General features: G+C 42.6%; 1 protein-coding gene across 1 annotated transcript; it reads right to left on the reverse strand.

Moving 5' to 3' along the window:
• Positions 1-30557: 30557 nt before the first annotated feature.
• SLC38A4 (solute carrier family 38 member 4) lies at positions 30558-46991 on the reverse strand (the record flags this gene model as incomplete). The annotated part of the gene is made up of 15 exons (XM_082014024.1): positions 46857-46991; positions 45893-45983; positions 44520-44635; positions 41356-41429; positions 41142-41234; positions 39543-39624; positions 39368-39450; positions 39213-39271; positions 38542-38820; positions 38344-38423; positions 37134-37234; positions 36027-36151; positions 33161-33305; positions 32087-32184; positions 30558-30659 (listed from the first exon to the last, which is right to left on the reverse strand). The coding sequence occupies exons 1-15, from the start codon at positions 46973-46975 to the stop codon at positions 30558-30560; spliced, it is 1647 nt and encodes a 548-aa protein (XP_081870150.1). The 5' UTR covers positions 46976-46991.
• Between the last annotated feature and the right edge of the window lie 25098 nt (positions 46992-72089).

Raw genomic sequence — 72089 nt, forward strand, 5'->3', positions numbered from 1 at the left:
GAGCTGACTCAGCAAAGGTGTCAAATACTCTGACAGACTCTCCCACTGAGCAACTGAAGGCAGAGGAACAGAGTGTCTCCCCATCCTGAAACTGCATGTAACCAGCACCATGGAATGTGTTCCTGCCTTCCCCAAATCCATCATGGTGCTTCTGGAAGTGCTTTGGGCTTGTGAACATGTGGAAGGGGAGAGCTTCCTTTAGAGAAGAATGTCTGCCAGCTCCCCAGTGCTTTGCATATTCAAAATCACAACCACTCTGTTGCATGTGGCAACAAGAAGAGGTGCAATGCTGGCGTTTAGCCCATGGAAGACTTCTATGTGCCTTTTAAAAAGGAGCACGTGTTTGCCAAAACTGTGGCATTTGTGCGTCATTTTTCTCAGAAGGGCAGACTGCCTTCCTTAAGCTGTCTTCCTTCAATTACCCATTTGGCTCGAGCAAGGGGTATCAGGGTTTCTGTTGTGGTGGTTTGAAATGGGGAGAATAAATGAAGCATGTTCTTTGTTGTTAATCAAGTCAGGGATGAGACATCTGAGAGCTTTGGGTGGATGCTGAGCCCTTTCCAGGGCTGGAGAAAGAAAACTGAAAGGGTGTAAGCTAGCTGGCATGGGAATTGAAAAAAGGAGGAGTGCCTTTAACATGGTGAGAACCAAAGGTCATCTTTGGATGGTCTCCCAGAGAGTTAACTTGTGACAAACATATCCTGTGACATTTGTAGGCACTGCAGAAGTTTTTAAAACACCATCCTCTTGGTTTTAAACTGAACAGCCTCTCCAAAGATTTCAGTTGTTCTCATGGGATTAGGCACCACAGGTGAAGGGTCTGCTGATGAGACATGAGCTAGAGGGTGTTATATTTTGTATATAATGAAGTAGGATGTCTCTTCTCTGACTCCTGTCTTGAATGTTATCAGATTTCCCCATATACTGTTGACAGTGACTTGCAAAGCCCTTGGAAAACATACTGCCACTCTTAGGTTCCTGGTCCTAACAGGTGCGCTTATGGTTGCTGAATTCCTCATCAGGAGCCACTGAAATGATACCAAGCTCCAAGGACTGCTTGTAAAGGCTCTGCAAGAACCCGTTTACCAGCTGCTCAGAGGCAGGGAGTTAATGCTTAAAGTTGAAGGCATTGCTAAAAACATTGCTTGTTTTTAACCGAATGCATTTTTACGCCTGTCATTCTTTAGATTTTTTGCTTTGATGGCTACCATGTGACCAACAGGTTTGTCCCTCCTGCCCATCTTCCTGAACATGTGTCTGTGTGGGGAGCTGGCTGTTTGCAGATGGCCTCTTCCAAATACAGATGTACTTCTCATTAAATTAATGTTCATGATGTCCATCATGTCTCCTGCAGTCCTTCCTTCTGGATGGCTATGCAGGCAAGTTGTGAACTGTGAGATAGCAACCTCCCTCAAAGAGCAGCAGCAAAGTGCTGCAGAGGTGGGACGCAGAAGGCAGTCATGTCTTGCGGCTGAGCTGCTGAGCTGCTGAGCCCTCAAAGATGATGTTTCACTAAGTCATCCTTCAGACAGCAGAGACCCTGTGAAGCAGTTGAGATACTCCAGGTCCATCTCCTTCCATCCTCAGTGGGAGCTTTATCAGCAAGTAAAATTTTGTCATATTTGCCATTACCTTTTTTGACATTAAGTAGGAGTTTTTATTTCTTTTTTCTTTTTATTTTCTTCTACTCTTTCTCGTGAAAACCCACAGTAATTCTCTCCCCATCATCTTTTAAGTTGCATGCAAGCCTCTGTGTCCTGATAATGGTTATATCCAGAAGGTTTATACTGTTTTAATAAATGGTTTAAAAGCCTGCTTAAAATTCTTTCCTCTGTTTAATCTGTAATTTTTCAAAATAGTTTAAAAGGCCTTAGGGATTTTACTGCCCATCTTGTCTTTTTAGGCTTAAGGCCCAGGCACTTTTTGATAGACTGCCTGTCTCACTGCAGACGTACTTTGAACCACAGTTTTATTTGGAGAGGTGCTGCATATCTTCACCCTGGAGTCTCCCAACATGCATCTGCAGCTGACCCCTCCCACTGCATCTCATAAAACTTAGCTGGTTTAGGGAAAATATAAACAGTCTACAGTTAGAAAGCCATGTTTTTACCTGCCTCTGAACTATGATTTCTGGGTGCTGCAGAGGGTTTAAACACTTTCAAGCCCAAAACCTCATTGGGACTGCAATAAATCTTGAAGAGATCCTTCAGTGTAGACATGTCTGGTAGCTGCACTGACACCTGCTAATGTCAGGATGGAGGACTTGCTCACATCACAAACATTGCATCAAGATAAAGCATATTTTTATTAAGCACTTGGTGAAAGATAACATTTCACAGCAGTCTGAGAACAGGAGACACCTGTGCTATTAGAAAGTTAAAGGTAGAGTCACTGAAAACTGTACTTATTTAACATGCCTTCTTAAACAGCCATGCCACAGACAGGGACAAAAATAGCTGCTAAATGAGAAAATGTATGTATGGATTTGAAACACCTCCAATCAAGATTCACAATCAATGTGAAGAGATTTAAAAAAAAAAAAAAGTGAGGCTGGTGAGCCACAGTGTTGTTTGGATGTGGCCAGGATCATTTTCCAGCCATCTGTGTCTGCTTCTGGATGCTGTTTTTCTGCAGAGCCCTTTGGTTCAAACCAGATGCTGAGCGGCCCCGGCATGGGCTGCCAGCTCGTCTTCTGTGATCATTTGTCGTTAGCTCGTTAGGTAATGAGCCACTGCCCTCTCCTTCCCCGGCTCAGATCCCTGCTGCTGCTGCTCTCCTGCAGCCGGACCCAGCTCCCTTTGGTCCAGGGTGTCCCTGGACAGCTGCCGTTGGTCCCACAGCTCCGTGCTGCAGGGTGGGCTGGTGTCCTGCTGCACACCTTCTGCAGCAGATCGGCACCAGGAGGCCCTGCTCTCTGCAGACACCCTTGAACTTACTCCCAAAAGGAAAAGGCTTGTGGCGGAGACTTCAAAGGCAGGATTTTGGATGTACGTGGCCTGTACCGTATCACCAGAGCACATTGGTCAGCTAAACAACCTGCTCAGATGTTTACAGATGTCAGACCAGGCATACTTTGCTATTCCATAGTAAGCTGGGCTCCAGTCTTGTACTCTCGAAGCTACACTGAGCTCAACTGCAAACTTGTACGCAACTGTGGACCCCCCTAATAGATACTGTTAGGACTGAGCCTGTCTCCAGGTGAGTGAGGCTACCTTGGGCATCAGAAGGGCTGTAGCCTTGGAATTACTGATCCCTGTTAGAAAAAAAATGCAAAATTATTTAAGAAAGGAGAAGGAAAGCATGGCTGGTGGCTGAATTCATGGTGCAGCCAATAGTACAATGGCACAACCATAGATAGCTTTTATTTCTACATGCAAGTTCCCCTTGGAATACAAAACCACAAAAGGATGTTTATTTTGTGTATTTAAATCTTTTGGCATGTTTGAGAAGGCATTAAACACCTAAAGCTCAGCTCTTCCAGGTTGTTCTCTGGTTCTTTGCTTTTGGAACTGTGACAAGCAACACCAGCTGGAGCCTGTTATGCTCCAGCCCACTGGTGTTTCCAAATGGTGCAACCCAGTTAGAAAGGTAGCCCACTGCAAGGAGTTTGGAACTAAACGGTTGGATTACTTATTTGTAACCAGAGACGCTGTTTAAGTCTATTCTCCACAATGTACTTCCACAAAAAGTAATTAAAAAAAACAAAATTTGAGACTTTTAAACTAACTTTAACATATACCCAAATACTATGTCTGATGTTCCTGTTTGAAAGCTTGACTATAAATCAGCTGGGACAGGGATTTTCACAGCTCTTTTCATTAACATGAATTCTGGGACAAGCAGTGAACGAATAATCCTCATAATTTCAAGATGGTGTTTTTGATTACAAAAGCTCATCCCATAACTGTATACTTCTGAATATCTCTTAAAATCTGCTGCTCGTTGCTTCTGAATATGCATGTAACTGAGACTAATTGTGCGGCAGTGTTGTAAAACTGTTCAATTTGGGAGTCTTTGAAGTCTTGTACATCTCTATCTTCTGCAACAAAAATGAAATCAGAATATAAAATTAAGATTTTTCCATCAAAATAGCCTATTCCAGCTAGCATACTTTTAAAAAAAGAGTTGGAATATGTTAGCGAATGCTAGTGCTATTTGAAACTGCCTGTATTTGCTTTTCTATTATGTGCTTGCAATAATTGAAATTAGGTAGAGGGTGAATACCAGCAGGTGTCCTAATTTCAATTCATTTTTTAAAAATAAGCCAGAAATGAATATTAAAAAATGTGTGTGCATGTGCTTCTAGGCAGATACTTGATATATTCGATACAACTGTTACCTTTTAGAAGTTGTGAAACTTATTTTTGGCTGTCAATTATCCGTATTTCAGGTACGTGAATAACAGCAGGAAATTAAGAAATGAAAGTGTTTTGATAGAGCAAAATGTCCTTTATATGTTAATGTGAATTCCAGAAGGTTTGTGCAGTTTGAGTGTAATGCTTACTGGGCAACTGCAGTTACTGAAACGGGCTGCAATAACAAGAGCTTGATAGTTAGCTTTGGTACAGGGAGACTTGCAGGAGCCAGGAACTTCCTGAGAGCACAAGTCAAAGGGGCAACTTTTTGCATTTTTCTCCTAAATATAGCTCTTTTGGGCAATCCCAGAAGTTAAACAAGCATTAGATGTTGTCATTACAGTCGCTGGAGTGACACTCGAGGTATGCGAGAGGCTCCACCTTGAGCTCCCCTGGACGTCAGGGCCAGAGAGCAGAGGTGAGGGGTGGGTGAGGCGGGGGGTGCACCCACATAGGATAGAGTAATGCAGAGTTTGGATAACCTAGCAGGAGTCTGTCTTGATACAGTCCTGAGGGATGGGGCTGGAGAGGTGAAAGAAAGTATGAGTTATGTCAATATGGGATTTATCTAGACTCCTTCCAGGCTCTTGATTTTGGCTGTGCGTGACTGGGATGTGCAGCCCCTCCTGTCTCATGCTGTGATTTAGAGCTATATTCTTGCCTCTTGGTGGCTGTGAGGATTTTGACATGGACAAGTTTTCCAGAAACTTATTTCTTAAAGTTTCCCTCTTTGTCTGTGTTTGAAAAAATAAATCACTGTTGCTTGTCTTAAAATCCATTTGGATATTAAAACAGGCTGGATTTTTTTTTTTTCTTGGTCTCATCAAATAGTTTGTGTTCTGCAAATGCAATTTCAGCTTAGCAGTGGGTGCCTATGGATTGGGGACAAGCCTGGCAGCAGTATGGATGAACAGAACAGGGAAGAACTCAGAATTGTCTGAATGGTTTGGTTTGATGTTTCAGAAATAAACCAAATCTGCTATGTAGAAAGATTCGAAAAAGAAGGCAAGGACTTAGGGGATAACTGGTGGAGTCAACCTTTTTTCTTCCTTCTCCCATCAAACATCCTATAGTCTCCTGGGTGGGATGCTTCCTGAGATGGTGGTTTGCAACCCTCCTCTGAATTGGACATGTTTCCCCTCTGTGAGCTTGTCCTACCTGCTGTGAAATAGGGAATTTGGAGGAAGGTCTCCTTCAGCTTCTGCAGTGACAGTGTGTTGTCTAGTGGCATAGAAAATACAGTAATTGAATAAAGGTTAATGTTTGTCAGCAATTAAAAAAAATTAAATTAATTTCTTCTTTCATTCTCCTCTTCTCAAGTGTACCTCGACTCCCGCCCATCATGAGAGAGGCTGTGGGTAACTGCTGGGAAGAACAGTCTTGTTCTCATACTCCTACTACCCTTCCCTACTGCAGGTTTTAGTAGCTGGAGATGTTTACCAGTAGCAGTATTTGGTGCAAAGACTGCTGTACCGTGCTTAATGGTGAAGAACCAGAGTCGGCTCTGTCCTAATGTACTTGTTCAAAGAAGGAAAACGCACAGAAGTGTCATAAAGGACCTTCTATTTCCAAAATCAGCTTGGAGGCACTCCGTGCCCACCACGGTGCTATGAATACTCCCACAAACTCTGCATGGGCTTCAAAATGCTGGGGCATGAAAGGTGCCAAGGGGACAACCCTCCGTCCCATCGGTAGCACTGCCAGCATAGCTGCACTCCGTGGTGCGGTGGCTGTCCCCTCCTACACGCATACGTGCTTGTCCCTCTCCGCTGGCACAGGGCCCGTGTCATGCTTTTGATGGAGAACCTTTTTATTCACCTCTCCCAGAGGGGTTGGTGGTGCCTTGGTGTCATTCACAGTGTGATTTAATTTTGGTGATGGGTCTTGGCAGGCTCCTCCTCAGGTGCCTTGCCAAGGCTTTGCTTGGAGCTCTCTTCAGGCCACCCTTGAGGGCACCCATCCCTTGCAGACCAGAGCTAGGCTGTGTCTGCATTGGCAAGGGAGGACTATTTAAGAAAGGTGCAGCAGGGTGCCAACTTCATGAAGAGGATCTTGGAAAGTCACAGATCCCCCTTGCAAGGGGATCTGTGAGAAGCGCAGTGGGGGAAAGCAGGGATGTCTCCTGCGGGAGGGTCACGGCTTGTTGTGATAGCTACTAACTCACCTGCCTGACTTACCGTCACTTGGCACTAGCCAACTACATTAGCTATCCTGAGAGAGGCCAAGTAACAAGGGAGCCTGGTCCATTTTGCTCTCCTCAAGTAGCCTTCTGCCCGTTTTGCCTATACCAGGAACCAGCCCTGCTTCTGATACACTGTAGTGCTGGGGCTGGCATTTGGTGCAGCCCCTTCCAGCGAGCCACCCCCAAGAAGTTTCCTGGATCCAGGTCACAGAATCACAGAATCACAGAATCACTAGGTTGGAAAGGACCTTTAAGATCATCAAGTCCAACCATTAATCCAGCGCCACCATGTCCCCTAAACCATGTCCTGAAGCGCCACATCCACACGTTTTTTGAACACTTCCAGAGATGGCGACTCCACCACCTCCCTGGGCAGCCAGTTCCAATGCCTGACCACCCTCTCAGTGAAGAAATTTTTCCTAATATCCAATCTAAACCTCCCCTGGCGCAACTTGAGGCCATTTCCTCTTGTCCTATCACTAGTTACTTGGGAAAAGAGACCAACACCCACCTCACCACAACCTCCTTTCAGGTAGTTGTAGAGAGCGATAAGGTCTCCTCTCAGCCTCCTCTTCTCCAGACTAAACAACCCCAGTTCCCTCAGCCGCTCCTCATAAGACTTGTGCTCCAGCCCCCTCACCAGCTTCGTTGCCCTTCTCTGGACACACTCCAGCACCTCAACATCCTTCTTGTAGTGAGGGGCCCAAAACTGAACACAGTATTCAAGGTGCGGCCTCACCAGTGCCAAGTACAGGGGCACGATCACTTCCCTACTCCTGCTGGCCACACTATTTCTGATACAGGCCAGGATGCTGTTGGCCTTCTTGGCCACCTGGGCACACTGCCGGCTCATGTTCAGCCAGCTGTCAACCAGCACCCCCAGGTCCCTTTCCGCCGGGCTGCTCTCCAGCCACTCCTCCCCAAGCCTGTAGCGTTGCATGGGGTTGTCGTGGCCAAAGTGCAGGACCCGGCACTTGGCCTTATTAAACCTCATACAGTTGGCCTCTGCCCATCGATCCAGCCTGTCCAGATCCCTCTGCAGAGCCCTCCTACCCTCCAGCAGATCAACACTCCCACCCAACTTGGTGTCATCTGCAAACTTACTGAGGGAGCACTCAATTCCCTCATCCAGATCATCAAGTCCTCACTCACGAAGGGTGATATCCATCACAGTCCAACAGTGTGGCAAGGTAGCTAGTCCCTCCTTTGGAGCATGTGTGGACAGTTATGAATTGCTGCTTACCATTAAAGAGCTTCTTCATAATGAAGAATGACTTATGTGTCCAAAGTACTTGTTTTTTTGAGACACTGATTTAAGACAGCAGAAACATATTTACACACTGCCATGCTGTACTTGGCACTCCCCTCATGCCCATGAGTAGATGAGACTTTGTACAAGTCGATGAGACTTTGTTCTCTTGGAGACAAAGTCACAACTTGCCTAGGGCAGACTTCATGCCTCTGTCAGCCTCATGAGCCTAAAAGAGCTTTTGCAGTCCTTTCTCCCCTGCTCCTTCTGCAGGCTTGATCTTTACCCTTTGATCTCCGGATCTACAGCCTTAGAAAAACAACAGTTTCATTGGGGTTGGGGCAGAGCCTTCACATCTTCCAGGCTGTAAATCTAACTATTGTGTTTGAGCATTGCTTGTGATGCTTCTTATCAAGATCATTGTTCCACCCTTTCCTGTTTGGTTTCTTTCACAATTCCTTTTGAATGGGCTCCCTAGTAAAGAGCCCATCATAAACAAACAGATTGAGCTTTGCACAATGCAAAATAACATCGATTTCCCAGTTTTCCTCCCCCGTGGCATAAAAAGTGGACCCCAAATATAAAATGAAAGAATCCCAAAACATCTAAGAAAGTCATAGCCTCGAGTGGCAAACCACCGCTGGTGCAGCTGAGACCCCCCCATCCAGGTTCCAGCTTTCCCAGGGTTTTTGTAAGTGGGAGAAGGCAGTGCTGTGGGCCAGCAGAGTCCCCCCCAGCAGCACCCCCGGTCCAGCAAGGTCTCATGTTGATTCAGTGTCCTCTAGTGGCAAACCCTTGGCACAGGCACGATAGCAGTGGGAAATGGGGACCCCTTTCTGCCTGGCTTCAGGAGAATCAGCAGAATGTGGCCTTGGAGTAGATATCATGGGGGAAGGAGGGCTATTGCACATGTCATCCAAGCCATGGGTATAATGTGTAACACCTATATGTGTTAGCCAAGTGACAGTGTCGCTGCCATCTGCTTTGGCCTTTGGTGTTAGACAAGCCAAAGAGGCTTCTGGGGAGTGCTGTTATTGCAGTACTTCAAGATATTCCCACAGCTGAGCAAACTGTCCAAAATTTTTCAGGGATGCTCACTGTGAGTGACTGAGATACTTTCTCAAGAGTAAAATTTACAGCTTCGCTTGGGTGGAAGATAAAGAAGCCAAGCTGCAGTAGTGAGACAGAGCCCTCTCCATCCCTGCAGCTGGCCGGCAGCCAGGTGCATTGCGCAGCAGCAGCAGTGCTCAGGAGGGCTAACGGGCCGGCCCGAAAATCCCTCCCCCACAAGCACTGGGAATAGCGCACTCATTCTTGATGTTTTCAGCATATTGGCACAAATTCTTCTCGTCACGTTTGGTAGCCTTTGATTACTTGAAGTACCATAACCAAACTGCGTCTAGAATGCTTTCATTGATCTCCTTTTCTAAGTTCTGTTGCAATTTCTTGCTCCTTTCCCCCTGCCTTCTGTTCCCATCCTCCCAAATTCTTCCAAACTCTGCTGTTGGATGCTGTTTCTTGACCTATGATTTAGTGATTTCAAATCCCTTCAGACTCTGGGTATGTTTTCTGTCTGGAGATGAACTCTGGCAAAGCTCATTTCTAGCGGTGACATGAAGGCATGACTTGTTATTTTGGCATGCGGCACAAAGTCGATAGAGAAATCAGAAGATCAAATGGATCTCTGCATTAGGCTAGCTTCCTGGAAAAGATGATGCACTTTTAGTTGTTATCAACACAAGCTCCCAATTAAAAATATGTCATAACACTACCATTGAGGAATAATGATTCAGCTTCTCAGAGATAATGGAGTGTTTATCCAGACCAGAAACACATTATTTTAGTGACTGCGAAACTCCCCAGAATATCTTTCTGTGTTACAAAAACACATATCAAACCTTTGGCTGTAATCATTCTCCCACAAATGTGAAGTCAAGCACTATCTACTGTTTTCCTTAAACAGATGTAGAAAAGCTTTTTTTTTTTTCCCCCTACTACTTTTGCTGTCCCTGAAGGGGGCAAGGAAAACTCTTCAAAATGTCTGAGGCTTTTCAGATGACACTGGTTGTCTGACTTTGTTCACTGTATTTGGAGAAATTGAGATTGCAAATTTACTTTATTTCTACTTCTGTTTGCACAATGTTTTGCATCAGACAAGCTGGTTTTGAACATCTCCAACAGATTTTTCTCTTTAACAATCCACACTGTTTGGATAAAATGCAGAGCTGGTTCTTGGAGGTCGTACAGGAACCCAGACCTTCCCCCTGCCTTGCTAAGTGCTGAGAAGCTACAAAGTTCACCGAGGACATCCTCCCTCTCTGGTCTCGGTGAAGTTTCCTTGCAAAATGGAACCACTTCAGAAAACAGGATTAAGGTCTTCAAAGTTAAAGGCTGCTCTTGGGATCCAGGTAGAAGGGAAGCAGCAGCTGTTGTCTTCTGGGAGAAACCCAGACCTGGCTCTACACCCAGGTGAGGCAGGCACCGGCTGAGGACAGCAGACCCCTAAGATGGTAAAACACTTCTGGTCTTAACAACTGCTTGGACCAAGCCACAGCCCTGGAACGACAGGTTTGCTGCTTTCTGTCTCTTAGGGATGCGTTGGGGTAGATGCTGAGCTCGTGTCTGGCCATTGCCAGAGGCAGCAGTCACCCCATCACCGCCCTGTCACAGTGGGCTGTAGAAATGGACAGCCTGACTCTTCTGCCCCACGCCATCCCTTTGTCTTCCTCCCACAGTAGGCACCGCCACTTCTCAACCCCTCAAACACAGCGTGGCAAAACCCAACTTTGCTCTTGTGGCTAAGCGCCTGCAGCTGGTTTAGACAGTGTCCACCGTGTTACTCATGCTCCAGGAATGGGTGGAAAAGGCAGGGCTCACATTGGGGGATGGCAGTGCGGCTGGTTTAGGGCTCAACTGGAGGTTATGTCTGATTGGAAGTATTTTGCCTCACATGCTCCTAGTTCCTGCTGGACATGGAAGCCCAGGGGAGATGGGAGCAGCTGCCTCTGTGCTAACTGAGCTGGGCTGCTTCTTCATGTCTGCAGAAATAATGTTCCTTGTAGCTCTTGTTAATCTTTCCTTTTTCCCACCATGTTCCTTAAAGCTATCTATAACACCCTGCCCTTTGCCCTAACTGCTGACTGGGCAAGAGGCAAGACATTTTGTGTCTGTCTAGAGATATGGCCAAATGGCCAAACAGGCCAGGGTAAGAAGGCCCAATTGCACCCTTTCCCCTGGCGAAGGCCCTGATTTGAATCTCATCTCTCTCTACATGCTGATTTTCATGCAACTCTTAGAAACATTAATTTCCTGAAGGCTGTGACGTTCTGTCAGATTGCACCAAAACGGGCCAAAAATCAGTCTAGAAAACAGCAGGAGAAGCTGACAGAAAGAAAGAGAAAGAGAAATTGCATAATCTTCATTTCCATAGGAACCCAAGCTAACCTGAAGATCTTTAACCTATCAGTCCACTCTGAGCAGTGAGAATAGATAAAGGACAATATGATTTGTGGAACTGTAGGCTGTGACTTCCAGTATGTCCTTATGCCCTCTTGCTTCTCCACCATCGGATGCTTGTTACCACCCCATGCAACCCTTGCCCCTGTGCAAGCAAAGCTGTCCCCGTAGTCTCGCAGGGGACCAGCCTGCAGAGCAGCCGTTCTCTGGCCAACTCTCACTCCCACTCGGTTCGTGTATGGCAGCATAGGTGGAAACTCAACAGAGATGTGAAGAAATGTGGTATGTGACTGAAGTGTCTGCATGCTACTTTTATGTGCCCAAATCCTTTTGTTGTTGGACTGGAGCACCTTGAAATGAGACGAAAGCTGCTGAGGTTTCCAGTGGATCTTATGTGAGAAATTAATAGAATCATAGAATGATTTGGGTTGCGAGGGACCTTAAAGATCATCTAGTTCCAAGCCACCTGACATGGGGAGGGGCATCTTCCACTGGATCAGGTTGCTCAAAGCTCCATCCAGCCTGGCGTTGAACACTTTCCAGGGAGGGGTTATCCACAACATCTCTGGGCAACATATTCCAGGGTCTCACCATACTCACAGTAAAGAATTTCTTCTTAATATCTAATATAAATCTACCCTCTTTCAATTCAAAACCATTACCCATCATCCTGGGGGTATGTAGTCAGTTCTCACTGAGTTGAAGCACCCTCCCATGAAGAGTACTGATGGACCATGGTTTTCATTTGATGTGATCTTTTGCTTCAGACTATCTAAAAAGTTTATGTGTTTGTGTTCTAGATAGTTATGTAAGACAACCTAAATAATCCTTTCTTGTTTTATCTTTCCAACCACCTCTTTTTTCTGTACTGTAGAGGACATGAACAACAATTTGTCCCCCAAGAAGAAATGGAAAGTTTCTACACCATTCTACTAGTGTGGTGTCGCCTTTCTTCCTAGAGAGACAAGGTAGTGTAGTGATAGTGCATACACCTTCCTCTGAATAGGGGTTTTGCCAAAAGTCCTCACAATTACCTATTCAGTAAATAAGTGAATAAAGGTCAGGCCTGATTGTGTAACTGGTTAGAAAACAGGAGGAGCTGACTTGAAAACACTTGAACCTGTCTTGACTGATGTTTTAAAAAATAATGTCATCTTCTTAAGCTGGTGGAAGAGGGAGTGAAGAAGATCAGACATAAATCTTGCAGATAACAGTTTCTCTAGGTTAATAAAAATACTGTGTGGGACCAAACACAATGATACAATAACATATTAAATACTGCATATACATGTGGGAAGAGTAATTTGAGTTGGAAATGATTTATATCCACTCAGGAAATCAGATGTCATTGTGGATAGCTCAGTGAAAACATCTGCTACAGAGGATCAAAGGCAAATGCTATTTTGGGTTGGAGTAGAGTGCTATTGAAAGTAATATGATAACATAATGTTTCAATCAATAGTGTTTGGTAGGTTGCGTTCAGTTTCAAACATAGAGGTACAGCCAAAGAATTACGGTGGAAAGGACTAGATTTTCAGAGGTGGTAGTGTTGAAGAGAGAGGTGGACACTGGGGCCATGAGGTGGCCGAGCTCTCCTCCTGATACTGCTGTTGGATTGTGGGACACTTAAGTCAAGGCACCTTTTACTTATCTGCCATAAGGCAGGCATTGGAATTGCTTGCTTATTGCAGCGGTAGATACTCCAGCACTAGAAATCTTTACCTCAGGGCTTGATTTTTTTTGCCCTCAAGAATTGAGGGAGTCTTCTGGTCTGTGCTCTCATGAGGTGAGGGTAGATAGCAGTCCCTAGCCTTAAAATATATCAGTCAGGATGGAATAAGAGGGGAAAGAAAATTTAAGGAGAAAATGAGTGACAGTTTACAGATGACAAAAATTCTAGAAACATATTTGAAGTACAGGGAGAAACATGCAGATTAATTTCTTAATGGAGAAGACTAGTGAACTGTAACAGGCCCAACAGAATACCTGTGTTGCTAGTTCATCCACACTTATGTGACTGGATTATGCAGGTTTAAAATCCTCAAATCTAAAATCTTTTGATCATGTCTGAAAACTTTTCCTTGCACTAGGATGAGATACTTTCTGTGTGCCAAAACAACACCTGAATTTTTTCCTTTGACCGGTATGTAAAGGACAAGAAGAAGCTGGAATGTTCATTATGTTGTTTCTTTTCCAGACTTCTGGTTCTGACATAATTTTACCCATGAGGGGTTCACAGCCTGGTTTGGAACAGCAAATATTTTTGTAAATTAGTTGTCTTAATGGAGGCTGATGAACTTTATTATGAGGTAGTGGAGAAGCACAAGGCCTAAGCAATCTAAGAGGGATGGGAATTACTGTGGAGAGAAGAATTCCAAATTAAATCAAGTGGGGAAATGTCATTGTTAAACTTTATCTATCTGACTGATTTCATGACAAGTAAAAAACTCTGTATCCGGTGAGGCAAAATCAGATGCAGAATTACCAATAAGGTACAAGTGTTTATGCAGCAGCAAAGCAAAGCAAAACAAAAGGGGCCTGGGAGTTATAACAGAGCACAAACCAAATAGCAGTCAGCCGTATGCAGAGACAGAGTAGGAAGCACGGGCAGGCATTGCCCTTCCTCTCCGTGTGCCGTAAACTAACTTGAGCATTGAGATAGACTGCTTACCTATTCTCCCATTCTGTGGACTTGCTGTATAAAGCTCATTCTGCTATTTTAAAGACTGCACATGTTGTTCTGGAGCATATGAGCAAGATCTGGAATAGAAAATGCAGACAAATTAGATGGAGACCAGAGCTAGGCAAAAGAGAAACTCCTGAAGTTTTAGAAAAAAACCCTGTGAAAATATGTGCTGAGGAGAATATGTGAATCTTTGGGTTGAATGTTCTATTTAACACAGCTGAGAGAGAAAAAAAGTAGCATGGAGAGTGGCCCTATTAATGAGCTATGCTGAATATTTAGCTTGCGAATATGTTGTTGCATTGCTCAGAATTTCTTGTTACAAAACCTGCTTCATGTTTGATGTCATGTGGCTGCCTAGGGCATGTGTTTCAGAAGGACATACCACCTTGAAACAAAATCTTGGAAGGAGGACGACTCTGCTGCTGTTGATGACATGACTCCTGTGTTTTCTCCCAGGGAACTGCTCTGGGGTTCTGGGTTTCAGACTTGGGATGGGGATGGTCAGGGCAGGTCCTATGGCCCCTGGCAGCATGTGGCATTTAGTGCCCATGACAAGGAAATAAAAAAGTGGACTTCATAGTGTTGTGCCATATTGCTGCAGCAGGAAATGGACACTCTTTGGCAAGGGGCTCCTCCTGAGGCGGTGTCATTAGAGACTTGGCAAACAGAGGCCATGGCTAACCCATGGGATATTATCTTCAAAGGCTCTTCTTAGGCTCCTTTGTGCAGTGAATTCTAATAATTCACAAGGACATGTAAAATCTGAAGGGGTTGTCTTGGCAATTACATGTTGTTTGAAGACTGTTTAGCAATAGCCTGCTCTGGAGTGGCCAACCTTTCATGGCCTGGGAGCCAGGAAACAGAAAAAATGGGTGGCACTAAAGGGCAACGGGTCTTAAAGCACTCAATTTATGATTTCACGGATGTTATGAGTATACCACATGCTATTCGCTTGATCTTTGCTTTCTTCAACTCTTTTTTAAACATACTTATTGTTTGTATATATCCGCAAAATCCTGTTCTTACAGCAAACCCATCAGCTGTAGTTATCCAGAGGCAGAACTACAAAATTGAGCCATCTGGGATTAGTGTCTCCGTGACTGCTTTGTGCTACCCTGCAGCACCCCTAAGGCTGAAGCTCGGCACCCCTGACACATACTGCTGACTAACCCCCAGGGGAAGTCCTGGGACCCTACATCTTTGCTTTCAAGTACGCAAGCAGGAAAAGGCTTATTTTAGCAGTTCTCGGCTGCTGTAAGATGTGGCTTCCACTGCTCTCCACCCTGAAAGAATAATCCTCAGCTGCCCAGGCAAGGACAAATGCAGCGGGGAGCAGTGCCCGCTCAGGTGGCTTTCTGCGAGGCTGACCGCTGCCGAGGTGCAGCAAAACCGCAGGGTGCAGCGGAGGCGACGGGAGTCCTGGAGCAGCAGCAGAACGCTTTCCCTCAGGACTCTGCCAGGTATCTGCAGTCAGAGGGACCAGGCGGCCAAGCAAAGTCAGCTCTAGGACTTTATTGCCTCAGATTGTGCGACTGTGCAATTGTGCCTCAGATTTTGTGGGGTAAACCATGGACAAACTAGGCAGGCTAGTCATAGGTGGTACCATGGAGGGAATGCACAACTTTTTTCCAGTCACACTGGGATGTGTCAGTCTAAGCATCTGAGGAACATGATTCAACAAATTCAATATGGGGGCAACAGTCACCAAATTAAAAAAATGCCCCGTGTGTTACAGTGGATGAATTTACAACTTTATTACCCACAGAGAGCAAAGCCAGTGTGAGACCAATGCCACAGATCAGGCTTTTTAACTGCAGTTGCTGTTGCACTTAGGAATATCTCATAAAGCTGGTTGAAATTTCCCCCCATTCTGCAAATGCCCATTTATACATGGGGAATGATGGACCCCTGTATTCAGCAGCGAGGCATACAGCTCTGAAGAATCAGATGTGAAAGTCTGCAGAGACTGAGGCTTTCACTTATTTTTCTCAAATTCAGTCCCAATTTCAGGACAAAAGCTGTTGGGCTGGCAGCGACCGTGCTACCTGTAGGGACAGCACTCACCTGGGAACCTCTTCTTCTCTACACCAGTTTCCTGGCTTAAAGGACCAGCAGGTCACCTCTCAGCTGGGCAGAGTATCACCGATCTAGGGCTTTGGGCTACGGGCTGACTTTAAGCCCCGAGGTGCAGATAAAGTAATTTATTTGCTCCTAGTGGAGCCCAATCTAGCTGGAGCCTTTTAGCACAGCAGAAGTACGGACGTTAATAATAAATCAGTGAATGGCTGAGACATTTGCCCTAAAAGGAAATCTCTCCAGCTGTATTCTTTCCAGCTATGTTGTTTCTGGGAGGTTGGTGTGCTGTTTTCCTACAAAAAAGGCCCTTTTTTTTCTGCTCGACGCAAGATGCCAAGTCTTGAGGTCTCACTGCTCTGAATAATTAAGAACACAGAGTCCTTTCCTACAGTGTGACTTAGGCCTTGTGATCTGTTATGGTCTTCTTATTTCTGATTCTGACTTTAAATGACCAGATTTTGAATTCTATATGAGGCTGAATAAATAGTTACTCATACATGCAACCTGATTTCGTTGAATGGAGCTAGCTGAGCATGACTGCTTAGCTGCTGGTGTAAAGAGCTCATGACCTGCCTGAAGTGACGGTACGGTCATTTTTAGCAACAGTACATTTTCCTTCCTTTTCAGACTTGGGGCGAGTATGTTCCTGGACGCAGGAAAGAAACACAGTATCCACGGTTCCTTGTGAAACAGAGGAACTGACTAACCGAACAAAAAGGGAGAAAGAGTCCTCAGCTGAGCATGTCAAACCCATGAATCAAGTTGTGTTATTACCTATTGTTTTTTTTATAGCCAGCTTGCTAACCTGGTGATTCAAGTGGATCTTAGGATGCAGGGGAGGGCGGTCTGGCCGCTTTTAGCCCCCGAGGGATGCCACGGCACTATTTCCAAAGCAGCAGGTGTTAATTCCAGAGCCCTGGCAAAATGTGAGCCCTGAATTAGAGCCGCCGTCCTTGAGCAGCTACTACGGAATCGGTAAAAGCTTTCCTTCAGTACGAGCTGGATGCATACCAGAAACGGTCTCAGGATCGGACCCTGGAGGTCTTACCTATAATCCTTTTTGTGTTCAGTTGAAAAATGTGTTTTGTGCCTGTTTTCCTGCCTGTAGTTTTGCTGTTGTGTAGTTCTGTGTTTCGGCCCAGAAATGGTAACATTTACTGGTGGCTGAAATACCTCATCCGTTACCTCATCGGTTAAAGAGGTGTTAGATCATGATACTTCATCAGTTAAAGAGCAATTCAGGACACGTTGGATTTCATATGAAGATATATTTGTAGATAATAAGCCTGTTGATCAGACTTACTTTTGTAGGCCTGATTTGATTATAGAAGATATAAATGATCAGAAGGTATGGAAGGTAATGTAATTATTGCGCAGAACCCTCTGAAAGACAGGGAAACAACCTGACAGAGACAAAACTGGGAACAGAGGTCTCTGGGAATTACTTGGTATAAATTTCCCCTATTATCAAATTTCCCTTTGGCCTCCACAGCAAGTAGAAATCTCTCTATCTATAGAAAACTTATGGACAGCTGCCAGTAGATGATGCCTGGAAATCAGGAATGGGACAGCTGGTGCTTGACCTTGCTTTACATGATCCTGATTTATAAAAAAGCTGGAAATCTCAGGGCTCCCATGGCTCCGATGGGAATGACCCTTTCCAGTTCTGTGGAACAGCCTTCTCAACAAGATCTATAAGCCACAAGTGAAATTTTCCATGTCCCCTGGAGCCTTCTCCTGGCTAGCCATTGATTCACACCCCCAATGGGAGTTTCAAAGATGTTCATTGGTGGTGGTTGATTTTCTTTTCCAAAACCCTTGTTAGAGCCCTGGAATAAGCCATGTGATTGCAGCTTGAGAAAATCTAACTAATAACCATGCAACAGATTCAGAAAATTACGCTCACAGAGAGACTTAAAAAATCTCAGCATATAGCCTGAGTGGCATGAGGGTTTTCAGAGGTGCATTGATAATTAAAATAATAAACATGGCACAGTGACTAAAACTTGGAGGAAAAAGAGTGAGTTATATAGGAGCTCCCTGATGCTTTTAAGCCAGAGCTAAGAACCAAACAAAAAAATTCTATCTCCCCTATGTCTTCTTTGTCCCCTGCTGCTGTGGTCTGCCTTCTCAACCTACCAAAAGTAGTTCAGAAAAACTTAACTCTTCACATTAATTTCCAGAATTCCTGGGTCTTCCAGTAGAGGGAAGTATTGTTTCATTTCCTTTGGCTTTGAAATGTTTTGCCAGGGAAATAAGGCAAAAGTAGAAAGAGGTGAGCAATATTGTACAAACAAAGAGATGGAAACGGTCACTTAGACCTTAGTCCTGCAGGTACATGTACGCCACACATTCTTGCAGGAGCAGACACTCAAAATAAGTGAATGCATAAAAGCTTCAGGATCAGGCCCTACATCATTTAATATGCATGTGAAAGACAAAGAAACTGTACCAAACAAAAGTCCTGCAGTGGAAGCTAAAAGTGCAAATTAAAGTTTTGTTTGTGCTATGAAAAGTGCTATCCTGGATGACAGCCTGTAGCCTGAGCTTTTGCTTGTTTCCTTACGGCTGTTTTATCCTATCAGCTTCCTATTATCCAAGGGACAGCGGGGCTGGCAGACCTGAGTAATACAGGTGCTGTGGCTTCCCGAGGTGGCTCCACATAAAGCCAGCTTGAATTTCTGCACCGCGCTGCCAGGCGCACTCATTCAGGGAGGGCTTCCCAGCTCATGTCTGCTGTCGTGTGGGTGCTCAAGGCAGCTCAGGTGGGATCAGAGGCATCGGTCCTGAGCTCCCGGAGCAGGGACGGGAGGGAGCTGGGTGCAGAGGTATGGAGCTAGTTCAGGTTTACCAGCTCCTGTCCTCTGGGGCTGTGGACATGCTGCTTCCAGCTGGCCCAGTGGGAGCAGAGCCGTGCCTGATGCAAATGAGCCTGATTTGGATAACTTGGCCATACTAAAAATATTAGGGACAGAGTATAGACTCGGACAGTGGCCCTTAATTGTTCACACACTCCTTGGCATGACTTTCGCCTGTGCCAGTTAACCCAAGATCTTGCAGACCAAGGTGGACAGGGACAATTTGGAGAGTGTGGGCTGGAGGCAGCATGGACACAGCCATCTTCCTTGGGGGTGGAAGCAAGTTTGTCCATGTGGACGTGAGCTATATGGTACAGCTCAGACGCATTTTCTGTGCTGGTGTAGCCATAGCCACGCTGCCCTGAGTAGAGCCAGCTTTGGTATTTCTGCCCTGGGAGGTATTATCTGCAGAGGAGAGAACCTGCTGGCTGGTGACGGAGGGCAGATGGAACGGGTGGTGCTGCTGAGGGTAAGCCTGGTCACAGAGCCTCTCTGCTCCACAGCATGACTGCACCTTACGTGGCTTCACCTTTTCAGGTGCCGGTGTCAGCGTGAGCCCCAGCAGCACGGGCTGCAGCACTGGCCTGCACCCTGGGTAAGCATTCAGGGGGTGAACTGCTCAAGAATCCCTTCTGCTGCTGCCCCATCTGCATGGCTATTAGTATCCTCTCCAAACTTACCCTGGGATGCAACTCATGGAAGGTCTCAGCAGTGCCTGAGTGAAGATTCTCTCCTGTGGGACAAATGATATGATCTTGCTCTGGTTTTGAATGATTTCTCCCAGTATGGTTACTGTGATGAGCTTTGCCTCAGTTCCTTAGCAACTCAGTGCCGTTTGCAATGCTTTTTCTTCCAGCCTATTCAGTGCTGCCATTTTGCCAGTGCAGGCAAAGACAGGATTTTAGTGTACTTGACTGTGAGTTCCTCATGCTCTGTTATCTTTCTTGCTACTCATGGCAGCAGTAATTAAAACTATAATGACAGAAATTTTGACCTTATGGATCATCATATGGTTCTTTTCCATCTATAAATCCCACTTAAATTTTTTTCTTTTTTTTTTTTTTCTTGAAAACAGTCAGACAGAAGTTGTCTTCTCCCTATAGACTCAAGACAGACGCACCTGCTCCCTCCCAGTTCAATGGTGTGTTAGCCTAAGTGCTGGCCTGGTGTTTCCTCATTTATAATTGGGGAAACTTCTTTTTTTTCATTCTAGCAGCTATTGTGGGAAATTTGTCATTTTAAAGTCAACTTTGTTTCTGCCACCCCACCTCTGCTGACTGCCTGATGCCTCAGGAATTATGTGAAATTATCCTGGATGCAGCTGCTCATAGCGTCTTCCTCAAAACGAGTCAAAGGGTTGGACAGGCAGTACCCACCGCTCTCTGCAAGGTGGCATAGAGCAGCAGTGACTGTGTATGATCTGTCATCCTACCAGGCTCTTATTCAACCAGTTTGAAGGTGACACTTTAAGGGACAGGAGTGGGTACGGCAGAAATTCCTCTTCAGCTTGTTTGTGGCAGTTGTTAGGATTAGTATGTCATGCTCTGCAGGAACTCAGGAACTTGTTACACTCTTTACACAGGCATGAGCAATCAGGAAACAGCAATGTGGAGATAATTCCAAAATGCTCATTTCTCTTGTGCTTTACCGGGTGCAGTCCTGTTTGACATTGCCAGAAATGTCAAAGAGAAGTTTTCTTTTCTCCTACAGAGAATCAAATGCAAGCAGAAGCAGGTTTGTTGGTTACAATAGGCAGATTAGCTCAGAGAATGGGTATCAGTCGATTTGTTTTAGCATCGACTTTACTCATAACCTGAAAGGTAAAGAGTATCAGGCAGCTGCCTTCAGTGACCCTGCATGCGATGATGGACAGGCATGCCTTCACTGGAGAAAGGGCTTCAGCATTTGAAATACCACTTGTCCTCTGCGATGCTACTGCCCTTTGCTGGAAATGCAGTCCCCACAGCAGAGCCACTGGAAGGGACATGTGAGCATTTGTCCGTAATGTCCGAGCACAACCAGCCTGCTGGCTTCAGGCCGCTCCAGCGAGCTCTGGAAGGGATGTCTGGGCGCTGCTGGGTGCAGTGCCGGGGTGGGTGATCCCGATGGCCTGCAAGCAGCCCGTGCCTGCTGTGGCGAGGTTCACTTCTCTCCCCTCTTGTGGAAAGATTTAGTGTCTGACCATTAGCAGTTTATATTTTTTTTTGCTAATGCTGAAAACTCTTGTCAAAGCTATGTGGCTGGATTCTTTCTCCAGGCAGAAGTGCCAGCGGGATTGTCCACAGGCACCAGACAGAGCAAATGTCTGGCTGTTTCTGATTCCTTCAGCTGAAGGCTGTTGCCGGGACTAACAGTTCACATGGAGGCACGCCAGTGAGCAGTGCCAATTAAGAAAGGGCATTTAACACAAAAAAAGATCTAATCAGTGCCTAATAAACAAAGGCACCTTGCCTTGTGTCAACAATACACCGTGCACATGGCTGCAGCTTCCTCCAACCCTGTGACCTCTATGTTATGTGGCTTTGTCCAACAATGTTTAAAATAGCCACCCACATAGGCTGGTTGTCTTAAAAATGACATTGTTCGAGGCTGAGGCTCATCAGTGCAAAGAGAGACACTGAAAAAGAAAATGCAAAAAACAATTCCTTATATTGCATAAATCTTAGGACAGGATTCATGAGCTTTCTGCTGTCAGGCTGCACCCATGCCTTCCTTCTGCCTGTCCTTTGATAAGGACATAACTATGGACAGATAGGACAGAGTGTGCCAAACACACTTTCTGAAGATGGGACAAAATTTCTACTACTACTACTACTACTTCTTCTTCTTTACATTTTTCTTTTCTGATTGGGTTTTTACCTCACTGAGGTTAAAATCTATTTGAACTTTGGATGTAACTGAGCAGAATGCTTTCAAAGGACACATCAATATTATCAGTAGGTCAGTGGACACTGGATCCAAATATATCATCTGGCATTCAATTCAATTTTCTGTGTGCAGGATAAATGTAAATATAAGGTGATTTTAACTCAGAAGTTAGAAATATTGCACATTTTGTTCAGTATGTCAGGTGCTTGACACATCATATTTTGTGTCCCTGAGTTCAATGAATATCAGAGAAAAAAGCCCAGAGGATTATGCTGTAACTGATATTTTATACAGGGGTGACAGATGTGATGGAATAAAGCACATGCTTAGAGTTAACCTGTATTAGTGCTCCCGTGATTTACTTCCATTAGAAGATAATATATGGGGATCCTTAAAACAGAAGAAGGGAGATTATTTCAGGAACATATTTCGTGTGTTCCTTCTTGTGATTTGGTTGCACTTGTCTTTGAGTGCATATGAAATTTTCTACTTGGTTTTACTGGAGTAACTTCATGCCAGCCATTACTAGCTATATGGTATATCAAGTCTGCATACCTTAGCAGAGGTAATCTAAGTCTTCAGGGCAAGCGGTTAACTCCATATTTACTGATTCCTGTACATTGTCATAGGAAGACTTGGATTTTTATGAAAACGCTTGTTATTTAGTTAGTTCTGGATGGTTTTAGTCAGATGCTGGATTTCTCCCAAACTATTTCCCGTCACTTGTTTCAGCCCCAAGTGACCAGTAATTCACGCAATATATGGTGTGTTGGCCGTCTCCATCTCATGGGATTGAGCCTGCTCTCTCACTGGCAAGCTGCAACTTTTCATGAAGTCTCAAACGAGTCCCTCGGGGCTTGGACCTTTGTGCAAACATATATTAGTGCGAGTGTTGCTATAGCGACGTGTGTTTCTGTATTATCCATCACAGATTGCATGACTCCCCAAAGCGGTGGTGATCATTCTGGTGAATTCATTTGCAGATCGGCGCTCTCCAGGCCACATCCTTGCATGAGAATTGTCATGAGCGAGTGTTTGGGAATGAGGAGAGCTGAGAGCCCATGGGTGATATTGAAGCAGACGTTGGAAAAAAGCTAGTATTTTCCTATTTCCCCACCTTACGCACTCCAGCTGAAAGAGAGAGGTTTTTACATCTCCCCTCCAAAGCGAGGGTCAGATGGTGGAACCTGTCATTCTGGTGAACGTTCGTCCCTTGTCTTCTGTTCACCATCTTCAACATGGCTATATGCCAACGTGAATGTACTGATAAATTTAGCAGAGCAAATAAAAAAGTTGTTTGTCATTGTTCCTTAAGGGGACAGATACAACTAGTGGGTTTTTTTTAATCCCTAGTGATTTTTACAATAGATGCTAAAGTACAATGTTTAGATAGCTGTAGTAACCAGCATAGAACTCCGATGTGGACACTAGCAAATATCAAAGGATGAAAACAGACATAATATAAGAATCAAAGAAGATGATGGAGTAGTTTCCAGCACTCAGATGAAGTCCCAGCACATGGAAACTGGGAGCACAAAAACCACAGTTCTTCCTCACATGCGGTGAATGCTGTGTTAGAGATGCTAAGAGTGCCTGTCTCTCCTGTCCTCCCCAGTCATTCAGTAATGATCTTTAGAAACTCTGAGGTTCTCTCTGTTTCACTGTCCTTTGCTGTTTTTCTCCCCAAGAAATTTTGCAGGAAAGTTTTTAGCTTTTGAGAGGGGAATCTTTCCAGTTGGATCTCCCAGAGAGAGAAAGCTGTTTCTGGCAGCTGCCACTGAGCCTGGAGTGTGTGGCACAGCCTTCTGTGACAGGCAGGGTGGGCTTGGACATGCTGGGTGATCTGGTACTGGTTTCAAATGCTTGCTTGTATGACTCGTTTCTTGTGTCCAACAGCACAAAAAAGTTAACCTGTCTCACTTGTTGCTGATTAAAGAAGAGAAGATGCTGTGTCTGGCTCCATGGTGCCAGAGGCAATGCTCAGCACACCCTGCAGGCCCTCTTCTCCTGGGACTCACATTTTATTGCTACAACCCATACACCACTTCATTCATATTATTCATTGATTGAGGGGCATAAGATTAATAAAAAAACTTGAAGTGAAACTGAAAAAAATCTCCTTTGGAATGGAGAAAGTTTGACTGTAAGAGAGTTTTCTTATTCTAGTAGTAGAACAGTAGTAGTCTACTAGTCCACCTGGTATTTACAATGAAAACCAATCAAAATATTTCATCAGGCTGTACTAAGTATTGTAAAAAACTTTTTCCCATGAGCATCCATCTGTGAGGCCTTTTTCTGATTTGGCGTTGAATCTGGAAGATGCTGGGTAAAGACTTCAGCACTTTGTTGACTCCAGTGTTTTAGGAGAACTTCCCCTGTGCTGAATAAGTAATCCGCCCTTCATGGTGGTTGTCGTGCTTCAAAGTGGCTGGAGCACAGACTGAGCCAATATTAACGGCATGCTCCCGGCTTCTGAAGTTAGGGATGCCACCACCCTTTGCTGCTGGTGGCACAGTGTCTGTGGCAGGGAAATGGTTTTGGTCCCATCCAGAGGATGGAGGTGATACCCTCTTTATTTACAGAAATATTGAACTTGTCCTTTTCTTTCTTTTGTACCTGGAGCCAGATAAAATATTCCCATTTAACCAAAATGTCTGTTCATGGCTCGGGCAGTGTGTATGAGCATATATAAGAAAATGAGTTATCCCTGACTAAGTTGCCTGACTCACTCCACCATGAATGCTGTTAGACTGAATGCAATTGATGTATTTATTTCACATAGTACTGTGCGATCTTGGGCATTGGAGACAATTTCAGGGAAACTTGCTTTCTGAGTAATCTTGTCTTTGATTTCCCAATAGCTTCTAGGAACATACTTGCTTTAACTGCCTGTTGTTGCTTTAACTGCACGTTGTGCGGATGTTTGCGCAGCTCGCTGTGGGTGAGGTTAGTAGAAGTATTCAGTGTCTCAGAGACTCCTAATGAGCAATATAAGGAACTACATTCCCTGCAACAGCTAGGGTTTGACATAAAATTTCCCAGAGAAAATAATAGGGAATATAATTTTCTATTGAGCCTGTATCTGCCCAGTTACTCACAGGTGTAAAAGCACAGGTAACTCAAGTATTTGTTTTCTCTTAGGCTGGATTGAAAAGAGGTCTGAATTGTATTTTGCAGAAGGTTTAGAAAATGAACTGTAGAGTGCAAAGGCGTTGTTAAGAGAACAGGGGTGGATTAAATCTTCCTGTTGGAAGATTTATGTCAGTTTATTGCAGGTTCCAGATATATGTAACTTACATCACTCCGTAGCTGAAGGAGGGAACCAGGTGGCTCCTAAGCCCTGCAGTGAGGTTTTGAGGATATGAGTAGGGCACCTATTTCTGCCCACTAGTGATACATTAGGCTGAAGTGCCTCTGAATGGTGAGGAGGTGTTGCTGCAAGCCAAAGGGAGAACGTCAAGTGACCCGTAGGAAACAGTAAATAAAGTGGGGTGTGTAAAAAGGTGTCTGCCTCAGCAGCTGCTTCTTCCTGGGGAAATTCCAAAATATTTTGTGCTAAGCCCTCCAAGTTTGCTCAGGATGGACCAAGTTAAAGGTGGGGATTCAAAGGAGAAGTGCCAATCTTAGTGTAAGTTCTTGTATTAACTCATGCATATGAAGCTGTTTCTTGGGTTAGGTTGACTGTGGTCATCTAGAAACTGGGTCAACTGCTTGAGCTGCTTCTGTAAGAGCTAAACCCAGCCATCTCGGAAAGAAAGGGTGGGATGAGTCTGGTGCTCTGTGGTGGAAGAAGCCAAAGTTTCACCTTGGTCGGAGAGGGAAAAGGAGCCTGATGCAGATGGCATGCAGCCATTGCTTCCTGCCATCAGCAAGCTTCCCCCCGAGAGGAGGCACGGACCTTCCTTTTGGGAATAAACAGCTAGGTAATAATTTGTGTGTAGACAATGTGTTACTGAGAACAGGGTAACTTTTGCAAGCTTTAAGATATACGTGCCAGGAGAGGCACATGCTGCATATAGAGATGAATGAATGCTGTGAACACTTTCCATTTGAGCATGTGGAACTTGAAAGTGTCCCGGTGAGCTGTGGCCGAGCGAGCATCCTTTTTATATTTAGTTTTGCTTCGCCTGGGAGATAAACACCTTCTGTTTTATTGTTAGTAACAGAACAAGGTCTCCATCTCATTTTACGTAGCATAATTAGGGCAGTGTATTGATTTCCAAAGCTATTTATCATTGTACAATGCATTGAGTTTAGAACTTGGCTCACCAGGTGGGACTTAGGCTCCTTTCAGTGTTATGCTCCTCTGATGAAGGTGGCAGCTCTACAGCCCTGTGAATGCCACCAGGCTGTCCCAGTTGCAGGGGAGCTTTGGGGGCCCCCTGCACCTCAGCATCTAGAAGGTACTGGGGTGTCAGTGGTATCTCCTGTGCAGCTGGAAACAGCAGCTCTTTGCAGACATTAGTGGTTGTGAGACCAGTTAGCACAGCAATTTATTTTTTTTTCCCGTGAAGTTTACTAATGTCTGAAATGAGCAGCTGGAGCCAATGTTGCCTGCAAACATGATCCTAAGACTGTTATCTAACCCAGGTGTGGAATAGGAGGTTACCTGAGAACCCTTCCAACTTCATATCTTTCATACTCTTGTGAAAACCATCTTTATCATCCAGGTTCAGCACAAGCTTTTAAGAGTTTGCAGTTAGTGATGATTTAGTTAACTAAAAACATTCTCCAGGTGTTGTTTTTTTTCAAGATGCTACTGGACAGCACAATATACCATGGAAATATTGACAGGATTGTCACTGCAGCGCTGAGGCCAAGCTCCACGTGGGGAAACCCTGTGGCCCTGAGCTCACCCTGGACCCCCAAGCCAAAGCACCTGGGCTGCCTGGGCTGGGTGTCTGTGGGCTGGCCCTATAGTGGGTCCCCAGCCCGGGGGGACTCGGCTGCCAGGGGAGGTGGAGGACAGGAGCTGTAACCCCTGGGAGCCCCCAGCACCTTGCCAGGCAGGTTAATGGAAAACCAGGCAGGTTTCCTCCTGGGTCTGCCTGAGCTCTACCAGAATTTTGTTGCAGCAGCAGCACATTTTCAGTAAAACCTCCGCTGAAATTTAAAGTCAAATGAATGGAAATTTTCCACCCATACCACCAACTAGACCTCTTAGTGAGTAATTGCTGACTAGCTCTAATTGCTATTATGTCAGCCATTGAGAACTATCCAAGCATGCCAGGGTTTACTGAAAATTAACACCAGAGCCAACTGCTTTGTGGCTTATCTAGGCCTGCTGCCCTTCTTTCAGACAGATGTTGTTTAACATCATCTTTGATTATTTATGGACTAGAGAGGACTTTGCCCTCTAATGAGTGTCCCTTGTTCTGCCTCTTTCCAAATCCACAGCTGAAATATTTATTAATTACTTCTGTTTTCTCTATATCACTTCTGGCATTCTTGTCGTGTCCATTTAATGACACACCTCTATGACCGCTAAAATTTTTAATACATTTTCATTGCTTTCTTTTTTTGTCCTTGAAGACATGCTTTTTCCTTTTCCTTAACTCTCCTCATTCACGTGCCACAATTTTAATTATTTAATTAAAACAACCTCCTGCCACGAGAAGTTTACAGCTCAAGAACCGTCAAGACAGAGCAAAGGAGATGGCGCAGGGAATTAAGGACATCTAACCACAAGGGAAGGAGAAAATCGGGGAGGGTGTTCATGTCGCAGGTGTTGAGCAAGCGTCTGGGCCTGCAGCGCTGCCTCAGTAGTGGCAGGTTGCACACGCTGGCTGCCCGGGTCTGCGAGCGTGGTTCTCACATGAGCTCATCGGTGCTGGAGCCGCGCGTAGACCGGTGTATTTTGGGCTACGATTAGGCACGAGACAAATATGTAACAGCAGGAAAACCTACAGCTGCAATGATAGGAAGTATTTATACAGAGCGGTACCATCTGGTGCGCGCTCCTAATAGTGACTATACTTAGCTGCTCTACTGTGTGTCCCGGCTAATCCCACGCTCCAAAGAACGAGGCATTCAGTATCTCGCGGATAACCCCACTTTTAACGCCAGCCGTTCTCTACCCAGTGATGTCTACGCGGCTCCATGGATAGATACGAAACAGGGTATGCAAAAGGGTTATTATGTGAAGGGGCTGCCATCTTGTTCATCTGCAGATACACGAATATACAAATTTCTCTCTTAAAAGGGAAGGTAGTTTTCGTGACGCTCATGTTAAGGCTACCAGTTTGACTCTGCTTTATTTTCAGAAAAACTCCTTCTCCTGCTAGCCTAAAACAGAAGAAAAAAGATCTACGGTCTTTGAAAAATCCATTTATTATACATCCATGGGTGGTTTTGTAACAAAAATCCTCACAAGGCCTATCGTCAACGTCACCAAATGAGCAAGAAACTCCAACATCCACCACTCCCAGCAGTGCTAATAAGTCAGGGCGCAATACTACCCTCACTCCCGGTGTGCGCAGCAGCTGCGTGTCACGGTGACCAACACCTTTTACCTTGAAAAACTGACATTGTACGGACTCTCTACCTCTATTTTGGACATCGACAGTTTTGTGCCGTGAAAAGGCAGTGAGTTATGCCATTGTTCCATAGTTTTTCTGTTACTTTTCTTGAGGTCATCTATACTTCAGGTGGGCTACGTGAATTCCTAAGTCTCTGCATGCAGCTGCAGCCACTTTATGTGCTTTTGCTCTGAAGCAAAGATGCAGTTACGGTTCAGTTCTTCCATACGTGTAACTCTCAGTAATGGTAACAGGAAGAGAGGTGTGTGGGTGTGTTACTAGTAACTCTAGTCCATGTTAAAGGTCTCTTCGGTAATAATGCAGCTTTATTTGTATTAGTTTGCTTAAAATTGAGCAAAAGATTTTTGACACCTTTTTCTTCAAAAAATGCAAGGCCAGACAGCGTTTGCGAGGAAGCGTGCCCCAGTATATTAAGGATACAGTACTCAAGTGAGCATAAAGTACTGCTCAGAAAAATAGCAGTTGGCATGCAATATACATTTGATAAGCTTTTCTGTTTATACACACATACATTTATACACACACACATTTATACAAACACACATTTATACAAACACATTTTTACACATGCACACACAGAATTTCATGCGAAGGTGAGGAGTGAGCAGAGACAACTTTTGTGTGCTTTATGGCTTTCTGAGTTCACATGTACTCAACAGATTTCTAAATCAGAAAATGAAAACTGCAATTATAGGAGTCTGGATTTGTGTGAGCGTGTTAAAACCAACAGTCGCACCTTCCCACTCATCCCCTCTGCTATGGAGTTAACGGGACCTCTCTGACTATTTTTCCCTGGTGTGTACAGAGAACATATGTAGTGGGTACTCCACAGCACAGCCAAAATCACAATTTGGAAGGTACTAATTAAGCATCCATATAACACAGAACATAACGTTTTTTCTTCTGTCTTGCACAGTTGCATAGCATGATACACTTGAGGTTGTCAGTAATGTCTTTTCCTTTGCATACCTTGATTATGTATGTTGTTGAATGCTAGCGTATGCATAGAGCAGCTAAGGTACAGCCACCGAGCAAGTTACCCAAATTTAGGGTGTACAGTGGTAATACAGAACTTAGAGGCACATATTAAAAATTCTTAAGAGGAAAATATCTTGCAATTTATTGTAACTTAAGTAGTAAACATCTGAATGTGTTTTTACACAGGTAACAGGCTTGCTACAGGTATATTTCAAACACTGGTGAATAAAAATGAACCTTTTACAAACCCACCAATCCAATATGTTTTCTTCAAAACAATATTAAGTGTGTGGCTATGAAAAAAGAGTGACACATAAAAAAAATTTCAAAAATCATTTAACACAGGGTAACATTTTTATAACCAGAGGAAAACAAAAAATTATTTACATAAATACATATATTTTTATATATAGCAAATTACAGTTTCCTGCACTGAACATTTATCAAATACACAAGTACTGAACAATACTGGATCGGGTGCTTTGCCACACCTTGTGGTCTCCTTAAATTCCCATGAGAATGGAAGACAAGTTTCTATGGAGGATACAACTTGTTCCGTGATGCAAGCTCACACAAGAATTAAAAAAGTAAAGAAAACAAAAAAAACCCACAGCAGAAATTCCTGACGTTTCCAGCACGGGCATCTTTAACAACAAAACGCTAATGCTCAACTGTTCTTCAAGCACATGCCCCAGCACAGAGTCTGTGCCAGAGAGCTTTATTCTGTACAACAGCCATCACCTGCCAAGGGTGACGAATTTGGGCAAGAAATCCGATGCTCAGCTTTGTCTGCTGGCTTGTCAAAGCCATCATCTTTCCAATAGACAGGTTGGTAGGGAGCAGTCACCTTTCAGATCCCCTACAGAAACCGCACCCTTTCTCTTGGAGCTGGGCAGCTACTCCCATGAACTTCAGCTAGAAAACAAGACACTAGCTGGTTTTCTGGCCATTACCTTTCCAGGGCTCTAGGAACTGTGATTATTAGCATGATGGGAGAGGTTGAAAAGGGTGACACCAAGCTATTCTTAAGGACTATGTACACAGTTATTTTGGTTTTGAAAATAGATAGCATCCACACCACACATTTCGTTTCACCTGGCCAGAAATGCTAAGCTCGGGTTCCTAATGCATAAATAACAATCCTTAGTGAAAAGGATAACGTAGACTCCATTGGGTTCTAGTGACCTTACCAGAAACTGTCTTCAAAATACTGCAGTTACTAGCTAGGAATAACAGTCCTGTTTAGGCGTCCTTCAGAGCACACAATAGAAATATTTATGGTATAAAAAGCACTTGGTTGTCTCCACAGGTTAGTGATGTCTGGAACTTGGGGGATTGTTAATCCAGTCCATTACAATAAGAGTCATACTCACAATCATGAAGATTATGCCAAGAATGAGAAAAATTAGAGCCTGCAATTGGAAAATGATATTTTATTAGTAAAGCAAGTGACTGAGCAGACTGTAGTTCGCAGACTGTAGTTCACCGACTGTCCCACTGAACAGCATTTATGTAACACCCAGGGCCTGAGTTTGGGTCATTCTCTTTGTCTAAAGCCCAAGTAATGTCATACAGGGCTACGTGAATCAAAGTTAGTCCTGTGTGAATTTCAGTCCAAGAAAGCCAGGATTTACAAGACCAGATCTGACACCCCCCTCCGCTTTGTTACTATGAACAATAATACAAAATATAACAGAAGAACAGTTTTTTTCTTTAAAAACTGACCAATGTTCAATGAATGATCATTGTCTCTGGTATAAAGAACAGCTTCAGAGTTAATCCTTTTCATCATTATTAGACGAACAGGTAAGACCATCTGTCTTCTCTGAAGGCATTTCTGTACATATTCGAGTGATTCAGATGTTTATAGTCACCCTTTGCTTTAGGGAGGCTTTAGTTTACCATAATCTGTCCACACTTAACAATATTCTGACTCGCAACACAAAGATGAATATTGTAAGTGATCTCAGTGGAGGGTGTGAAATTCTAGATGTGCCTAACACACGGCAACATGAAGAATGAACAAAGAGACATGAACAAATATTCACAGCTCCAAAAGTCATCGTCAGAAATCATTTTATAATAAAAAACCTTTTCTTTTATACTTGCAGTATGTACTGGTTGAACTTCCATGTTTTTTGTGAACATGTATATAGGTGTATATATGTACATCTGTTTACATTAGGTGCCTGTGTATCTATTTCATCAATAACTTTTCTGATTAAATTTTCAAAGTACATATCCTTGGTGATATTGTTAAATGTGCAGATAGCTATTGATGTTCAGGATGAAAGGTACTGCTGCAGCAGTCCAGCACGACATATAAACACATGCTGTGTATAAATGATAGACCTTCATATATGTTTCCTGTAGCTGTATAGATGTATCTCAGTGGGGAACTGACTATTGATTAATTATCTCTGCAGTACAACTTCCTTCTTAACCTTGAACTCAAATCTTCCTGCTAATCCACAGCTGGCCTTCTAGCGTGAACCAACAGCTCCTTATACGTTGTCTTGGTGTTATTAATGCAAGAGCAGTTGTTAACTAGAGCTTAGATCGGATTAAATACATGTCCTTTTCTAGTGATTTAAGACACACTTCAACCTAGACACTTACTGTTGTGTGTCAGTATCAGTAGGGTGCTAAAGGCTTTGGCGTGTGAAGCCTGCCTCTCCTCGCTAAGGTGAATCACGCTGCCCAGCCTGTATTTTGGGTGAGACACTGCCATTTGTGATCACCTGCCAGGTGCTGCAAGTCAAAGGTCCGAGTATTTGTGACCAGTGGAAAGCCCACACCCTCCCATCCTTCCTTTGGCAATTGCTGCCTGCTCCCTTACCCCGATCTTCTGGGGAGACCTCAGGGGCTCCTTCTCAACAAGCCGCAGATAGAAGGCAGCAGGGAGGATGAAAATCAGCATTGTAGCAGAAGAGGCACCTGGAAGAGAAAGCAGAGCTGAGTACCGTGCCATCTGACACATAAGCAGTGTGGTGGACCTGTGAAAGAGAGTGTGTGGGCAGGCAGCTCTCTTCCAAGGCCAGCTGCACATGGGGCTCTCTCTGTAGACAGCATTCATGTAGAGCCGTAGATGTCCAAACATTTATTTGAGTGCTCAGGGCCCACAGAGGCACTCGTTGCCGAGGGGGTTTGTTCAAACCGGTGTGGCTGGCTGTGATACGGACGTCTGCATGTGGGCTGGTGAAGCGAGGACAAACAGGCGCTCCCAGGGCGTCACGACCCTGGAAAGCGTGTGTCGAAAAGAGGGTGGATGACCTGTGCCTACTCCTCTCCTCGCAGCAGAGCCCGGCGCGGTGGCCCAGGTGTGAAAGGCAGGGAGTACCCAACCAGCTGACTACATGCAGAGTACAATATGAAAAAGACGGAAACCTTGTGGAGGTGTCTTTCTCAAGGGCATCTGCATCCCTGAGTCCTCAAGCAGCTCAGAGCATGGAGGCTCATCGTAGACCTCTTTGGTCAGAGGCCAAAACTGACCAAAAGAAAGAGGTAGGGAGAGAACTGTGAATGTCAAAAGAAATGTGTCATTTTTCTCCATTTTCTAACATCACAGTCTGGTAGTCAATGCATTTTGTCCGGGCTGCAGGTGCTTGAAAACCAAAGGTGATTTCCATCTCCTCCCCATTCACTAAATGCCCTTTTTGTCAAAATGGAATTCCTTACCAGTTTTTATACTGTGATTATTGGATCCTTTGTGCCTCATGCAAGGTAGCAATGAAGTTGGGAAGCATTTGTCTTTGTCTGTCAGCTATTTGGGAATTTTTACTTCCCTTTTAGCTTTAATCCATGTTTATATTACTCTACTGTAAGACCCAAACTGAGACGCATTCAGTCCATGAATGTAAATACATTGTGGAAAGGATTAACATAGTAAACAAAAAGTATTTATGAAACCTACCAATAAATCCGAAGATGTCTTTAATAGTCGGGACAAAAATTACAAGCAGATTATTAAAAGCAAGAATTACTGCTGCAATCAGGAAATGTCTTATCCAGCTGAACGGCCTTTTGGGAAACAGCAAGGCACTGATAGATGAACGGATCTGTAAGATGGAAAGCAGCAGGGAAAGTAAAGCAGCAATTAATTTATCTTTGCTTTTCAATTTTTTAATGATTTGCTTTTCAGTTTTTTAATGATTCACTTTTCACTTTTTTAAATGATCTGTGCTAGTTACTTTTGCTGTGAGAAATTCTGAGTGAAGAAATGTGTTTTCAGTCTTTGATTCCCTTAATGTAATCTCACTTTGATGTAGGTTTTTTGAGAACTGGGTTCCCAGTTTAATGCAGAAACTCAAATATTTGCAGTGTAGAAGAAAGTCAAGTAAATAGGGTGTAAAATCAGGGATGTGAAATCTGTTCAACTGAAAGATGCTAATATCAGCAAAACCCCCTCCGAAGAAACCCCCACTACGAATAGTAATCAGCAGGCAAAAAACACACGGGTGAAATATGAGTTGCTGTATTCCTGAACCTGAGCCCTCTGAAAATCCCATGGGAGTTCTGTCATTTACTTTTGTGAGAGAAGGAGCAAGCTGTTGTTTTACTTTCATTAAATATATACATATACATCTATAGATCTCTCAAAATAAAAGCACATTTTTCAATGACACTTGGAAATTATAATCCTAAAAGCTGTTGCAGAGGATCCTCTTTGCTCCACTGACTCTTTCACACAATGCAGAGAGAGTTTTTTTGCTTTTTCATCAGCAAAGATGATAAGTAGGGAAAAGGTCAAGAGCAACTCCCTTTGGTGGCTGGAGATACTGTTACTCTGAAGTACCGTGATTAACTTAAAAGATTTGAAATGTAGAAGTTGAACAAAAATGTTTTTATACTGAAAAAAGCTCAAAACCCACTTCTATTTGGTTGTTTTAAAATAACAGACAGCTGTTTCTGGATGAGTTCGTCATTTCAATAAATGTATGGGGTTCGTCAGACTTGGAGCCTTTAATTTGAAAATACAGCATGAATTTTTCATTTTACATTTTTCAGGTTGATGTGAGCCAGTATTAGGAAGAGGGAGGCAAATTGCAAAAATTTTGTCCAGCCCCTGAGTTGGTGTAAAACAGCTTTATTCCACCAAAGAACTGTTGCCTGCATTCCTGTTCACTTATTGTCAACATCTTGTGCATTATTCCTGCTGTGACATAGTCCTTAAAATGAAGCTATCAAACTGAAGTTTTAGGGTGACCAATGGTACATAGATCTATATTTTTTTTTTTTTATTTTTGGCAATGCTATTATTTCATTTTTCAAAAAAAAAAGAATAAACTGACTAATTTAATAAAATACAAATATGGTAGTTAATAAAAAAAGAGGTTGATACAACTATACTGTATTTGGAGTAATTAGATCTGCTGAGCTGGCTGTCCTCATAGGCTGTATAAAATTGTTTGATATGCTGGCTTACAAGCAAATGCTATTTTTTTGGGAGTTCTTTTAATAGAGCAATTAGTGTTGTGGTATGTAACTGCTAAACCTTTGCACACTATTAAGATATAAAAATGATTATACAGAAAGATAAAAATACAAAATGCTACATCTGACAGATAGAGGCTTTTGCAATGCCCTTAGCTTGTTCTCCCGTGAAGAGTGATCGGTTAGTTAAGACTAATTTAGGCCATTTTGTCACTGGTTTAAACACGACATTTAAGGCAGAGCACTGGAACGCTCTAAGCTGGAAGCTGGATGGACTCATCACTCTGGGTGCTTTGTTCCAGAACTTTTTTTTTTTTTTTTTTTTGCATACAACCTTGAATGGTGATCAGTGCTCTTAGGTATTTGTCAGCAAGCCTGGAAACAGCACCTACACAGAGCTGGTGTTTGCATCCAGGACAATGGAGCAATAGGACCCCAGGGTTACTGCTCTCATCAGATGGGAACACTACCGTGTGACGTGGAGGGCTGGGAGCCCTCCGGCAGCATGATGCTGGGCTTGTACATGCCATACAAATGGCACACCAACCTCCCAAAACGTAATGACCAGGGCCAACTATTTTCTCCCCTGCTGTGTAGCCGCTCACGGAAGGCATGAGGACAGTCCTGTACATTCAGGAGCCTGGAGGTCTGCTCTTCAGGTGGGGATTCATCCCTGAGGAGGGTCAGTCCCTCTGCACAGAGGTTTGTAGCTGTGTCTTTCTGTCTCTGCTATAGTGGATATTGCGTTTTTCCTCGTGAACAGCACCTAGAAGCTCCAAACTTTGCTCGGACATCTGACTATGTGGCTGAGTCTTGGCTGCCTCTGTTTTCTGGCACTTAAGCTTCCTCCCCTGTCCATAGACTCAAGCATGTAAGAAAGATGTGCACAGGGACTCTGCCCCTCTACCTTGGCAGCCAGGTCTGGCAGTCCTGCACAGCACGTGTCCTGAGCTGCACGTGCCCGTCTGGAGTTCGGATGCTATAGCAGGTGCCTATGTCTGTATTAGGAAATCTCGTAAGTGGTTTCAGTATATCCCCAATTCTTCAGTACTTACACTGCTGCTCTGGTAAATATAGTACAGAGCGAGCCAGAGGGAGACAGGGCAGTTGTTCCTGATTTATTTCTGATTTATTTATAAAGACTGATTTATTTCAGTCTTTCAAAGTTTGCAACCCTAACTACCTAAGTTTCTTGCTCTGGTCAAACTCCATATGGGAAAACAGACCCTCCCAGGTAAAAACTCAGGCTTACTTTTCTTCAATGATAAATTCTGTCTGTGCTGAGTACATACAGTCAGTGTATATGGGCTAGCCCCGATTTCAGCTTCAGCAGCTGCATTACTTACGGGGAAAAGGACAAGGGGCACAGTCAGGGTTACAGCCATCAGCACTGCCAGGCGAACTGACAGCAAGAGGGTGTCGAAGGTGTACACTTTGGTGTACGTATGAAGGAGCTCATCTTCAACTTCTCCTATGAAAAGAAAACAGAAAGGAGTTAAATCACTTAAGCAATATCTGCACATGCAAAAGGATCTTTATGCTGCAGCAGATAAGATTAGCCATGGCCCAGCTGCTGTCATCAGATCCATGTTATGGGCTAGGCATGAAAGAGGAATTTTCCCAGCACAACCGATACAAGTCCATCATTCAGAGACAATGAGGGTGATACAGCTCTGAGGTGATGCTTTATACTCCAGTATCTCAAATGACTTTCTTAAAGTCATTAAGTGGATGTGGAATATGAGGTAAAAGTAATTTCTCTGATATGAAATAGGAAACAATTCACTGACGTGGGCAGAGCTCCCTTCGACCCCCACCCAGGTGTCCCAGCTCTCATACAGAGCCCTCTTGCCCCAGCGATAGAGAGCAGATTGTGCTGCGTCATTCACTTCTCTGCTGTAACGGAGGAACTAACGAGGTAAAAAGAGGTGGCGTTTGCATAAAACTGTGTGCTAATACAGGGGCTACTCTGTTTACCTACCGGTTAGTCTAGCTCATCCATATTTTTTTACACTAGAATGATTTGCACCTGTTTTCCAGCATAGGTGAAGCTGAATTAGCGGCGTCAGAGCCAGGGTGGGTAGCACTTAATAGTGTCATGTAAAACTGTTGAGCACTAGAGTATTTTTAGTACGGTCACTCTTGGCCTTTGCCAAGAGCCAAGTTTACAGCAGCTTGTTGTCTGAGTTCACAAAACCAAGAGATATACAACTGGTCCCCCTTGTAGGTGCCTCTGAGTCTCTCTATGGGTGAGGAGCTTGTGGCTTGACAGCTGGATAAGTCCCAGCACTTATTCAGGAGGTTACACACTGTGTATTATGTTTGAATAACTCTCATACGTGGATTCAGGCACACAGAAAATATATGAACACTTGAGCCTCAGTGTGGTAGAACCATCTCACCTGCTTTAAAATGAACGGGAAAATTCTGCAGAGAACAAGGCTTTGACCTACCGTAGAAGGTAAGGTATCCAAAGAGGGCAGCCAGAAGATACATGGTAAGCATGCCGGTGATGGAGATATTTGAGACATTCTGCATCCGCTTTCGGGAGCGACTGAAGTAGGAGAGAAAGAGAGTAACAGTGCTATTCTTTGTAGAAGTAGTACTCTGAAGAGTCATAGCTCTGCTGGCATCCCCTTGCTGGCTAGTGAGCTCATAGCCACTATATTGGTTATACAGAGCTCTTTACTTGAAGCTTTGCAGTTCTGTGCAGAACAGCACAGACTTATAAAAGTGTATTGAAACTCCATTTCTATTGCTTAGTGACAACATATAAATGTGCCATGTTATTTTGTATATCATTATTTATATACTATCAATCTTAAATGATGTATTTTAAATAAAAAATGGAGTGGCTAAAATTACAGGGCTGGTAATAATAATAGACAAGAGCTTTTGGTCAACTCTATATGAACATACTCATATCTACATAGGGCTGTTCTGCAGGTTGAAGAACCTGCTGCAGGTCAAATCATTTCTTTAGAAAAACTTTGGTTAAAGATTTGGTGTAAGAAAATCTTCAGCTTATAGAACCTGGAAGCATGTTCCCAAGTCCTCTGAGAAATTTTATTTCTTCTGAGGTTAAACCTGTTGAAATAGGAGGTAATGGGTCTTGGCCTCTTTGAGTTTTGCAGCACAACCTTCTGTAATGTAATTCTTGCTGTTGAATAAATACATTTTCTTAGCCCTTCCCAGCTGTCAACTCCATGCTGATTTAAGCAGGTGTATTTGATTTTTGATATTTGATAAGCAAAATAGGCTGGGTGAAGAGCCTGTGTGAGACACCCAAAACAATGGCATCCCAAGAAACCTTAAGAGTAAGCAGCAGCTGACCCAGACACAGAACTCATTAAGATATTATTAGAAACAAGAATTATCAGTTTCAGTGCAACCAAGTTCCCCAGTATACTTGACATCACTCAAAGGACTGTCCAGATTCATCCTTCCCTAAGTAAATATTGATCAACGTGGCTATCTGAACAGTGGTCTCTGTCACCAATATCTGACTATTAGGTCAAAGCAAAGCCAATATCTTCTTACTACGGAAAGCAATAAATCATTAGCAGGTGGGTGTCTACACACCAGCAATCAAGGCAGAACATGTAGAAAGTGATCTTTAGCTATGGTTAACTGGAAGTATGGGACAAAATTTAAGAACCTTACTCTTTCAGTTCACTGTATATTGGTAGCACCTCAGGGTGGCATACGAATGCAAATGCCAGGATGGGTATTGCATAGGCAGTCTGTAAAATAAAGCTCCCATTAGTAAGAATGGTCACTGCTGTACCTCTGACTTTTGGCAGGCAGCAATTTAGCTGTGGTATGAATGACTAAAGCCAAATTCTACAGAATCTCCCTTACCCGTGAGTTGAACACAAAATATTTTGGCTGACACATGTCACTACTGTCGCTGTGTGCTTCATATTCTACACCACTTTTTGGGGAGGTATCTTTTGGCTCCTCAAGGCCCGGCAAGTGACCAGCTGTGTTGTCCATCATGAAATTCACACCAGAACTGAGAGACTCATTTGGTAACATGACCAGGTGCATTGGCACTGTGTTGTTGATGGCAGTCCAGTTTTCAGCCCCGTGGTCCATGTTGGGGAGAGGACAGGGTACTTGGAATTTCTTGAAGATTACCTACAAAGAACAGACAATGTAATCAGAAGAGTACCGCCACAGGAGATTACACTTACACCCATGATATACCAAAAGAAATACAGACAGGCACACAGAGAAGAGAGGGGAAAGAGTGGGAGCAAGGAAGCAAGGGCTATCACTGCTTCTCCTGCAAGTATTTGTTGCTACTCTGCCTCTGCTGTTGTCCTGCTTTATATTGTTATTCTCAAGTGTTGTTTTTTAGGCTGATCTTTTTTATTCTGACTTTGTTCATAAATAGGCTTGTTGATTTGATTCTCTTGCAGGTGCTATTCTAACATCCACATTAAATTGTCATGATAAGAAATATAACAGCATTGCACCATTTAGAGGCTCTGTATTTGCTTAGTGACAATACCCAAACAGTCACCTACCACACTGACAAAGAAAACCATACAGGTCAGTGAAAAACCACTCGTATAACCAAGATAACCTGTGAAACAAGAAAAAAAATATACAGTTCAGCTACATATAAATTCATAATCCTAACAGAAATAAGAAATGTGGTTAAGTGGAGCATTAATCTTACCTAAACTCTTTAGAAGGGAGAGGGGAAGGATAATCCCAACTGTTACGAGTATGACGAGGTAGTTCCCATTTAGGTACCATTCTCTAAAGAGGAGGCATAAAAAGTAACAATCATTATCATTGACATGAAAGTGAAAAAATTTCATCTGAGGTTCAGGTTGGGCAAGGGTACCTACCCAGAACTCTCCTCAAGTTTCATAAATGCTCTGATAACTTCAGGAAGTTCATATTTAATAATGAAGAGGTAGCTTGACATTGCTGAAAAAAACAAACACACACCTTCAGAGAAAACAGTGTAGTTTTAAAACAAAAATAATCTGTTTTAAAAAACATTAATGCTGCATGAAAAAACATATTGTTGTGGGAAAGCAGCTTTTGCTAAAATAGAGAAATTAGTTTTGTTCAAATAACAGTGTGACTACATAGATGATATGTTCCCTTGATATTGTTATGAGCATGTCCTGAATGACATCTAATATTCAGTATTAGAATACAATACAGTTATTACTGAATTAACAACATGCTTAAATCACTGTTCTAATGAGATTTACACTCTTAACTTTTCCTTTTGCTTTTCTGTTGTAAATGCTGTTTTTCCAGTGGACACTGTCCATCCCCATTCTGTAGTAACTTCAGTTGTTACTGCCTCTAATGTTCTTCATTTACCTTATCCCTTCTATTTTCAGCTTCTTTCTTCCAACACTCTACTCCGTATATAAAAGAAAGATATCAAGATATCAAGTTATCAAGATTCCTGATGGAAGGGTGGACTTCTACACATCTCATTTCAACGTACCGCCAGAAGGCATACTTTTTTCACTTATGTTACATTGGCCACAGAGAGGTCTCTGGAGACGTATAGATCAATCTAGACAAGAGGCTGAAAACCACTGGACTAGAGTAAGAGCTATTCCTCCTTAACAGGGAAGCATACTTCCTTCCTGAATTCAATTACATTTAATATCCAGGCTTGAAGACAGAAAGGAAGACCATGGAATAGGATCTTTTACAAACAAAATCAAAAAGTCTTTTGGAGTAGAGAGACGTGAACCACCTCCGTCTGGGTAGCAAAGTTGTCAATGGAGATTGGCAAAACATACCAAGTTCCATGAGAGAGATCACAAAAAAATTTAATTGATCAATGATGCGTTTAGTAAATTAAGAAATCTGGAAAAAATTACAAACTCTCCTGAGCTTTCAGATATGGTGTTCTCCAGTCTCCTAAAAGGCTTCTCCCAGGGTAATAAAAGGAAATAAGCTTTGTTGCATGAAGGCACAGTCCTATGCCTACTGCTTATGTTGGTAATTAAACAGTCTCTTTTTCTGAGAGGATGGAGGTTACTTGATGGATATATCACAAGGAAGTATCTGTGTGGATCAATACTTTCAACAACCACTCTTAAACACCCATGTGCTTTTCCTTTTAGGTAGGATTAATCTTTTCTAAGTTGAAGCAGATGATGTTTAGTCTAAGCTGTATTCAATGAAGAGAAATGGCCGGCTCCTTGAGGGCAGTTGGCCAAGCCATTTTAGCCATCACCGAAGGCTCTTCACTGGTCACGGAGGGATTGAAGCTTTCACCAGATGCGGAAGTGTCAGACAGCTGAAACAAGGCAAGATGAATTCCTCCTGCCCTTTCTTATTACAATGTAGTGTATACTGTACCCGGATCATCTCTGTTACCTTTTAGCCTGACAGAGGAGAGAAAATACTTATGTTCTGTAGAGAAACATTAGAAGTTAGAAAACATTTTTATAAAATCTTTTGCCCCTTACCTCCAATGTTCTGCATTGTAACCGAAATGAAAACACCACACTTCCCAGGCCAGCCAAATGCCTTTTCTCCCAGTTTTTCATATATTAGTGATCCTGAAAACAAAACAAAAAAGAAACATAGGCCACTGCATTGGACACATTTGATGAATTGCATTCCAACGTAAAATACATGCATGCAGTAGGGACCCAGTCAGTCACAGCCTGATCCTCATACCTCCTTCTTTTGATATCTTCAGTAAGAGGTGGACCGAGTAGAGCGACAGTATTGCTACGCTCAGCAGCAGAACTCTGCAAGGCAAAACAGAAATCAGAATCCCAAGCAGGATTTCAGAGACATTCAATTAATTTGAATGTACGCTTGCTCATTCGCATGAATTTCAACCTGTAAACAGTTTTCAGCAAGTTTGTGCTTTGGACTCCCAGTGCTAAATGCAGAGATAAGTGTCAGCTGTAGCTTACTTGTGAGTGCAGTTGAACCTCATACACTCCAGAAGCCCCTCAAGGCTTGTTTAAGTCCAGTTATTCCACAAGGACAGAATCTTACATCTTAACAAGACCCTACTAAAGCGAACAGATTTCTATGCAAGAGTCAGGTCTTTTGACTCTTACCTGCTCACTGACCTCTCATTGTAATCTCTCTCCTTACTCAGAGCTATTAAAAAAAAACCCAAACCCATCAAACCAGGATTGCGACAACTTCACTGCCAGCTCCTGGCTAGTCACTACTTCTGACTTCTGCCATGTCATTGTGAAGTTGTGGAGCTTAGCTTGAAATGCTCACTTTGCAAAGTACCTTGGAAACCTTGCATGATGCTAAAGCATGGCATGACACTGGCAAAGCTGCTCTTGGAGCACTTGCGGCATACTCTTCCAGCCTAGTCTGCTTGAAGGTACCTGGGCCTGAATTCATTAATTCTGATTACTGCCATGTTCCTTCCACACAACATTTGCATCCTATGTAATTTCATCTATCTGCCTCTTGCAAACTGCTGATGAAAAATGTAGCTTTGTATGAGATTTTCAGGGCACAACACCACGGGCAGCATATCCATAACCATCTTGTCATCAGCCTGCACAAGCGTTGGTGCAGAAGGGTATGCGATGATAACGTGACAGAGCTAGGAAATACCGATGTGCCTTACTTTATGGCTGAACAGAAGGTTGTGCCCACATCTTCCACTCCACTGAACATGTGGTTTGGTATAGATATGGGAGACACTGACAGCATAAATGTTAATAAATGTTCATAAGTTAATAAATGAGTTACAGTCTAAGAGGAGACATAGGCTCTGGGGCCAGGTGACGGCACCAGGCCATCACTTTTCTCAATTTTATTTGTCCAAGAGAGACAGACACTACAGACTTCATGTAAGCAGGGTCGTCTCTCATGCTGTTGGCTCATGCAATATGGTGAGGGGTGATCATGTCTGAGCTTGCAGTGTATCCTGCCAAGACACCATCCTTCTTGATCAGGGGCACCCATGCAGCTGTTATTCAGAGACATGGTCTCCGTGTCCTGACACATGAGGTATGGTAAACAAAACCCATCCTGGTTGCACTTGCTAGATCATGCCAGGCAGCAGAAGAGATGCTCTAGTGTGTGCTCTGTGCCATTGCAAACCTCCCCCATGGGAGAAGAGGATGTAATGGGAACTTCTGGAGACCTTCTGAATTTTAGAAGCCCTCCTTCCACCTTCATCCTGTGGAACATCTTCCAGCAAGAGAGCACTTGGGCAACATGAGAACAGTAAATTACAAAAATCTAGACAACGCTGCCAGCATCATCCAAATTAGAATTAATGTCCAGCAGTTTCCATTTAGTAGATGGGATTTTTCTGTCCTGCTAATGCTAACATCACAATCTGTGAAAACAGAGGAACCTTTGGCAAGTGGCTGAATGCCATGGGGGTAACAATATCCCCACACAGTTTTGTACTTTTAAATAAAACTCTTTACCAGAAGGGGGAATGTTCTCATGCAGAAAGTATGGAAGCATGACAGAAAAAATGAGCTGCAGGGTGGCAACGTCCTTTGTTTTTGCTGTATAAGACTCCATAGGATTGCTTTAACATTACTCCTTGCTTTAGCACTGCCAACAGAGATAATGTCATTAGGCTGATATTAGATTTTTTTTAGCCGCTTGTGTGAATGAACAGAGTCTTAAGAATAAAGATATTCCAAAGGTAATTTTTTTTTCCTCTAGTGAGGCTTGATGTATCACAGTTTTCTTTCCAGTAATAATTTATGGTCATGCTAGTTAGTACAAGTGCTTAGAGAAAGGAAGGAATTGGAAGAAAAATAATCCCACATTTGTCAGACTCTAATGCAGTCAATTTTAGAACCAGCTTCCATTTTTGTGTCAGCAAATACTATATCTAAACAATTTGAGTGCAGGTGCTGGAAAGTATTTATCCAGGACAACATTTGCATCTACAATTAATTTTCAGTTAAAAATTCTACTGGCAAAACAGGAGGTGTTTCTTAGCAACTGGGAGCTACATGTAGCATTTTAAATGCTGTTGCTGTCGTAGTTACACAATCTCCAGCAGAAAGAAGCTGTATAAAGATAGCCATGCAACCTGATTTAAAGCCTTGTTAGATTTCAGTAATGTAAAACAATGGCCTATTGTCACACAGTAGTCATGCTTTATTCCAGTCTCCTGAGGGATTAAAATTAAGGCTTTGGTTAAAATTAAAATCAGTTATTAAAAAAAGAAAACCAACTTTTTTTTTTCCTACAGTCTCTCTCATTTTACAAGGTTAGCCATAGATTAAAAAACTTCACATGGCTGTCTGTTACTGTCTATCAAAACTCATTTTGTATAGATACTGTATGTCAGCCACATACCGTTGCTGTCATCTGTGCACATTGAGTACAAATAGACTTGAGGGAGCAACATTAAATCCGAATAAATTTGTGAATGCCTTTGCATTTAAAGCATACTGCTATACTGCTATTTCAGACTGATATCAAATATTCTTTCATTTCTACATAGTGATTAGATAGTTGGGATGATGTAAATGTATACTTTATGTGTGATTTATTTCCCTTGCTGAATTCCCATACTGAACCAGCAAGATTGCTGTTGTTATTTTAGGATCAGTATACTGCTCTTCCCCTCTGGTTTTTGACTGCACAGTATCAATTCACAGTTGTGTTCCTGATACAAAACAGGGCTAAAATAAAAAAAGTCCAAAACAAAACAGTTTTTTCATCAGAGGACGGTTCCTTGCATTGCAGCTAAAATGTTTTCGTTACAGATGATCTTACAAAACCTTTCAGCTAACAAAACAAGCTTAACGTACCTCTCTAACCACAAAAACTTTAGCTCTAGCTCACTGCTTATATTCTATTTGCTTTTCTTTCTATGTACTTACACGAAAAGGATGATTCCTGTGTTGGCCATGGCATAGGAGAGCCCTAAGATGCCGCTGCCCATAATGGCATTGCTGAGGTTGAACGAGGACATTCCAAAGGAAGCTCTGCCTCGGTGCTGTTGGAAGCAAGAACAGAAAATGTCAACTAATTGGCATTTTATTGAGCACAACAAACTAATTAACCTCATTGCTGGTGTTCCCTATATTTCTTTCTTGATCCTTAGAGGTGGAGCCTTGTCAAGGCTCCTGACCCCACAGGTGCTTGCCACCATAAGAAGTCTCTTTTACTGCAGAAGCCAACTGTGCTGGTAGGCATTTGCCTCTTCCCGCTCTCCCCTTGTCTCGGTGGGAAGGAGGGCTACATCCCCGACAAGCAACTGAGGTGACTTAGCCACAACTGGCTGTGTTGGCCAGCCTCTAGAAATACATGCTGTTATTTAACAGATTCCCCAATTATTGATTTAAAAAATTCAGCTGATTTTTTTAAATTAATCCAACAGATTCTTGAATTTTTTTCCAAGTGGGATGTGCTTCTTTCTTTGGGGAACTAAAAGTGTGTCTGGGGGAGAAAAGAAGAAGAACTGTGTGGCTTGGGATGGAGACAGGAGAGTGGGAGAGGGCGGATGATGTGTGAAGGAGTCACATCTGCCACAAAATGTAAAGGGAAGTGGGGGTATATGGCTTTTAATTTTAGCTTGCAATCACAAATAATACTTTTTGGTTTTGTCTGAACAATCCTAATCAAACCTGTAACATGACCAATAAAGCAATGCCTGTCTTTGCATCAAATTCAAGAAAACTTTGAATAAAGTTAAATCCTGAGCAGAGAGTTACCCACACGCACAGCCCAGGAATGGGTGCTGTGCTTCCATTAGCACGTGGAGTTGCCTAAAAGTTGTGCTGAGCATGTAATGTTCAGCACTGTAAAGCCAAACATGAATGCCTCATCTTTAAAGGGACGTAGATTCATTTACACTGGTGTTGGAAACGAACATTACAGGCATGTACGCACCGAGGCCCAGCTCTACCTTGATATAGGAGTAGCAAAGTTTCTCTGCATCGAATCTCCTGTCAGAAATATGGGTGCAGATCTACCTTGCCTGAACATCTCGGATGAGATGACATGGGTGCTACCGGCGCCCAGGTACGATCTGAGTAATTTTTCTGATTATTTGTGAAAGAAAGACCTGGTTTTACTTGCAAGACAACAGAAAGGGTTTGCTGCACTAGCTGTTAGAAAATGTCTTTACTCCTCCAAAGTCAAGACTATGCTGATCAAGCTCCAGAGTAACTTGGTTTACTGAAACTTTTGGAAAAAGTTTCAGGTCAATAAGATTTACTTTGTAATCACTCTTAAAATGAATAAAACTTACATATTCTTCATTATATTCTTCCAATTTCTTTTTACCCAGGTATCCATTTGTAAGGAACTTCTGACTTTCTGCATCGTCACTAGCAAATGGACTGAACACAAAGGAAAATAAGAAAATATTAGGTAAGGCTTATGACACACATTGTGTTCAAGCAGTGCCTTTTGTCATTAGTGGAAACTTTCCTTTGATATTGCAATGAGTTTTTAAAAATCCTTCAGAAAAACCCCTCTTTTCTCCTGTAAGATTCTCGCGTCCAATGGCATGTTTGATAGATCTTTGCTTTGCCTCGGAATTTAGTTTTAAAACCGGTAATCTTCAAATTATATCTGATTGCAGATGTTGGAAAGTAACAATTCCTTACTGCCAGCAGTGTGCTAAAAGCTGAGCACGTACTCCACAGCCGAGGAACAAAGTGCCTTGCAACTGCCCTGTGGGAGATACGTGCCGGGGGGTTCAGCAAGCTGAGGGCTGGAGGCTGGTGGCTGGTTTTGAGGAGTCTTTCTGTGGCCACCCAGGTGCTGGTGCTATGGTGGGTTGCGCTGGAGATGCCTGCGTGTGAGCTGTCCCCGGGGCAGCACTGAGCTGCTGCCCTCCACACCCTGCCCTGGAAAGCGTCCTCCTCTCCCACGGGGCTGAAGCGCGCTCAGGTTGCCCTGCCCCGAGCGTGTACAGATTTGCACGCGTACTCTCTGACCGGAGCGGCTGGAAATTGCCCAGTGGGTGCTCGGGGCTGGGTGCCTGCAGAGGTGACTCCAGGCGGTGGCCGGCAAGGGGGACCCGGGCTGTGCTGGGCACACCACCCTCCAGGGCGCAGAGCAGGGACTGTCGGTGCGGTGGGAAAACGCTAGCTAAACACTTACACTAACGTCAACGTACTACCTAGGAGATGTTTTGGGTCCCAGATGCCGTTAGTGAAGTTTGTTTTTTGCTTACTGCTTTCTAGTCTTCCTATTCAAACGCTTACCTCCGAATTGCAGCCTTTTCCGAATCAACCAGCTCCGTGTAGTTGTCTTCGAGGCTTTCCCCACTGTTGCTCTGATCATCAAGTTCGATGTTGACTTTTTGCAGCTCCATGCGATCCATTAGAGCGGTCAGCGCTTTCCAGCACACACACTCGCTGCCTCAGGGTAAATAGCACCGCGCCGTCTGCTTGCGGGTCCTCTCTACCATGCGGAGCCTGCCAGAACACTCTGTTCTGCAAACAAAACACAACAAAACTCATTAGAGTTTTCCTCAAATTAGATAAACCAGTGTGAATCGTTGGGTTTGTGTTTGTTCTTTGTAATAGCATTAAGAGGGGAAACCGTTGCAGACTGGGAAAATTCTGGGCAAGCATAATGTCCCTTTATATGCCAGAACGTGGCCCTTCTGTCTCCCTTCAAACAGTAAAGAGTGCAGGGGCCAGTGGATGCACAGTGGATGTGTCATCTGTCAAAATTCAAAAGCCAGCAGAAAATAGTTTCTTGAACTGCTGCTTTTGAATTTCTGGGGGGTGGTGATGCAGAAGTACTTGCTGTTAAAAATGGATTATATAAGGTTTTCTTCCCACTGCTTCAAAACATACATACTCTTAGAGGAAATGCTGAGAATTTTGCATCATTTATTGTGAGATTGATGTTGTCACAGATTTAAATGCCTTGAAGAGTTGTGCCTTTCACTAGGATCTGACAGAGGTGAATGTCTCTGTGTGATCACTTCTTTGATATTCTGATATGGCAGTTTCTGGTTTTCAGTATATCTGTGTTTAATTCTTACTTGTCCCATGACTAGAAGGTCTGTCTCACACAGGATTATTACATGGATATAAGACTGACTATCATTACCTTTGTCAGAAAAATTCCTGCCTTTTAAAAATGATATGAATAAATGTTCAGCGCTCTAGTTCTATATGGACCAAAGGGAACTGTACAAACCAAAGTTGCAAAGAGGACTTCACCTCTGGGATTTCAGCAGCTTTATGTTACAGTCCTGTCTGCAGATACACATTCACATGTGCTCATTCCCAGGTTAAAGATGAAAACGCCGTGCAAGAAATGTTGCAGTTTTACAACACTTCTCCCTTCCCCAAGCTATTCCTTGAGGCATCTTATGTCTCCCTTTCACAGCTAAGGAGTCAAAGGGACACACCGGTGAAGTGGCACATTGCTGGCACACCTGGGGCCAGAATGGCAGACTCCTGGCACTTTGCCTGCTACCTTGCAATCAGACACAGTGGCTGGATCCATCACATTTTTCATAAATATCTCATGCTAAATGCGGCCCAGCACTGCGTGATGACAATATCAGAAAACACTGCAACAAATAATTTCTGACTGGCCTTTTGTAACACTAACCTGCAGTTATTTAATAGCCTTTTTCCTGGTTTGGCACTTATAGATGTATAGGTCCTCGCTTGATGACCAGACCTTCACTATCCTCTGCTACTTGATCACATGCTATTCTTAAGAACATCTACAAACTTATTTGTAGTGGCAAAATGTTAGAGTGCGTGCACTTAAAATGTAAATGTAAACTTTAAATATCAAACCTGGAGGCTAAAACTGACCCCAGGCCAGAAATTAAAGTCAGCTTCCTTGCTTCTTACTAAAAGCATTCACCCAGACCAGACAACTGAAAAGGAAAAGCAATATCACAGCGCGTTAGGAGATTTCCTACCAGAAGGAGCGGCCGTGTCTACTCCTTTCGGCTGCTGCCCGGGGAGGGTGCGTGAGGGGACGAGTGACTCGGGCATCGGGGCAGAGCCGCCAGCACCCGCGTTCCGGCGGCCGGGGGGTTCTGCCCGCTCCGGGTATGAATAGGTCCGGGAGACAAAAAAATAATACCCCCTGCCCCCGGTGGAGCTCTCCCAACTGTGGTTTCATTCACAGAACCGTCTTCAAATGCCGACGCTGCCCTGCCCGGGGAACGGAGTCCTTCCAGTTCCTGATGCTTATGTTTAACCTGTGGTGTACAAGTCAGGCAGGCGAATCCGGCTGCGCTTAGCCCTGTTCTGGTAAAGGGTAAAACCTCCTCTGTGCGCGCTGCCTAGCGCTTGTCAGAGAAACATCTTTTCCAGAAGTGGCAGTCCAAAAAATACAGCTCTTCAAAGAGTTGGGAAACAGAGGAAAAGTAAGCAAAAAAGTTGCCAGGTGTTAAGTTACACAGAGATTAGGCTGAGGAGGAAAGTCTTTGCAGCACAGCAAACACAATTTGGAAAGGAGAGCAAAAAATTGACTGGAAATACATGTTGCAGCATAAGGATCACCTGGACGTTGTCCTGTCAAACATTTACACAAGTAATCTGATTGATGGGTGTCATCTCAAGAGGCTGAGGAATTACTGCATTAAACAGTGATTTTTTTAAAGTTAGTTTAATTTAATTATATTTAATTTAATTTAATTTAATTTAATTTTAGTTTAGTTTTTAATTTGTGAATTCCAAAATGTCTTCTGCTGAAGGTGCAAAGCCTCAGGTGGAAAAACTGAATCTGTTGAGAACCTGGTTGCTTGCAGTTGTCACTTTTTAGGAAGCGGTCAGTAGAGCTCAAGGGGTCTGCAAACCTTGAGTTGAAAGCCAATGGCATCAATGTGGGCGGGATGAGACCCATGAAACAGGCTCGGTGTTAGATTTGAATCCTGCAATCACTAATAACTGTAATTGCAACCAATGACGCCATTGAGCTTCAGCAGAAATTGGCAAAGCTGGTCCTTAGTTGGTGGAAATCCATTTCTTCAGGTTCCTAATGCTGCAGGTACTGAAGGGTTTGGGAGGATGTTGAGGTACTGGTAGTGTGTGCTCCCCATGAGTAACACAGAAGGGGCAGGGTTCTCACCTCTTGACCTGAGGAGGAAATGGGGTCCGAGACCCTGCGCCTCTCGGGTCGCTGCTCGACCTGCGAGATATTATTTAGAAAAAGGGGGATGCGTTGACTGGTTCTGTTTAAATTAAAGTGCTGGCTACAGCTTCACACTGTACCGTGCCCAAGCCCACTGCCAGGGCTGGTAGATGGGTACTCGGATGCTCCCCTGCAGGGGCTTGTGCTGGCTGGACCTCTGCCCCGGGGTGATGGCCAGGCACCAGGGCAGCGATGGCGTGAGAGGGCACGGCCACCAAGGTCAGGCAGGCCTGGGCCCTGCCAGAAGCTTAGCACATGATATTGCAGGAGAAACACCAAAGTTCATCCGCTTTAGCTTCCCTGGGATTTAATGCTTTCTGCTTCAGAGTTCTGAATTCGGTGCCTACACTGTTTCAAGCATCCAAACCCATTGTGATCTGCCCGGCTTCCTTTCCTTACAGAGGCATTTTGTAAGTTTGGAAGTAACCAAAAATCTCTCCACTTCTTTTTCCTTCCCTTTAGTCAAAATCAGTAAGATTTCCCCTTACTTATTCGTACAAGAAAAATCTCTTGGCTTGACAGTGTTCCTTAAACTTGGCTTCAATATGGTGATGGTTTTGCTGCCTCCTGTGGTATTTGGCTGAACAGGAAAGATTTTTCTTAAAGTATGGCATTAAAATAGAAATATTTGTTGCAGAAGAGATTCACCTATTATTAGAGGGAAGTTATTTATCCCCATAAAATTATTTTTCTCTTCAAGTATAGGGTACTGTTCTGTATCATTTATTAAATAATGTTTTTTCCAGAAATGACTCAGAAATTGATGAAATTTTTGGCATCTGACTCCTTAACATTATTGACTTCTGTCCAGTCTGCAGTTTTGGACATTAAGAGAATTGGGCAAATAATGCCAGGTCACAGATATGACTAACATTTCCATGGATTTTGCAGTATCAAGATTTGTAAGCTCCACCATGGTATCTGATTTAGCAGATTTTGCCGGATTCTTCTTCTTTATGACAGTGAGTTCATAATATTATTGTCTGTGCAGCTATTTCAAAATGAAATAAATGTCATCACTGTGAAATAAAAAACTAAAATGCAAAGCTTGCTTTCACACATTCGTTTATTTACAGGAATATTAGCCAAGTAAATCATGAGCCTTGAAAAAAATTCTCAGATGTTAGCCAAGGGCTGTGAAGGAAAGCAAGCATTCATTGCTTAATTGCCTGGTCCATTTTAAACACCTTTTGCTGCTTCTCTGGTTGCTTAGCTTTTGATTTGCTGTACAAAAAAAAAGACTAAATTTCATTCCTGAAGAAATACCAAAGATACTTGCCAACAGAAACTACCACGTCAGTAAATCCTAAGGAGCCCGTCCTTCATATTACACTTATATTTACAGATTAATTGAATTTCTAATTCTCAATTTTTAAAGATGTGGCCAGTGTCTAAAACACATTGATCAAACATTGTAAAGAAAAAAAGTTTTAGGTTTACCTCTGAATCAAGCAGGTTTTCTTGCTCCCTTGCTAAGCAGGTTATATCTTTTTAGGAATTGCACCTGTAATGAAAAGTTTGCTCATGTGCAACCTAGAGCAGTTGGACAGTGATTTAAAGACAAATGGGAGTGTATCAGATGAACCAATGAACAGCTGCTACACCCCAACAACTCCCTTTGACAAACTTGCGTCAGCTCTTTTTAAAAAAAAGGAAAAAAAAAAAGAAGAAAGGTAAATCAGTCTATTGGAGCACACTGAGGGCAAACATCTCAGTTACCAGAGCTATTTGCTCTCTGAGCTTAGCAGTGTTACAAAATGCATATGCACAGAATGCTTCACCCAGGCTTGATCACGCTTTCATTTGGTAGTCCTGATTTTTGAATGATGCGTGCGCATTAAACTTCCAGAAGCAGAATAGCAACAAGCCTGGGAAAGAGGATCTGGGAGAAGTAACTAAGGGCTCCCGCGCAGCTCTTGTCACTGTGACGGCAGAGCTACACCGTGCAATCGCGGTGAGGTGATGGGCTCGGTCAGAAGCGTGTGCTTTCGAATAGGCTGGTTGACCTGTGCCTTGGTTTCCCAGTTGAAATATCTACTGTAATTGCAGTTGTGGAGGTATGTGTCAAGTGACAAATGTTATTCATTTAACGGCACTATAGACCTGTGGAGAAGTATTTCATTACCTGGGATGTGCCTGTAATACTGTAAAATTTACAACCTTTTATCCAATTACAAAATGACCGCAATTAAAAAACCAAACAACCCTCCGGTCCTCCTTCCCAAGTCGGCTTTTTGATTAAAGCCCTCAGACTGGCCTGACTGTGAAGGCAGGAAGGCAAGTGTGGAGATGTAATTTTTAATTCTTAGATTCCTGCGGAGCACTTCAGACCGCCTTAGCTCAGGCTGGGTGACAACCTGTGGGAACCCAGCCCCGCTCCGCCGCGAGCAGGGCTTCTGCCTGCTTGCTGCCGGCACTGGCTGTGGTGTGCCTTTTCATGGTGTCCCCCCGCCCAAAAAAATCCTAGTTCCAGTATAGACTCAGACAAATAGTTTAACAAAAATAAGCTCTGTCTCCCTCGGTTCTGCATTCCCATGAAAATGCAACTGATCGTAAGGCCCATCATGCCATATGATGCCAGAAGTAGTACGATCCAAAGACTAAGAGGTGCAGGAGGTCCTATATTGCTTTACACCTATCACATAGTTGGAAAAATGAACAAATTTGGGGGCTTAGACTGGTTGAAGGGACTCTGAGATTGAAAGCTGCCCGTATTTTCCATTACATCAGCTGGTCTAATGAAGGAAATGGGCTCTCCCTCTAAAGCGTACGACACAGAATAAGTGTCCTTAATGAATTAAAGTGGCTCTGAATTGCCTGCAAGAATCACGGTTTGGCAGCCAACGGTTCTATGTCAGTGCGAGGGTGAGAGGAGCAGAGCTGCAGGAGGGGATGGGGAAGGCAGCCCTGCGCCGCTCGCGCCTGTTTGCTTTGCACACCGGACAGGACTGTGGCTATCGGCAGTTTCCTCGTTGCGCTGTTGTTCATGTGGGTGTCTCATGTAACGACGGGGGAGAGAAAAACATGTCTTTAAACAAATGAAAATAAGGTTGTAAACCATAAAGCAAACAGCAGGGAGATTTGGGGACAGATGTACTAACAAATCAGCAACAGCTGTGAAAATGGCTTCTGATACGTTTTTTGAACCTCATTAAAAAAATAATGTTAGAGTTCATTTCCTTTTCAAGTACCATAGGTATCAATGTCTATGTCTGACACCCATCGAGCCAAAGCAGCGTGACACAATTCTCTCTGCAGCCACACCAGGTGGGTCTTTCCTCAGTGCACGGAGGGATGGAGTTCCCAGGGCCGGGGGTGCTCAGCGATGCCCCAGCACCTGATGCCCCAAAGATGCCAGGCAGCATAAGGTATACGGGCAGGTGGGCCTGGCAGAATCCGTCCACGTGCTTGTAGGCAATTTTGACTACAGAGGAGGAGCCGGCTGTACTAACGTGGGGTTTCTTGACACTGCCGGTTCTTTCTGCCTATGCATAATTAGAAAGCACTGCTTAATTTTCAGCAGGAAAGACTTCTCTCAACAGAGTAAATGTGACTGTCCAGTCTTCAAACTGAAGGGAAACACATCGTAACCCTAGGACTGCAGAGCCCTTTCTACCTTGTCTTCAACATGGCTGTATTTGATTTCACTGTTTCTAAAGAAAATTTCGCATTTGCTAGGATACTATAGGTTGCGCACAAGTTTAAAGAAGAAAACATATTTTTGTGTTTTCAGGCAAAGAATGGGATTAAATTCTTGATTAAAATGTTGGAAACAGTGGGCAAAAGAAAGCACAACCTTGGGATATACAACACCCATGCCTGGTTGTAGGTGGCATTAGCTGTCCATGAGATATGCCTCTGCCACAGATATTCTGCAGCCAGAGTATCTTCTCTTACGTTCAGAGGAAGGCCAGGTGTACTACTTTTGGACCAACACCCCAAAAAACCTGCTAAATAAGTTTCTTCTTTCTCTGTTAATTTGTAGGACCATTCTGCAAGCTCGGATAGTCATCTCAGTGCCCATGGAGCACCCTGCAGCTCAGCAGGGAGTGCAACACCCATAGTGCCCAGACCCCTGTTTACCCTTTCTTTGAGCAACCGGGTCAATTGTAGCTAGAACTATGATATTTGGTAGGCAGTACATTATCCTTTCTTCTGCTGGTGCCTTTGGGCTACCTAGCATCTCATAGAGGCAACAGATGATGCAGTAATACCTGCCATCGTTTACAGGAAAAATGTCCAGATATGGCAGATCCAAAGACTGAGGACACATTTCCTGCAGGTCAGGGCTGCGCTGCTGCCCCTGTAGCTGTCTACTTTGCCTGTGCCTGGAGCCTAGGTTGACAAAAAGGCTTTAGAGGCTGAAATAACGTTGGTACTGAAGGTGCAGGAGATGTTTTTACCAAAATACTAAGAACTTTTTTACTGTAATTTGGCCTTGTTTTTTAGAACGTGAGGTTGTGTTAAATGTTTTTACTAACATTTTCGTGTTTTCTACAAATGGAAAATCCCACTCTCACCTATAAACTGAAAAAAATATTGGTAATATGCCTGTTTTAAAGTAACTGCTGCTCTCTGACTCATACTACCTTCCTCTTGGTACGAGTCTTATGTCTGTGTGTGCTTCTTGCTCAAATACTACCTTCTGAAGTTGCAGGAGATTTTGTTGGAGGTCTGAGTTTAGTTTTCACTCTGTGCTCATCATCATTGTCATTGAGGCAGCCAGTCTGCAGAGGAAAGCAAGGTGTATTTTGTTATTTTGTTATGTCTCTCAGCTCTTCACGAGTACACTAGAGGCAAAGTAATCTGGTGACGGTAAACCAGCTGCATTCAAAGCACCTGACCCTACACACACATCTACACATAGGTCTAAATCCACACTTCAAAAGGTTAGAAGACCTTTTACAGATATCATTTCAGTATCAGCTGACTCTTCATCCTTAGAAATGCACAGGAAAAAAATTACTTCTTATTTCACTGTTGTTTTAAGTTTAAGGCCAAGAAGAGTAATGTCATCTCCTGCATCTCAAACACCCTGAAGTCTCAACCAGATCCAGCAAATCCAAGGAGCTACATGACTTCAACTGGGCTAAAACACTTGTATTTTCATAATAGGAAAGGCTGGGAAGGCAGGGCTTGCTTAAGCTGACACAGGGGAAGCTAAGGGGGGAGAAGAGAGCAAGGTATAGCTGTTTGAAGCGTAGTTACAAAGACAACAGAGCCAGACTGTTCTCAGTAGTGCCAGACAGCCCAGACATCGGGCAAGAGCCACATACCAGAATGTGGGAGATTCAGGTTGGACATCAGGAGGATGATAGTGTAGGTTGGGAACATGTTACTCAGGGAGGCTGCAGAGTGACCATCCTTGAAGGTTTTCAAGACTGTGAGGCAAAGCCATATCTGAACTGATCTGGTGTTGGTGGCAGCCACATTTTTTGGAGGTGGCTGGAGACCAGCTGGCCTCTACAGGTCCCTTCCAACCAGTGCTCTGATCAGTCTGTGAAACTGCTTAATGCAACAAGCAGCAACACAAAGATGTTAAAGATGCCCTCAAAACTACCGGTGGCAGGAATGTGATTAGGCGAGACATGGCCAGACGTTAGGCAAACAACACTCCATGCGTCAGGAGCAAGTTAAAAAAAAGACTTGGTGAGGAATTCAATAGTCCATTGATTTCTTGAGGAGATTTGCTGGAGAAAGAGCAGCAAGTTCTGGCTTAAGAAATCTTTTTGTCTTCACATACACACTGTAAATACATAACAACCCACACAGAACTCAAAGTGCCCTTTTTGCAAAACAAAACTGAGGATTGTTGGTAAATGTATTAAATTCTAGCAGAATTTAGCATGTAGCAGAATAAGTGTTATGTTCTGAAAAAAGGCTGCAACATCCTGTTTTTCCTTTCCAAAAACATAGTTTCTTCTTATCCCCAAGTTTGTTCCAGGCTTTCTGGCAATAAGGAGCTTCACAGGGCAAGTGTGAAAAGCTGCATTTGCAACTGGCTACAGTGAACTGAGGAAGAGCTAAAATAAAATATTAAATAAAACTCAAGTGATTAATTTTGAGAAATAGGATTCCTTATAAGTAAGACAAGTTTCAGAATCATGGCTATAATTTACAATGTATTAATTACTTTACTACTGTGCTTTTTGATGTAGTGTGCTTATAACATTAAATATGATTACAGATGGCACACGATATTTTCTTTACAATATTACCACACCTTCCTACTTGTAATGATTCCTGCCCGTGAAGAGCATAAGTATTTATTGTTGCCCAATACGTTTAAGCAGAAGGGAAAGACAGAGAGGTTCAGGGCCATAACACCTAACAAAAGATACTTCACTGCGATGACTAAGAAAGGAGACAATTTGCCTTAGGGTCTGTATAGTCTCAATGGAGGGAGACAAGAACATCTCAGAAAACGATTCAGCCCACCTAGAAGGGACTTATGGTCACCAGCCAGATTCTTTAATACACTTCAGTCAGGTGCTTAAAGGTTAACGGTATGAGTTTGGGCTTTGGGAAGGGTATATGCGTTATTTATACTATTTAGGCTTACCATGCAAAATTTGTTATGCCTTCTTTCTATTTGAATGATGTAAGGAAGGGACAAAAACATCCTCTCTAGATTTTTACCCCAGGCCTTCTGTTGTTCCACACCCTCACATAAAAAACATTACTTTAGTGGTGCCAATCCCCCCTCCATTATTTTCAGAACACATTTGGGAACATCTTGCACTGTCAGAACAATTATTCCTGGCTTCACGCCTTGCCTGAGCAAAGGCAGGGGCTACCTGGAGATTTTCACTGCAAGCCTGTGTCTATTGTTTGCTCTGAAAGTGCCCATGTGTGCTAGAAAGAACATATTGTCCATGCTCTACATGGAACAAGACTAAGCAAACAAAGCTGCAGGGCAGAGGAATGATGAATTCACTAGCTAGTGAATAGCCGCTGCTGGCTACAACACGCAATGTAATACCACGGGTTTATATGTTTTTAAATATAATAGCTCACCGAGGAATATCGAGGTGTTAGATCACTTTAGCCTAGCTTCTTTCTATACTGATACCTATAAGAAGTCTTGTCTGGAGCTATGTATTGCAATTTATCCAATCTCTTTACACTGTGCCATTTGCTAAGTGTAGGGAACTGCGCTTTCAGGTGACTAACAGCGTGCTTGTGCTTTCTCATAGCTGCTGCCACGTTCTGCCCAAATGTGAGCGAGTGATTTCAGGTTCTCGAATGTACCACTGGTTTGACACCTGTGACTTGGGCAGTGAGTGGCGCTGAGCCTCAGGGGCCCTGGGAGCATCCAGACCTGCACATTAGGCATGTCTTTGGGACCTCTGCTTCTTTTAAGATGTGGAAAACCTGCAGGTCCAGATCTGCTGGGTGAAAAGGAGTTAAACATAGTTTGATATTTTTGTCTGAATCCTCATTTGAGAAGGCTAATTTTTACAGCAGCTGCAATGACCCCTGCATCCTGAGCAATTCATCAGAAGCAGCCCAGCTCAGATCCAACCTGCCAGAAGATTGCATCTAGGTGGTCCTCATCTCTCCTGCCACCTCTCATGGAGGCCCCTCAGATGTGAGTAAGGAAAGGTTTCCAGCAGGATTACTTGTTCGGCTACCCTGCTTGCAGCTCCCTCTTCCCTGGGGCCCAATGCCTGTCCCATTTCATGAACAGATGTGTCCACCATGGCATGTGTCTACGGTTATCTACCATGAGATAAGTACAATTCCGGTCACACAGGCTGGGGAGAGGTCACCATTCATCATTTAATAGGGAACACACACGTACATTTTTGTTCATGTCTAGTCAGCCAGAGAAGCCTGTATTTGTTTAGTAGTGTACAGCTCTCAAATGTCTCCATATGTGCCAGCATGATGTGCTGGCTACTCCTCACCTCAGGGTCACAGAGTGAAGGCCTGGAAGAGCTCTCATGAAACCATCTGGATTGTATTAGCTAGAGTGCAGCCAGCAGGTCAAGGGCAGGGAAGAGATTATTCCCCTCCATCAGGCACTTTTGAGTTTTGGCACACCCTCCACCCCCCTCCCCAAGAAGGAGTACAGCAAGATGGTCGTGGAGTACAAGGCATAAAAAGAGAGGTTGAGGGAGCTTGGCTTGGTCAGCCTGCAGAAAAGCAGGCTAAGGAGAGACATTGCTGTCTACAATAACCTAATGGGGATATGGAGAAGAGAGAGCAAGGCTGTCCTTGGAAGCTGAGAGGCACTGAACACGGTTGTACCACCGTAGGATAAGCAATACCTGGGTCTTTCGTGACTGAGACCACAAACATGGTTGTAGTTCCATGGTGAGCTAAGGAAAAGAGGCAGGCAAAGGGACAGGGCACCACTTTCATTGGGCCACTGACCCAGCTGCAAAAAGTGGGCAAGCTCTTCCCAACGGGCATTTGTCTAGTCTGTGCTTGATTGTGTTTGCATTAACCATCATTTGGCCACTTGTATTTTGGTTGTTGTTGCATTAGGATTTATCAAGTTTTCATAAAATGTGAAAAAAGCCACTGATAACTTAGTTTCACCAGTAATCTTTAGGGTCCTGTGACCACATTTCTTTTTATAAAAATAACAATGTGTTCATATAAACTAGATGCGATTAAAATCAGTCCATGAAAACAACCAGACTTCCCTTTCATTAGCAGACTCTGCGGGAGAGCAATACTGTTATTTGTGCTGTATGAGCAGCGTATAATACTTTTCAGCACTTAACAATGCTACTTAGACCCTGAGAGCAGAGTCAGCTCTTTAGAAGGAATCAGGATGAGGTACCACTCTTAAAAAGGTTTATATTTACACAAGGGAAAAGCATGCCTTCAGAGACCTATTGGTGTTGACAGCTTACAAGGAATTCTCATTTATTAAAATGAATGAAAAAGAGGTGAAACCGATACATTTCAGGCCAGGTAGAAGTGTGAGCCCATTACTCTTTTCCGGCAGTGAGAGGGAGATGCTGTACACTCAGTCCTGATCTCCCCAAGTGCCCTGCAATTAGTCCAGGGCATAAAACTGAATTCCTGGTTCTGCTGCAGACTTTTTCTGCCATCTTGAACACATGTCTAAGGCAACATTTGTGGAGACCTTAGACACCAGAGTGGCAGTCAGAGCTCACACCAATGTATTCGACACTGGCACTTTCTCTGGGGACGTCCCCAAGGTGCACAGAGCCCTGCCTGGTGCAACCACCACCTGGGCAGCTCAGAACCTGGGCAACTCAGGCTCTGCAGTCAAAGTTTCTTCACTGATCTGCCCAATTTGTCTGAAATGCACCACACACATCCCCCTACTGGTATGAGACGTGGCAGCCCAAAAAAGCTTCAGTTCTCTGCTGCACTCCTAAGGGTTTCGTGACTTTGAGCATGGGAAGTGTCAGTGCACACCTGCCTAAAATACACCTTGTAGACAAACTCTCAGCAGCTCAGCATAAGATGTCTCAATGTCCTTAATGGATCTAATCCACTCTCTGCTTCCCAGTCCCCATCTGCAACACTGGGGATGCAGTATATCCCTACTTCACTTGAATATCACAGGGATAAGTACATTCAAGGCTAAGCAGCAAAAGAGTATGTAAGCCCTCGAGGAAAACTGCCTGCCGTTTATCAGCTATTTAATGAATTAATGATATAGTAAAGCCACATAAAAAAAGGCAAGATGCAAAAAGGGTTAAAAAGATCAAAAACATACTCTATGTAAAACATTCTTGTTCTTATGTTCTTTTTTCCTTTTGAAACCTCATATGTAGAAAAGCTTTGTCTCTGTCAGTTCCATGTACTTGTCTTGATAGTGTTCCTTACCCCATGACAGTGACTTTTTGTAATGCTTTATTGGCTTCTAGAAGAAATTTAAAAATCACCAGATGACTTATAACAATGATTCATGTTATTGTTATTGCTCATTATTATAATTTTTCATATGAAATAATGCCTGGCTGTGCATTTTTACCCCTTTAAAAGAGAAATCTGGTCCAGCTGTAAAAGCTCCAAATTCTGTTTATTATACTATCTGAAACATGTTTATTACACTGTCATGTTTTTATATCCCTCCTGCTACCTTGTGCAAAACATACTTTTGCTCTGACCAAACTGTGAAAATTCTGAAAGGTTTTGCCCTCTCTGATCAAGCCATTGATCCACCGAGTTCAACAGCCTCACGTGATGGCAGCCAGTATCTGACCCAGCAGATTGTCCTCCACCTCTCAGTACCTCGCCTAATCCTGAGAGGCACGCCATGGGGAAGATGCCCTCATGAATTCCTGTCCTAATTTGTGAGATTTTCTGGGTTTTAAGCTCTACTCTTTCCTAAAAATGTGAGTTAGAGTCACGTACTGCTTGCCTGTATGGCTGTTAGTATAACGGCATGTGATCAAGAGGAGAAGCCGCAGGAGACACATGTAATAGCTAAAAATAACAGTGATAAAGCAACAGTAATGACAACCCTATTTTAATGTTGCAGCTGCAATGAATTTGTGCAGAACCTTGGCTGAGAGGCTTTCCAGGCACTTAACTGAGCCTTTTGGACCCCTGAGCCACACTGACTCCAAGCGTGATGGCAAGAAGTCTGCCAAGCAACTTTCTGAACACGAATAACAGTCAAAGAAAGTCACCTCATTGGAACTCAGTCACCATTGATACCTCCTTGGGTGTGGACCATATCTGAAAGACTAACAAAGTCTACCTTTTGGACCTGGCGCCTGGAAATGTGAATGTTCCTTCCTGAATTCTGCCGTTGGATCTAATGAGTTACATTACCTTCTCCTACAAAGCTTGCGCCATCAGGATTGTCTGTGATTTGATAACCAATGGGATGTTGCTAGAAACGCACTAAAGGTTCATTGTGGCATGAAAACCTCCCAAACAGTTTGCTTGGCTTTGCAGCGGTGTCAATATTTATTGTCACTGTCACAGACCCAGAAAGTACACAGACATGGCCAGGATGCTACACTTGCAGTTCATATAGGGTTACATACAGCACCCGCCCTCCGCTTTTGAATTTAAGAGATATTGCATCAGAACCGGTGCCAATGAGACAGGTTTTTCAATCAGTCCAAACACTGTTGGGAAAAGAAGGGAAACAATGACCCATGTATCTGGGCTCCCGCTTCTTGCTCCATGAACGCCGGCTGGGTTTGAAGCCCGGAGGAGCGATGCTAACGCTATAGTCCCACAACTCCCTTAAGTCAACATAAGCAAATGCTGATGCTGAAAGAGGCAGTGCCAGCTGCCCACTGACCCAATCACTGTTTTCACTCTCCTTGCTTCCCCAGTGACTGCAAATAGTCATAAATACATATGGGAGGGAAAAAAAAAAAGGAAGCTAGTTTTAACCCAGAGCGTCGCCCTGTTCCCACTCACCATGTGGCTGCACGAACATCTGGAAGAAGGGAGAGATGCAAGCGGCTATAAGCAGGCAGAGGACTGGAAGGTAAGCCAGGACCGCTTATTCCAGTTTAAACTGATTGTGGAGCCAGTGAGTAACCTACAGCGCTTGTACAACATTCCCTCAGGGGTAAAGAGGCTAAAGAGTGGAGGGTGGGTGTGCAAAAGTGGGAGGCAGACTTCCCTGGCCCATTATATCCGGATTAGGCAGATAAAATGAAACCAATTTTCTGACTCAGAGAAAATGCCATCAGAAATGTTTAAGCTAGTCTAAACATAGATAAAGTACCCTTCACTGACAAAGTGCTTCACATGATGACATCCAAAATCAAGTACTGATAATTTCTAATGAAACATAACCTAGTGAAGTTGCTCTTTTAAATCAAAACCATTGTCTCATCTGTTTTTGAAATGAAAATCACTTGCCTCATAAAAAGTTTTTATATTGAGAATAATGTTTCTTAATAATGACTCTTACAACAGCATTACTTAAAACAATTAAATCAATTAGTTCAATAAAATTCTTCAACTCAACTGCAATATTTTGGCACTGTGACTGATTGAGTTTACTGCCTTTCCAATTAATGAAAGATTGGTTCCTTTAGCAATTACACTCTGATTAGTCCGCAGCAAGAATATTTTCCATTACTCATCCCCCACTGCTATCAAAGGACCTTTATTGCTGGCTTTTCATTCTCTTTTTAATAGTAAATTAAGAGAGTTTATCACAATCCTTGCTCAGTAGAACTTTTGGAGAAAAATTGATTTTTAATTTTATCGAACTTTATCAACACAGGCAAATCCAAGAAGTAACATCAGTAGACACTGAGGCATCATGCCAGCCACAACCACCTAATATTTCTGCATTAATTTAAAAAATTGTAGCTATGGCTGTTCAGGAATAAGTAAGAGTTAATGTCAAAAAGTGGGATAAAAACTAACTGTTTATCACAAAATAGTGTAAAGAACCTTTTCATAGCCCAAGTAATCAAGCTTCTGTCAAGGTGAGATAATTGTCAATCAAGCTCTCAATTCAAACACAGCTGCTAAAAATCAGAGACAAATGAAGCCAGGCACTTCACTACAGTTCGAGCACCTAACTCAGAAGCTAATACAGAGTCTTGGCAGTAGCTGAGACCCTGTCGTAAGTCCATACAGTCATAAAAGCACTCAGAAAAAAAGTCCAAATTGGAGCGTTTTGTCTTTCTGAAGCTGAAAACAAATGTATTTACCGTGCTGGATAAAATGATACTTAATGAGAAAATCTTTTAGTATATCGACTTTTTTTTTTTTTTAAAGTATTAAGGAAAAAGTGTTTCTAGACTTCCAATAGGCAATTAGCATTTCTTTTAATCAAATCCTATTAGTAAAAGCTTTTTCCCGGCTCAGCAGACTGAATGAACATGGCAGAGAAGGCTGTGAGCATGCTGCAATGAGTAGTCACCATTCCTCCAAAGACTCATGATTCGTTACTTTCCTCTTGCCTGTTGAAAGTAATCAGAAATTACATATATAAGTATTGCTAAAACAGAGCAGTATTTATATTTATATATTGTCACCATTAGTTTCCATGTCTTTTTTTTCCTCAAATGTTAAAAATTATTTAACATGTTACAAACTTTGTCATTTACTCTACTTGACTCTGTTAAGCACAGCCTGAATTAAAATCTGGAAATCAACAATTCTCACAGGAAAGGGATTTTTTACTTTTATATGCTGCACATTCATACACCACTATTGTTTATTATACTATTGTGTAATTTTGCACAAATATCGATTAGTAATTTCGTAAATCTGAAAACCACAATTCCCAGGTGATGACCATGACCCTAGAAAAAGTCTAGAGAAAACAACCTCATTACGAGACATACCTTGCAATAGATGTTTGTTTAAGTGGAAATCCACAAGAGCAGCTGCCCAGTGCAATGGTACATATTTGCTTCTAAATCCTTTCTCAAAGGCACTATTTAAACATGTTGATGAACTGAGCTGGATTTCTCCCCACCTCCATTCCAGCAAAACAAGGAGACTCAGAAGATAAATTTTTTTTTGTTATTGCAAGTAGTGCTATGTGGTAAGTGAGAAATTTACTTTCTATAGTCCTATTTAAATACGAAGGTGGGAAATTTCCATATTCCTGTACAGATGCAATATCTGTGTGTACTGCTCAGTGACATTTCTGTTTGAAAATGAATATACTTCTATTTCTAGAAGTGTTTGTGTATAGAGCTCCTTCTTGTCCATATTTGGCTTGATATTAAAGGTCTGGCTACTCTGGCTTCACCACTTCGGCAAGAGGGAAACAAGAATTACCGTACAGAGAATATCAGTCCGGTTCAAGATATACGACTTGTTTCAGATCTGGTTCTGATTTACATTAAGCTGTAAACAACTGGGAAAGGTAACAAGGGGTTTATGATGTGTGCAGCTGGACTAGCTATCAGTAAATTTCACACAGCATCCTGAACAGCAACAGTGATAACTGAGATTTTTCAATCGCTCCCGTTCCGAGCTAAGTTCACTGCTTTGACCTAGAAGGGAAAGTTTGTGTCTCCTGAGCCAGTCACGCTTTACACTTCCTTTCTGGGCTCTGTTTTACCCTTTCTTCTGCCAATGTCTGGATGGGAATCCCTTCAGCCTGTCAACACCTAACATTAATTAGCTGAAGAAATTTCTCAAAGTGCTCCTTCTCTCTTGGAGCTGCTTTCTGCAATTATTCTAGATCAAAAAAAAAAAAAAAGGAATCAGAAGGGACAAAAGGCAAGTTATCAGTGGACCATGGCTGAGGTGGTGTCACTCCTCTTCTCCTCCACCGTTGGCCAGCAATGTAAACTGTCAGAAAGGGCTTGATCCAATGTCCCTTCTACTCCTGTGGGCAGCATTTATGCATGTGATCAACCACACTCTTGCAGGGAGGAAGATCTGAGATAATTTAACGGTACGCTAAGTGCAACAAAAGCAAGCTTTCTCAGAGCAGGAACGATGCTTTCCACAGTAAAATAGAAACAAAAACGTACAAGACGAGTCATGCTTTTAAGATGTGTGAGAGTTCTGTGACACCTATTTCAAACAAAACTAGAAGTGTCCATCAGCTACTTGCTCTTTCGTTTGCTTTGTGTCTTCATCTGCATTGATCTCTGTAGGCGATAAACCATAAAGCAGAAACATGGACTGAATCCTGAGATCCTCATTCAGGCTAAACTCATTATTGGCAAAGGAAGATCTGCCTGAGTAACCTTATAATCCCCTAATTTTTTCACTGTAAAAAGGGAAATACTGAAAAATCATATTCCTGCAGCAGCCAGCAATTTTGCTCCTCTCAGTTTCAATAATCAGAACATTACCAACTAAGCTGGTTTGAAAACAAGAAAGGTAAAACCGTGGCTCCTAACAGGATTTGTGGTGGGCTTGAGAAGCAAAGGTTTGCTCCTTAAATTTCAGCCTTTGGTTTCATAGTGGAATTTTCTGATTCTTGTTAACTTACCTTGTCTTTTCTCCTCCTCTGCAACGTCTTTAACATTAATTTCTGAAATAGAACATTTAAATATTCAGATCTAATTGCTGGATAAATTAAAGAAAAAAAGGAAAATATGAACTATATTAAGAATCAAAAGTGTTCTGTAAATTAAGATCATGAACTGCTAGAAAAAGAGGAAGATGTTATACTTTTGTTGCAATGTTATGAAATTTTCTTTTTGTTTTGAAGCAAACTTTACCTTGAAGCATAATGGGCTAACTCTACAGTTTTTAATGCTGTATAGAGAAACTGTCCACAGTGGTTATGAAATCCAAATCATCCATTGAATCATCAAGACGAGATGGTGGTCTTGACTACTATTACTTGCAAAACTCATCAGTGGTAGTGACATATAACATGTTTTTCAAATAATAATATTCAGTTCCAATGAGAGGAAAAGTGTGATAGTAATTTCCTCCTTACTTCCCAGTGATTTTGTGAAAACCAGTTAGTGCATGTAGAATGTTTTGATTGGCTAAAATGCTGTACGAACCTCACCTTTTAGTTGGAAGTCTAACCTTAATATAATATTCTTAAATATTTTTAATGTATTTCTTAATAACATAATTCTTAAACTTTTTATTACTTCCTTCAAACTCTGAACTCTTTAGCTATGATATGGTCTAGCAGCTGATATCTTACAGAAGGCTGTGCTTTGCATGATTTGAAAGTGAAATTCAAAATACCGACAGATCATGAATCTTCCTCTTCTCTGAACTTTACATGCTCCGATAATACTATTGATTTTTTTTAGTGATGAAAATTATCACACTGTGGTTCTGAATTTTTGCATTCTGGTGCTAATGATTTACAGCAACAGACTAAAATCATGTCAAATTATGTGCCAAGGGTGTCTGTCGCATAAATTTCAAGATCTAGAGTCTGTGGCTCACTGGTGGGCCTTTTGGTAAGATGTAACATGCAAGGCTGTGTTTCCAGATTATCATGATAAATTTTCTATCATAAGAATAAAGAAAATAACAACAAGTCTTAGCAACCAGTGAGGTTCACTAAGAAGTGCTAGATTTGTCACAAAACAAAAGCAATGAAAATGTGTAGCTAACTTCAAAACAATCCATTGTGCCTCAGAAAAGTGGTACATACAATACATGATATCACACTGATACAACTTTAAGTTTTTTTACAACTTAAGACCAAGATTTTTTCCACCTCTCGTAGGTCTTTTAATCCATACCTTTGTCATCTTGAGGTTATACTTTTAATGCATTCTGAGGGATGGTGGGAGGTTGCTTTTAGCACATTGCTCTGATGCATCACACTCTTTTCTGCTGATTTTTTCAAGATAACTCAAATGCTGCTTTCTGGGATCCACTTATTTGAAAAACTCATTTGTGTTTTATCACGCATAAAATCAACAGAGCTGCTGTGGTTTATTCTGCTGATATTACACGGGTATTCACCTTGTGAGTCTGAAAACTGTTTTCCAATGAAGACTGCCAAATGTAGAACTTAGCCCTCTTCTTACAGTCATCCTTGCCCCAGTTTTATATGCACAAGTGAAGGAAGGAGATAGAAAGAGAAAGAAAGAATATGCTGATTCACTGTCTTAGAAGGATTTCTTTGCACATTGATGAATAAGACTGAAGATAACTGATATGCAAAATATCAATGCAGGATATTTTAATGGGGAAAAAAATTAATTACTAGTGCTTAGTGGTGATCATCCTTTTGAGAAGTGGATAGGCTGGTGTTTTAGTCATATTCTGCTCATAGGTACGTGCCATTAAGACCAGTGGAATTTATTAGGTTCTATTATTCCTTTATTTACATTACTGGACAGTATTTTCTAAATTTATTAGTGTTGCAGCTTTGTTCAGCTAATGTTGCTGAACTGCAACATTAGATCATAGAATCATAGAATAGTTTGGGTTGGAAGGGACCTTTAGAGATCATCTAGTCCAACCCCCTGCAATGAGCAGGGACATCTTCAACTAGATCGGGTTGCTCAGAGCCCCGTCTGACCTGACCTGGAACGTTTCCAGGGGTGGGGCATCTACCACCTCTCTGGGCAACCTGTGCCAGTGTTTCACCACCCTCATTGTGAAAATATTTTTACTTCTACCTAGTCTAAATCTACCCTCTTTTAGTTTAAAACTATTACCCCTTGTCCTATGGCAACAGGCCCTGCTAAAAAGTCTGTCCCCATCTTTCTTATAAGCGCCCTCCTTTAGGTACTGGAAGGCTGCAATAAGGTCTTCCCAGAGCCTTCTCTTCTCCAGGCTGAACAACCCCAACTGTCTCAGCCTGTTCTCATAGGAGAGGTGTTCCATCCCTAGATGCTGGTTTGTATTTGGAAAGAAGGCCTTTACAATAGAAGGCTGGAAGTGCATGATCTGTTTCTCATCTTCTAGGGCTGTAATACTTGATTTTGTTCAGCTTGAGATCTATCCTATTATCTGGTGCTGCAGAAACCAAGCAACAAATTAGGCAGTAACATCCAAATACTATAGCACTTCAAAAGGGTCACCTACAAAACCACTACCAAAATTTCTTCAAGGATCTCTATGACCCAATTGAACAGGAAAGGCTTTGCTTTATGCTGTGTGAAAACCCAGCTTCTACAGTTTATGTCAGGGCAACATCTGAAACACATTGCATCTCTCTGACTATGGGAGTAAATTCTCAAAAAATAGCCTTCCCTTCTCATTACCAGCTAATGATGTACATTTATGATCTGTTTGAGTTTCTCCATCCAACCGTGTCCTTCCTGACTTACGGGAAAGATGTGTTTGTTCAGCCTCACTGTTCAGCCAATTCAGTAATGAGTATCCACTCTTACTGGCTGACATGAAGCACAGAAGAAACTGTTCCACTTAAACGTATAGCCTTCATAAGGTCAACACACAAGAACATATGTAAGTCCCAGTATAATAACCAGACCTTACGGGAAAGTTGGAAAAGGTTGTTCATTTTTTATACTGTAAATTTTTACTTTTCCACCCAGGTCCTTAAAATCCACAATTTTGAGCAACAATACATCTATTTAGGAATACTTTTTTACCAGTTTTGTTTCAAAAATATTATTTGGCATAAGGGATTTTGCCTAATATAGACATTTCCTGCAAAAATTATTTTAATTTAAAAAAGAACCTCATGAAAGGAAAACATTTAATCAGGTCAACCTACAAATTTCTACAAATGCATAATGCAAGAGTTATCCTGACAAACACAGGGGAGCTCATAGGGCAAAATATTCTCAGAAAGTTACTTACTCTTCTTCAAAGCAAATGATTAGAAAAATAAATAGGTGCCAAAAAGATAAATGTATCCAATTACTTCCAGCAATGGACTCCTTTCATTTGTGTTATCCTGGAGAGTGACTCAAATAATTGCTCAAAAAAATGCACTGGAGTCTACAAGTTAAATTTCTGATGCCATTTAGTTAAATTGAGTCATTAAATACAAGAACTAAGGACCTGGTTCTTCTTTACACACAAGTGTCTTTATTCCACTCTGGCAATAGAGAAGGGCTGTGAAACAAGTAATGCGATTAATGCCTGACTGAATTCCCACTGGCACTGACTGGAACAGTGAAATGAAAACTAACTCCCAATTTTTTCTAAAGATTTTTCTAAATGGAAGGTCCCACAACTGTCATCAAAATCACCAGCTACTAAAGAATAGAAACAAACGCACTGATTTTTTTATTTGATTTTTATGACAGAGGACTTCAGAAAGTGATTGAAGCTGTGAAAGAAATGCACTAGAAGAGTGCAAAGCCTCCTGTGGATTTGGTCTAGGCATAGTTTTCTTTGCCTTTTGTCCAAGTTGCAACCGGAAAACAAGTATTTTTGATAGAAATGCTGACATAACTTTACTAATAGCACCTCTAACAGAGGTTGTTACAATGTGTATTTACTCAGGTACAGCATTAAATGAGAGATGTGAACTCACCATAGCAACCCGTGCATCACATTGCAGATATGCTGCTTCTAAGATAAGGCAAACGTTACTGAAGAAATACACAATTAGGTAAACATCTATCAATTCTAAATTGTGTTTCAAAAATACTTTGCTGTACAGTATAGCAAAAAGGAGAATAATCTGACGCTGTTTAAATTATTAATGTATTACTGGACTTTACTTTTCATTGTCTCATGATTATTGCCTCAAAATGTAAATTTAGACAACTCCCCAACTCACTATGACAAAAATAGTGGCAAATATATTATTCAGCTCCTCCAAAATGTCACTGTCAGTCCTTACACTCCCTACTAACCCAGGAGACTCACCTGCCCATTTCAGGCCTCCTCCTGCTGATGGCCTGAGATCTTGCAAAAATCCTACTGTTCACCATAAGATATTCAGTAGAATGATGTGATTACAGTTAGATTGGAAGTAGATTTACTGCTGAACTTGTGTTCAGTGTGGGTATGACTGTTTCTTCTTCATTATTCCTCTGCTCTTAGTTTTCATCGTGAATTTTATCAGATAATATATGTCTCTTTAATTTGGTTTTATTCAGCTTGGCTTTCCATCCTTTGCATTAACAAAGTGTCATTGTATTTACAAAGTTACTGCTTGGGTTTTTTGCTTAAGTGTTTTTATCCTTTCAGTCAGTTTCCTGTGATTGATATAATAATTTTCTGTGTTGAATTTAATTTTAACATATTTCCTTTAGAGGCCTGTTCCTTAATATATCCAGTATTAGTTATATCTTAATAAAAAACTGTTGGATTAATGCTGTTGTACCATTGACTCCAGTTTGACCAAAATCCTTGTCAGGTTGCCTGTTCATATACATCAACTTTAAATCACTTATGCAATGCTTAAAGCAAGCTCGTGATGATGTCCAGTGGGTTGCTATGCTTTTGCGGCCGGATCTTTCTTATACTTTACCCAACAGTTCATGGCAGAATTTACTCCTGGAAGGAGAAGTAAATGATCACATCTGCTTTGGTCTTTTCTTGATATTAAGCAACTGTATTACCTCTTCCCAGATCTCACTTGTAGAAGGGGAACACCCTTTTTTTCACATGACCTGGGAAGACTGATAAAGACAAGGTTGTCTCTGTAGGTTCTTTCATCACTGCTGGCCAGCTTTCTTGGGAGAAACATGCCTAAGTCTTTAATCTGTTGGTTATATGCTGTAGCTTGAGCACAGGAGCATCACATGAGCAACTCACAAACTGAGCACAGCTCCAGGGCTACAAGCTTCCCTCCTCTCCATATCTAGTCCATTGGGACCACTGGGAGGAGGAAGAGAGGGAGAGAAGGCTGCTAGTGCTACTAAATTACTGGTATGCAATATGGTTGTCTTTTTTTGCTCCTTCTTCCATGTCTACTTTAGCCTACTTGGGCTGAGCAACTACCTGATTTGTCAGTGAACTGGATATTTTAAGTTCTCCACTATTTTCTGAAGAAGGGAAGAAATTACACTGGGTATTGTTCAAAATAGCAGCTCGCCTGGATGCAAACTGACATAGACATTTGTGATTGCCTAGAACCAGTGTACTAAGATGAACCGTAATGTACCTGGATGCTCATGGTCTATGGAAACAGTGGGGCTTTACACCTACCGATTTCTTATACAGAATATCACAAAAGCAACAAAACTTAGTATCATTACGTGATCACCACAGAATCAACTGCCTGCTAAACCTCTGAAGTTATCCGGTGTAATCATCAATAGCAATAACTCTGATGGCAGAAAGCTCTGCAGTTCGCAGAAAACATGAACAACACTTGGTAGTTCTTTTATACCTCAGCAGTGCCGCTCCCACAACATCAGCCAGGCCAAGAGAGGTGCTTCTCTTAAGAAGACTTTGCCACCCTCTAACACCTATCTGTTTTTATGAGACAATGGACGCTGAATCCTGGGCTAGCCCAGTAGACCTGTGTCCCAAACTGTGTTAAAATAACATAATATAATATTCCTATTTTTCTAAAATAATGTGTCTCACAGGGGAACTGTAAGGGTTCACATACCATTGTTATTTGCATTTTAATCATATTCCAAGCCTTCCAAACTTCAGCAGAATAAATTGCATGAAGAATGCAGCCACCTAAACAAAACAATAAATAAATGAAATCCATGCTCTTGAGACTAATACGGAGAGAAAAGAAGAAATTACTGCAAAATATTCAGGTAACTCTGAAATGCTGAAGTGCAGCAGAGCGGGAGAAATGATAAGATCCAACAATTATTGTTCAGATGTATTCTAGATTGATATCCTTCCATTCAGTTTTCTGAATTATGTGTTAGAAATGTTATGCATGTCTCAGGTATGAAGAGTGAAAAATCGTGAGCTATAGGGAAACAAATTAATATGCTAAAATGTCAACTGAGAATTATGCAAATACCTGTGTTTTTGACACAAAAAGAATGTGAAATTAAGCAACTATTGTAATGCTCAGAAACAGCTCTAATGGCATAAATATAAATAAAGAAATACCAGAAGAATTAATACAGTTGTTAAAATGAAAAAAATTCTATGTTCTGTAATAATTATTAGAATTAGTCCTATTAAGCAGTATAACCCATTTTTTGTAATAATATCTTCAAAATATATGGATGTGCTTTAAAGAAATCAGGATCTTCCTTAATAGAGGAGACAGGAAATTATTTGTTTGGAACAGGCTCAAATTATTCTTTAGGGTTTCTGGTTTGTCAGGCGAGGTGGAGTGAACTAGCAGGAGTAAAACTAGCAGTATGTCTCTGGCTACACTGTTGTCACTATTACTGAGAAATACATGCCAACAGACACAGATTAAAATGGTGCTGTCATTAAATTGCTGAAATTTCTGTCTTTGAATGTACGTTGTCTTTCATGCTCAAATAATGCCATTTCTCCTTTGATACACAAAAAGTGGTGTTCTTTCAACTCTGAAAACTCAGAGTGTCATGTTAATTTTCAGACCTACATGGCTGAATTTGGAGAAGAAAAAAACATATTGCCAAGGAATATAGCTTTGATAACTTCTGCACAGTTGAATCTCATTTTCACCTTGCTGATGGGGGATGCCAACGCACCAAACCCTAAAGTCCCAACACTTCCTTTTCCCTTTCCCTCTCCCTCTCTCCCCAAGCTTGTTCCACCTGCTGTTGTGATAGCAATCCCATTCACTTTGTAGCTTTAACAAGACCCAAACTGTTACCACTCATCTTTTGATAAATCCATGTTATGTAGTCTGCAGTTAATACTGAAAGACAGAGGGAAATATGCCAAGGCAGTGTTAAACAGGTGCAGTTTAATGAAATGCTGTTCTTTAACTGTACAAACTCCCCTGTAAGAGTAAGTTTGTTCTTTGTTGTTTTTAGACCTATAAAGAGTGATGTCCATTCTGCCACAGAGTTTTAGGCCACAGGGGAGTCGTCTACTGCCTTCCCTGCTGTTAAATGTCGGGACAGCTCCAGTCAACCAACACGATTTGGGCATGAATATTT

The sequence above is a fragment of the Phaethon aethereus genome (genome assembly GCF_964289735.1).
Source record: "Phaethon aethereus genome assembly, chromosome: 1".
Lineage (NCBI taxonomy): Eukaryota > Metazoa > Chordata > Aves > Phaethontiformes > Phaethontidae > Phaethon > Phaethon aethereus.